The sequence below is a fragment of the Ochotona princeps genome, chromosome 2 (genome assembly GCF_030435755.1).
Source record: "Ochotona princeps isolate mOchPri1 chromosome 2, mOchPri1.hap1, whole genome shotgun sequence".
Taxonomy (NCBI): domain Eukaryota; kingdom Metazoa; phylum Chordata; class Mammalia; order Lagomorpha; family Ochotonidae; genus Ochotona; species Ochotona princeps.
The window spans coordinates 88,811,445-88,883,533 of NC_080833.1; positions in this window are offsets into that span (position 1 = coordinate 88,811,445).

Sequence of the window (72,089 nt, forward strand, 5' to 3'; positions counted from 1 at the left end):
CTTTAACTGTAAACACAGTGCAAGGTGTTTTTACAAATGATTAAAATAATTAGAAGGATATGATACCATAGAATAGGATAGAATAGAATAGAATAGAATAGAGAATACAACATACAATAGGAACCAATATAAACATGCAAGCTAAAAATATATAATTATTTGAAAGTAAAAAGTACAAATTAATATTCTCCTAAGCTAATTTGATAGTTATAAGAAAATGAAAATGAATATAAGCTACTAAGTAGATTCATTGTATTGATGACATAACTAATGGAAATAATATGTGATTTCCTTACAGGGAAATGGTCGTAACAGCAAATGTGTTACTAGTACGCTTAAAATTAAATGTTATTCAGGCAAAACAATAACCTGAAAATTCACTTTGCAATAGTCCAGTTGGAATCAATTTGAAGTTTGCACTTGAAATCTTGGAGTTCATATTTTGCTGGCTTGTTTATAATAATGCTGGCTTGTTTTCTGCTGGACAGTGTAACAATATACACTTTTACATTCCCAGAAAGTATCACATGAATAAGGTATTGTTTCCATATGTAATTTTTACTTAATGAAGAACACACAAATTAGTTCATTTGAAATTTATTACCTTAAAAATTATCAAGAAGGAAGGGTGGAGGGAACACTGATTATTATCTTCTTGGGACTGTACCTGTAGAATGAGTTAAATTTGCTTTATTTGTATAAATAGAAATAATAAAAATCATCGTGCTTTTAATTAAATAATTACAAACTAATTATTAAAGCTCTAATATATAGGGTCAAATATTTGAATACTTGCTTATATTTAATAAGAGACACTAGAAACTGTTCTAATTACCGAGTTTATAGCAGTGGACAATGTTCTTGTAGTTGCTGTCTTCTCAGAATATACTGGTCAACAATGCAGGCAAATGGATAAATGAATTATCGCTGTTGGTATAAGTAAAAGTATATCATCAAATGTAAAACATATTAGAACATGATAAAAGCGCAAAAGGGAAAGATTCACACTGAAGCATGCTGGAGCCTATAAAAAAATCTCAGTTAAAAGCAAGTTTTGATTTACTTATTAGCTTCTAATATTAATGCCTGTAGTGAGTTAGAGTATCGAAGATCATAGCAGTAGCTTTTGGAATTCCTACCTAATAATACCCCAAAGTTATCAAAATAAAAATACATATTTTCTGGGAAATTATTCTGATTGCCAACTTGATTAGCCTTTTAAAAATTCTGGATATGGCTAATAAAGAAGTGGCAATATTCCAGTAGACATAAGCCTTCTACCCATTGAATCAGAAAGAAGCAATATTTATCAGGCTAATTTAAAGTTTTTATGCACATTTTCTTATTCTATTTTCAAAACAATACCATTATTTGAGTAAAAAGAAATGATGAACTGTTTTGCAATTTCTCTGAAGCTACAATTCAAATGGATATTTTTGTACAATTTTTGATACTTATATAGATTTTTATATACAGCATTCAATCAGGGTCTACTTTTTAAAATAATCATAATCTACATACATTTTGTGGTGACATAGACTTGGGACATGTGTTATTCCATTGACTAATGATGTTGAATAGAATATAATAGCTATGTCAATTTTTTGAATGATAGAATATAAGCAGTGATTCAGTCGTGTGTAAGGTGACTAATTAAGTGTTTTATATGTGAACAGTAGATTGAATACAACTTCTGGTAACCTGATTTCAGCAGCACTGAAATTGAAGTCTATTAAAATTTTGGATGCTAATTAACTCTTAAATCATTATACTAAAGCAAAGCTGCAATGCATGAATAGCTATTTTATCGGTGATAGTATAGATAAAATTATGTACATAATGTTCCATCTTTTTGTCTTCTTTTCTTTACTGTGCCAAAATACCCGTGACAGACTACTGTATGAAAAACAGCACTTAATTTTGAATTCCAATCTGGAGGTACAAAACAGAGAGCCCTGAGGCAGCACATGGCAGCATAGGGAGGCGATGTGGAATAACATGTGAATGATCTCTCTACTTTTTATAAAACCAGCAGGATTCAATCACTGAAAAATCAAGTATCACAATCTTGAGGGATATTCAAGTAATATCCAAACTATTACTTATTATCCTAGATTTTCCACTCTTTTCATATCAGAGAGTATTTTATGGAGCTCAGATTAGAAAAAAAGGGATAAGAAACTAAGAGTAAAATAAGTAAGAGGAAGGAACTTAATTCAATTGGGATTTTTCTTTTTTAAAAACTAAATTGTTGGTCAGTGGACTTCATGACATTCAACAGCGACACTGTTTTTGTAGTTTGAAAGTCCCCTACAGTGAACTTTTACAGAAATCATCTTGTATAGTTCCTTGAGTCCTCCAATCCCCATTCCTCCCGATAGTGTTTCCATAGCATCTAATCACTGGATTCCTCTTGGTCTACAAGCCTGCCATGTTGATGCTATCTTGGGCAAGTGCTGGACATTTACATGGGCCAGGAAACAGCATATTCATGCATGATTATCACCTACCTTTCTCAGGGTAGACTTTTCTTATCTGGCCATCCCTCCACAGTACTCTTTTAGCTCGCTAACCAGTTTTAGGCTTTTGCCCATTTGCCCTTACACCAGTGTAGGTGTGACAAAAAAACCAGTAGACACAGAAAACTCTTCTCTTTGATGATAGCTGTATTTGGTTTGAATTTAGTATTCTTTCAGCACTTTCTCATGTTCTGTCAATGCAGAGTACCACTAATCATTGGGATGCAACATTTCTCATTGTTGCTATATACTGAAAAGGTTTTACACTAACAAACACCAACACAAACTAGGCCGGCATGGTGGCCTAGCGCCTAAAGTCCTTACCTTGAATGAACCAAGATCACATGTGGGCACCAGTTCTAGCTTCCCGGCAGTTCCACTTCCCATTCAGCTCCCTGCTTGAGGCCTGGGAAAGCCCAAAGCCTTGGGACCCTACACCCATGTGGGAAACCTGGAGGAAGTTCCTGGCTCCTAGCTTCGGAACGGCCCAAGTGACCCAGTGGTCACTTGGGGAGTGAACCATCGATCTTCTCTGACTCTTCTCCTCTCTGCATATCTGACTTTGCAATAAAAAAAAATACAATCACAAAACTTTCTAAAGTAAATGATTTTGAAAACCCTAATATTCCTGTTGCAATCAGCTGACAGGTTCTATTATTGAAATGCTGAATGGTACTAATTTATAGGATAATAATAAGTCGTATAATAAGAGAGCAGTAGCCTAGCAGTTAAAAGTCCTTGTCTTGCATGCACCAGGATCCCATAGGGGCCATAGTTCAAATCCCAACAGCCACACTTCCCATCCAGCACCTGATTGTGGCCTGGGAAAGCAGTCAAACAAAGTGCAAATCCTTGGGACCCTGAACACACGTGGGAGACCTAGAAGAGGCTCCGAGCTCCTAGTTTCGGATATGGTGTAGCTCTGGCCATTGCAGCATTTGGGGAATAAATCAGTGGATGGAAGATCTTCCTCTCTTTCTCTCCTTCACTCTGTATATTTGAATTTCAATTATAAATAAAATAACTCTTTAAAAAAAACAGTTTGTGCTATATGATATATGTCAGGGTAACAAATTTGCCTATAAAACAATGTGAAGACAAAGGCATTTTGAGTAAGATTAACTTTTTGGTTTTAATTTGAAAATGTTGTCTTTTGTTTACCCTGAAGAGGGAAGCATGTAGGCTTTCTTTGGTTTCCCTAAAATTCAGACAGCTAAACCAGAGAGAAAAAACAGGCTTGAACACCATGAAGAAAGCCAAAGATTATTAAACTCTATTTCCTTTAAGAAGTGTTTCTTCGCTCATTGATCCTAAAAGTGACCTTGCTGCTTAAAGCTAAATAGTTCTTTAATTGCCTGATTTCAGAAAGCAGATGCACTAGCTCAACCATGCCATCGTTGTCATATGTATTCTCTTGTACATCACAGGTCAGTGGAAAGGTTTTGTTTTACATAGAAAGCCTTTTGATGATCTTACAGAAATTCATTGAATATCTGTAATTTTAATGAAATCTTAACTGAAATATTAATGATGTATACACAATTAAAATATGAATATAGAGGTTTTTGTTCAAGTTTTTCAATTATCAGGTTAGTATTTTTTGCTAAAAAGGCTCAGTCTGCATAATATTTCAAAAATTATAGCAACTTAGTTTAAGATCTAATCTTCTTAAAGTTCAAAATTACTCTTTTGATATAGTCTGACAAACACAATACATAGTATGCATTATCAGAATACTTTTATATTTATAAAACATATTATTGGACTGTAATGCAGAGCTTTAAACAATTTGATCTGGACACAAATTACTTTCAACATATGCATGCAAATCATATCCTGAAATATAGAACTACATTTTTAATTTCCACTTACAAATTTTCTTTTCATATAGGAAGTATGTAGAGGTAATTAAGGAGCTTACATAGTATAACAGCTTTAAGTATCAGGATTATTCATTTATAAACATTAAAACTTATTAAACGTTAATTAGATGTTATTCTAATTATTCAGCATGATTTTTTAATTATTGTAACTATTATATATTATATTTGCATATGACAAATATTAATTTTAGCATCAGAAACTAGCTTAGTATTAAAGTAATAAATATAAATATTAACACATAAAAATCAATGTGCAAAATAATGAAATGATAACATTACTAATTTTATAGTTCTATATATACTTAAAGAACAGAAATCTGTAGACATTGATATTATCATCTCTATGCTTTAACATATGGATATATATATGGGTATATTTGAAAGTGAAAGCTACAAGAAAGAGGCAAAGACAACTTTCTTAAGTGGTGGTGTCAATAACCATTACTCCGTCAGGCTGAAGCCAGGAGCCAGGAGCTTCATCCAGGTCTCCAGGTGGAAGGCAGTAGCCCAAACATTTTAGCCCTTCTGTGTTGCTTTACCAAGGATGCTACCAGGGAGCTGGATTGGAGGTGGAGCACTCAGGACATGAACCAGTGCCCATATGGGATGCCGGTGGTGAATGCAGAAAATTGCACAACACAAGAGGACATATTTTTTAAGTGCAGTTGTAAAATAAAATAAATGTAGTCAACCATTTTATTTGTTATCAGATTACTGAATAGATACTGGGAGGCAGAAAAGCAGAAAGAGATCTACTGGAGATATTTCTGGATTAATCAGTCAGCTAGATGTTTTCATGTTCAATATGGATGAAGTCGTAACTTGTGCAGCCACCCCCTATGGAAGAAGTCACAAAAGGTAAGGCTCCAGTGCACATGCACCTCTGAGGGCAGCTCGACAGTCATTCCACCTCCTATTCTGATTCCTCTTAGCTATCTGGATCCTTTGGTTTTATTTCTCCTTGGTTCAACTATCATATTCAGGTTTTCTTGAACTTCTGATTCTGTTCAACTGCTGCATAAATTATTTGCTGTTATTTGAAAACCCTGTACACTATTCTGATGATTTGGGGCAGTGGGAGATGCTATGTCTCAATGTCCCCGAAATTTTTTATATCACAGATATTAAAATATTTTATAAAATGTAAAAATGCACCTTATGCTCCACCATGGTATACTGCTTGCTCTTCCACCACTTCAGCGGCATTCATATGCTGATGGGGATTATTTTCAAGCTGTATTTTTTTGTTCTTAATGCTTTTTTTTAAAGATTTTTTTTTTATTGGAAAGGCAGATATACAGAGAGGAGGTGACACGGAGAGAAAGATCTTCCATCCGATGATTCACTCCCTAAGCAGCCACAAGTGCTGGAGCTGAGCCAATTCATAGCCAGGAGCCTCTTCCAGGTCTCCCATGTGGTGCAGAGTCTCAAGGCTTTGGGCTGTCCTTGACTGCTTTCCCAGGCCACAAGCAGGGAGACGGATGGGAAGTGGGACTGCTGGGATTAGAATAGGCACCTGGAGCATTCAATGCAAGGACTTTAACTGTTAACGCTATCATGCCCCATCATCTTAGTGCTTTTAACAAATTCTTTTCATACACACTAAAATAAGGTATTTGATTTATTTTTAACACAAGCATGTTTATATCAGTGTATATTTTTATAGTATATATTTTCCCTTAGTGATCATTCTTGTGAATACATGACAAAAACTTCTGATAAAATGTTACTTCATATCTTTCTGTTTTTTCAGAGAGATAAAAAGTAAATAAAGAACACAACATCCCAATTTCACACGGGAAAATGAGGCAGAGCATACACTATGCTTGTCATTACATGCTTGCCTTAGAAAAAGATCATGAACAGAACCGATAAAGAAAGTGTTTTTCTAATTATCTCAATCTTGTTTGTGATGAGTTTATTACCGTTTGTTATAAATATTATATGTTTCACATAGAATTATTTTTGTTTCAATGTTATTTGTAGAGGCACATTTCATTTTTCTGTCACATAAAAACCAGGTCTTGGCCAGGTCAAAGCCAGGAGACAGGAAGCTCGCCGCTATTTCCAAATTGGGTGACGGGAACCCAGCACATGAGCAGGAATCTGTACCAGAATTACAGGTGTCAACTCAACAGGGACCTCTGCAATGGGTTTCTGGGACATCTGAGCAGCATCGTAACCCATTGTACCACAATATTAGCCTCCAGAAATGATAATTTTAGATATCTGTTTGAGTCAATATATTTACATATACATAAGCAAATACAAACAACTGGTGTCCGCTATTTTTAATATTTGTGACTTAAAATGATTTTTAAAAGTAAGATTTCTGTCTAATTTACTGAAGAAATGATTAAAATATGCAAAAAAAATGTATGATTACTCCTCATTCCCTGTTCATTTGTCAGTCTGATTAAATCTTTATAACTAACTTACTTTAAAAGGTGTTTAATTGGGTTTGAAATGAAAAAAAAACTCTCTTTTTTTAAAGATGTATTATTTACTCTGATTGGAGAGTGCAATTAGAAAGGAGGAACAGACACTATGTGCTGGTTCACTCCTCAAGTGGCTGGAATTGGTCTGAGCTAAGCCGGAGTCCAGGGACCGCTTCAGGTCTCCCATGTGGGTCCAGGGCCACAAGGGCTTGAGCAAACCTAGGCTGCTTTCCCAGGCCATAAGCAGAAAGCTGGCTGGGAAGTTGAGCATGCCAATATTCCCATATGAAATGCTAGTACATGCTGGTGGAGGATTAGATTGTTGAGCCTCCACGCTGACCCCACAAAATAATACTTTTACCTTTTCTATGAAAAACATTATAATCAGGTCTTGTGAGGTAGCTCAGTGGCGAAAATCCTCCCCTTGTAAGCAAATCCTCCCCTTGTAAGCACCAGGATCCCATTTGAATGCTGGTTTGTTTCACCCCCCACTACTTCCCATCCATCTCCTGGCTTGAGGCCTGGGAAAGCAGTCAACGATGGCCCAAACCTTGCGACCCTGAGCTTACATGGAAAACCCAGAGGAGACCCCAGTCTCCTGGTTTCAGATCAGCTCAGTTCCAGCTGCTGCAGCCACTTGGGGAGTAAACCAGTGTGTGGGAAATCTTTCTTTCTGTATCTCCTTCTCTCTGTAAATCTGCCTTTCCAAAAGTGAAATAAAGTAAAATAAAATCTTAAAAAGCTAAAATCATTAGCATATTTAACAGCTATGTTTAACCTATATAGTAGCCCAATCAATAACACAAACAGCAACAATTTCCCAGACAAGCTAAACACGAGGAAATTTGTTATTTTAAATTACCTTGCAAGAAATGACAATGAAGTCCTACATCAAGAAGTAATCCCGCGGGCCCAGCACAATAGTGTAGTGGTTAAAGTCCTCACCTTGAACACGCCGGGATCACATATGCGCAGCAGTTCTAATCCTGGTGGCCTTGCTCCACTTCCCATTCAGCTCCCTGCCTGTGGCCTGGGAAAGCAGTTGAGGACAGCCCAAAGCCTTGGGATCCTGCACCGGCGTGGGAGACCCGGAGGAGGTTCCTGGATCCTGGCTTCAGATTGGCATAGCTCCAACCATTGCAGTCACTTGGGGAGTGAATCGTTAGAGGGAAGGTTTTTCTGTCTCTCCTCTCTGTATATCTGACTTTACAATTTAAATAAATAAATAAATCTTAAAGAAAAAGAAAAAAACAAAAGTAAACCTGCAGTAGTTACCTTTATGAGAACTTGCTAAACTATAGAACTCTCCAGTGCGGTGGATTCACAAATGAAAAGCTGAAAGGTTTCAAACCATATGACTCCAAAGAAGGACAAACTAAACAACACCAACAAAAACAAACCATATATGTTAACAATAATAGAATAAAAAGAAGGAAAAATAAAAGGATAGGCAATTGCCCTCAAGATTAGCAGCATATCAGGAATAAATTAGTGCATATAAATAATAGCTTTAAAGTATATCATCTTAAATTTTCAGATTAAAAGACAAAGACTGGGTAAATTTATGAAGAATAAGGCACACTGACATATTACAGTCTAACACAGTAAGAGCTGAAAACCCTAGCATCCCACTTTCAACAGTGAATAACTCATTCAGACTATGGATTAATAAAGGGAGAGCTGAAACATAGAGAGCAGGCATGCATATAGAACTGAATTCAATACCTAAGAGGAAAAAAATCATTCTTATATGCTTAGATATTATTCTATGAGAAAGACTATATATACATCGACCAGAAAACTTTATCACAAAAATTTAAAAACTCAAAATCATATCAAATATCTTCTTTGATCAGAATCGAAAAAAGATGCAAAGCAACAATAATTAGAAATGGGTGGATTTTAGAAATTCATCAAATTCAACACAATTTAAAATATAAGAAAAATTTTGAATAGACACACTACAAAATCAAAGTGAATTTTTGAGATGAATCATATACTTGTTTATCTGATTTGATATTCATGCAATATTTTTGAAGGTAATTTTAAAATTTAGCAGAAACTTAAAAAAAATTATAAGTTTAAATGTGAATATTTGTCCTCTCAATTAACAAGTCAGTTAATACGTGAATGTTTCACATTGTAATATCTGAGCGTGCTTCCTGCCTCTGGCTCCAAATTCCAGCTCATGGCTAATGTGAATGTTGGATGTCAATATACATTGCTTCACTGTAATTTCTGGAACAATCCTTTTGGGGGAACATTTAGATAATTATTTGGAGAAAAGAAATATATACAATAAATGGCATGGCATCAAACAAACAACAGCTAAACAAACTTAAAACAGATTCTTTCTGACAAGTAGTTTTTTCCTGACAAGAACTACAAAGGGAAAAGTGAATATTTGAACAAAACTGTCTGTAACTGAAGCTTCTGGAATCCATAGAGACTGCAAATATTAAGTACATCACAATTCATATCAATACTAACATGAACCAAATACATATTCATCTCGGTTCATGTTACCAGATACAACAATGTGTGAATTTCAGCAAGAAAGTTACAAGACTGTCAAAGGTGAAGGTAAAATACAATCTGAAGAGACGGAGCAAACATCAGCCACTTTATAGGTGACAAAGTTGCCAGAGTTGTTTTCAAAGAACTATGATTGACATATTAAAGTCCTTAACTGGAAAAGAAAACATCATAGAGGGATTCATGGGTCATGTTAGAAACTGGAAATCAAGAGTGAAAAATAAAGTGTGAAAACTCCTAAGCACTTTAATAGAAATGAAGGATGACTTTCAAGGACATATGAATAAACTCAACATGAGTAAGGAATGAATCCAGAAGATTGAATATAAATCAGTATTTCCCAAACTGAAATTGAATTAGCAAATAAAGAAAGTAGCAGAGTGGAAGAATAAGCCACCTAAGAATACTGAGATAATCTAAGATACCTTGATATGTGCATAATTAGTGGAAGGAGTTATTCGAATATTCCACCCTGGACCCGGCGCCATTTCCTCTTTCTCACAGCTCAACAAAATTCGGGCCATTCAGCTGTCCACCAGTTAGGCATTTCGCCTGAGAAGCCCACCCTCAATCTCCCAGCCGCTTGCCCAACTCCGCCTGCTTACCAATCATTCTTAGGCAATCAGTGAGAGTCTCAGGCACCAATCCCACTCCCCGCCCCCACACCTTGTGGGCTCACCTGAATGACATAAAGGCCCCCAGGTGCGGCTCTGTCTCTCTCTCTTCTCCTTCCCGCTTCCACCCCCACCTCATCCTCCCCTTTCTCTTTGCCTCCCCACCACCTCCACCCACTGGAATAAACCTCCTGAGAAACCTGGTTGCACCTGGTGTTTTCGGCTCACAGTAAGAACCAGGCTGCGGGAATTAGCTGCCCATAATATTGTAATAACTAGAACTCTAACTATTTTAAATAACTGAAAATTAGAATACCACGAAAAAATAAAAAAGAAAATAGAACTGAAGAAATATCAAATAACAGCTTAGATCTTCTCAAGTTATCAAATGTTAAGAAACCACGAATCTAGGGTACTCAGAAACACTATAACCGATACATGAAGTAGAGTGAAAACTTTAAAATCAAAGAGTAGAGAGAATTATCTATCTATGAAATCACCCTATTTCTCTGAAGTAATAAAATGAAAATGGAACAAAAAGTTTAATTTGTTAAGGAAAAAAAAAACTCATTAGCCTGACATTGTCTATTCAGTGAGACATACATCAATGGTAACATGAAGAATTTCACACATAGAGAAAACTGATGGGAAAAAAAAAGAAATATTTTGTAAGAAATGTTTTTAAATATCTAAAGGGAAATGAGAAGATGAAAAAACAAAGTGTCAAGGAGAAGTCAAGACAGCAGCTGTGTAAACTGCAACTTCCTTCCCCAAAAGGCACCCTTGGGACTAGCAGTATACACAATAAGTCACCTTCACATTAACTTTGAAGCCAAATGACATTCCATAACATCTGATCTCATTGCATCCACATAAAAGTTTACGTAATATCTAATCTCATTACATCCACATAAAAGTTTGCAAACGAGGAAAGAGTTGCCAGTGTGGCCTTTGTCCAGCTAGACAGATGGCAGCATGAAAAGACAACTCCACCTGGGAGAACTATAGCACAGTGAATCCCAGTATCAGCTCCAGCACCAGCAAGCTTCCTCACGCTGAGCCCACCTACCCCTGCCCTCAGGTCCTTAGCAGCGGAGTTTTTGCAACTTCCGCAGGGAGGTAAAATCCACCACTGTTCCCAATATGTCCACAGAAAGCAAATCACTGGTCATGGAAGATCTGGAGATGCAGCATAATTTCATACTTAGGAGCTCAAAGACAGGTCTGTTGAAAGGGAGAAACAACCTAGTATGTTATTCAACTTCATGTTGTTAATTTTCAATTTTTCCTTCTGCTGTTGATTTTACTTTATGGCTTTTCATTTAAGGGAATGTGTAATAACTATGGAATAGAGGTTATCATATCCAGATGTGACGATACAATGCATTATGCACCTCCACTTCCAAATCAAAGATGGATTCCCAATGAAACTGTTAAATACAACTTGACAATAGAATGCTGGACACTCTGTCATTGTCTGTAATTGCAATGTTAGGATACACTTAGATAGAAGAAGGATGGACCTGTAACTGGTTATGAAGGACAATACTATTGTAATTATATAGGGGTAATCAGTGGAGTGAAGGAGGTACTTGGGGAGGGAGGAAGGGAAATCCCAGAGCCTATAGTACTGTATCATAAAATAATAAAATAAATAATTTTTTTAAAAGTTGAGCAGCTGAGGAGATAGGTCTTTCACCTTAGAACGTTGGGCACATAGCTGACAGTTTTAATGCCAGAATGATGAAACACAGCACTGGGCAAGTAGTCCTTGTATCCAGATAAGTTCCTGAGGACAGGGACTTGATATTTTTGAGTGTTCAGCAAGGGGGTGGGTAGGGGAAGAGGACAGGGCCATGGACCTGGTTGCCATGGATCTTCTTCTCTTTTGTTTTTTTAAGATTTATTTATGTATTTATTCATGTTTATTGGAAAGTCAGATTTACAGAGTGAAGGAGAAAGAGAAAGATCTTCTATCTGCTGGTTCACTCCCAAAGTGGTCACAATGGCCTGAGTTGAGCCATTCCGATGCCAAGAGTCATGAGTTTCTTCTGGGTCTCCGACGCAGGTACAGGGTCCCAAGACCTTGGGCCATCCTTGACTGCTTTCCCAGGCCACAGGCCGGGAGATGGATGGGAAGTGGAGCCACTGGGTTATGAACCAGCACACATATAATATCTCAACACATACAAAGTAAGGATTTCAGCCAATATGCCACTGCGCAGGGCCTGCCTTGGATCTTCTTAGCAATAGAATAGACTGCTCAGGATTTCTAGGATAACCACAAATGAAACTACGTTCTAATATCAATCTGACATCATGCTCCAAAAACATCAAGGACTTTAAGGAAACATGGCTTTATATAAAGAGCAAAATATGGTACCAGTAACCACACTGAAATGTCTAATGCTCACATGAATATTGCAAAATAGTTATTAAGCAAGCACAATAAAATTCAAGAGAACACATGAATGACTCAATATTTTAAGAGAGTGATTTGATCCAGAGAAGGGAATAATTAATCAAAATCATACAGAAATCCTTCAACCAAAAAATTCATTAGCTAAAATTAAAAAACAAAAAAAAGGATGGAAAGCATCAGCAGCACTATACATCCAGAGGAAGAATCAGTGAGCTCAGACAGGCTGTTTGAAAACGATCAGTGGTAGGAGAAAAGCACATCAGAAAAGGTGAGGAATGCATGCAGAAAATATAACATAATATGTAATGAAAATATTATTATTGGAATTCCGGAGGGATGAGAGAATGTCAAAGGAACAGAAAGTAGATTCAAAAAGTTAACTGCAAAATTTCAAAGCCTAGAGAAAGAATTAACCAGTTACAGGAAGGCTATATGTCACCATTGAAGTTCAGTGCATTCAAGTCAAGTCAAGTCAGGTTAAAATCAAGTTCTCCAAAGTTAAAGGTAAAACTGATTTCTAAACCTTTAAAACAAAATAAGCAAGTTAACACTTAAATGGCCACATTTTGCTTGATTTCAGGCTTTGAAACTTCACAATTGATGAAGTAGTGGCTAAGACTTGTTTTCTAGCAAGAACAACATATCTAACAAAACAAAAAAATCAAAAATTAAAATCCATAAGATACAGTTTCGCCTCTTCAAAACACTTTTTTTCTCATTAACTTCTTCAGTGACTCATAGATCATATAGTAACATCATTTTCTTCAAGAAGGTTCTTAATTTTTTTTTTCATTTCTTTAGCAACACAGTCATTCAGTAGCATGTTATTTAACTTCATAGTGTTGCTGATGTCTTTTTTTTTCTTCCTGTTGTTGATTTTGTCTTGTGGCTTCTCCTTTAAGGGGATGCATAGTAACTATGTAATGGAAACTATTGTATCCAGATGTGAAGATACAATGCAGTATGCACTATGAACTCCCAATGAAACTGTTAACTCTATCTTGACAATAGGATGCTGGACTCTGCCATTGCACATGCCTGCAATGATGGACATATGACTGTGTATGAAGAAGTATACTATAGTAATAATATAGGGGAACTCAGTGATGGGGGAGGGAAGTGGGGAGAGGATATGGGAAATCCCAGGGCCTATGGAACTGTATCATAAAATGATAATAATAAAAAGTAGTAAAATAAAAAAAAAAATAAAAGATGTTAAAACATTTATTTTGTTAAAACACAGAACAATATATCTCATAAAAATATATTCAGATTCAAGTGAGATAAGATATTTGTAGACCATAGATTTGGGGATTGCAGTGAAGCAGGGACAGCCCTCACCCAAAGCCAACATCTAATAAGGATGACACTTTGAATCTGAAGTGCTAAAATTCTGATCCAGCTCTGTAATAATGTCCCTGGGGAAAACAAACCTGAGGGCGGTCCAACTGCTTGGAGCACCCATGTCGGAGACCTAGAAAAAGCTCCGGCTCCTGGTTTTTGCTTGGTCCATCCCATGCCATTATGTCCATTTGGGGAGGAAAACAGTGAATGAGACAATTCCTTTCTTTTTATGTTTCCAACACTTTTCTGTAGTACTACATTCAAAAACCAATAAATAGATCTTTAAAAAAGTGTTATAATTAAAAAAAAGCAAAACAGAGTTGAGAGAATTTATCACCATAAGGTTGCTGTTTCAGAATCTTTGGAGAAATTTCTTCAAATTAAAAGGACAAGACTTTTAAGTAAGAAGAACATAGCAGAGAATGAAAAAAAAACTCATTAGTAAGAATAACTACCAGCAAAATATGATCTAATAAGGTAAACATGTTTTGTAAACCAATTACAATTTTATGCTGAAAAATAAAATACATAAAATTACCATGCTAGAATATTAAAAGAAGACAATACAGAAAGAGACAAATATAACATTGCATATTTAAAATGTGTGGACGCATGAACTAAAAATGTAGACTGCCTTAATAAAGACTTGTTATATCTTTTGGCTTATGTTTCTCTCTTCATATTTTTATGATTTATTTATTATATTTATTGGAATGGAAGATACAAAGAGAAGAGCAGAGAGAGAGGAAGATCTTCCATCCGATGATTCACTCCCCAGAGCTGAGCTGATCCAAAGCCAGGAGCCAGGAGCCTCCTCCGGGTCTCCCATGCAGGTGCAGGTTCCCAATGCTTTGGGCTGTCCTCAACTGTTTTCCCAGGTTACAAGCAGGGAGCTGGATCAAAATCAGGGCCACCGGGACACAAACCATTGCCCATATGGGTGTGCAAGGCGAGGACCTTAGCTGCTAGGCTACCTTGGCAAGCCCAAGCTCTTCATATTTTCATAACCAACAATATCATTTCAAGAAAAATAGTATAATTTAATCTCCTTTGGGCGAATTGCCAGGAGAGCCATCCTAACTGTGGGAGGTGAAACATCCCTGTGGTTTTTATTAGATTTTCCCAGATGGCCAGTGATCCTGCACCTTCTCCCCCATGTCTGATGGCCTTTTACATGCCAGCCTTTGTAAATTGTCCGTTAATGACCTTTTCTCATTTCATAACTTGGTTGTTCTGTTTTTGTTCAGTCCTTTGAGCTATTTGTAGCTATTTCTGATCCAGTTCCACACTATTGCCCGAGAAAGCAATGGAAGATGGCTCAAGGACTTCAGCCATGTAGGACATTTGGACCTTGCTTTGACAACCTCGGCTCCAGCTGCTGTGGCCTTTTAAGGAGTAATTAGTTGGAAAATCTCAATCATTCTTTGCGTTTTGTTCTATTTATAAAATGTGCCATCCATTCTTTAAAAAAAAAAGGAAAAGAGAGACCCCAACTGAATGTTGCTGGCAAGAAACATGTTTCATTTCTAAAGACACACATAGACTTACGGTGAAAATATGGAACAAAGTATTTCATGCATGTGGAACCCAGAAAATGCTGAAGTTTCCTTACATCCCAGGGGTAAAACATTTTAAATAAAAATCAAAGTGATGAAAGCTGGGAAGACACTATATGATGATGATGTGTTCGATCCAACAAAAGAAACTAATACCTTTAAACATACACGTAGGGTCTGGCACGATAGCTCAGTGGCTAAAGTCTTTGCCTAGACCTGCCAGGATCCCATATGGGCGCCGGTTCATGTCCTGGTGGCGGTGCTTCCCATCCAGTTCCCTGCATGTGGTCTGGGAAAGCAGGGGGAAAGCAGGATGGCCCAAACCTTGGGACGCTGCACCCACATGGGAGACCCAAAAGAATCTTCTGATTCCTGGTGTCAGATCAGCTCTGCTCTGGCCATTGTGGCCTTTTGGGAAGTGAAATAGAAGATCTTCTTCTCTACTTCTCCTTCTCTCTGTATATCTGCATTTTCAATAAAAATAAGCAATAAATCTTAAAAAAATAAACATGTGCACACAATATTAATGACCCCCAAACATAAAACAAATAATAACATACACAACAAGAGCAATCAACTTTAATGAACAGTAGTAGGAGATTTTAATACTTCCTATTAATTAATACTTCCTTTTAATTAACACATCATCCAGGCATAAAACTAATAACATAACAGTAGAGTTAAGTTGTAACCTAGAGAAACTGAATCTAACACTTCTAGAGAACATTGCTTCTATTAGCTGTAGAATGAACATTCTTTTTTTTTTCCAAGCTTTCTTTCTTTTTTTTTTTTATTCATTAATTACATTGTATTATGTGACACAGTTTCATACATACTGGGATTCTCCCCACCCCTCCCCAAACCCTCCCACCATGGTGGATTCCTCCACCTTGTTGCATAACCACAGCTCAAGTTCAGTTGAGATTCCCTCATTGCAAGCATATACCAAACATAGAGTCCAGCATCTTATTGTCCAGTCAAGTTCAGCGGCTTCTTAGGTATACCCTCTCTGGTCTGAAGACTTAAATCATACTCATGCAGGTTTTAGGATGGCCTAGGGTGAGTGGACAGACTAGAAATCCAGGTTTTTTATTTATCTGTTTTGTCACAATCTCAAGTCTGAGGTCAAAAGAACAGCAGAATAAAAACTGATAATTCCCATGCTCCAATCCCGATGTAGAATCTCTCTCTCCTCAAGAAACTTGCTATGTCTGTACTCATCACTGATGGATTGGATGAAACCCAATCACATCCTAAAAGTGTTTTGTTTTGCTTAAAGTTACTTAAACAGTGATCACAACTAAACAATATCTTCACAAATACATTTAAACTAGTATTTTGTCAAATAACAGAACCATGGTCTAGCCAAGGTGATTTTTTGTAGGCCAATAGAAAAATGGCTTCCTGGAAAAATTAGTTGTGAAATTCATGTAACCAAAGTTGCTTCTTGAGGACAAACTTAGATCACAGGGCATGCCCATTTCCTTTGAAAAGTAGTTATGGAAATTATCTAAAATGATTTCAGAGCATGCACTACACCTACTTATTTAGGCAAAATGTATTAGCAACATTAAATGTACAGAAGACAAACCCTCTAATAAATGAAAATATTTGGACACTGATGTAATAACATAAATGAGAGACAGAAATAAACAGGAACTTACTACAGTTGTGCTTAAAAGAATGTCTTTTCAAAGGTTTTAATTTATAAAAACATTATTTGCAAGGACCATTTCAATAGATAACATACATTTTTGTATATGTGTACCAAATATGATATGTGGGGATCCCTAGTATGAACTTAGGAAGTCAAGCTTATATATTAATATATCTTACTTAATGTACACAATTTTATTTTCTTCAGCTATGTTTAGCTAACTATGCTATCCTTTAAAATGACTTCCTTCTATGTTTAATTACATTTCACATTTCAATAATTCTTTTAACATAATGATGACTTTTTCTGCATCTATTTTCTGCAATGCACTAAAATTAGTTTGTGAATTTTCATGAAATACCACCTCCTCATATGAAAATTAATTTTAGTATTGATTAATTTTATTTCATTGATTTAAAGATCCCAAATATTTGGAAGCAGACTGGGCACATGGTAAAAGTGTATGTAATACAAGTACATTTTTTTTAAATAATGAAGGAGTGAGTGATTTTTAACTTAGTATTCTGCTTTGTGAATTTTATTTGAGGAACACACATCACAATAACATTACAATGCAGTTTCATGTGAAGTTTAAAAAACATTTATTCATCATTATCCTTTTATTAACATTGATATATCACTTTAAAATATTTCTACATAAATAATATCACACATTAAAGTCAATACTAAATAATTCAAAATGAGCTAAAACAATAATTTCCCTTAAACTATGTTTGCTCTGATTGATTATCAAACTGATTTTCTACTCATTTGTGACAACACTAATCTGTTAAATTTAACATACCTAATTTTGTTCTGTAGAAATGTTACTTACATAGTAACAGCACATAAATCCTTCTCATTTTGTAATCAGCATAAAATAAGTAATTTTAAACATGAATAATCATAATGACTAACTGAAGAATAAATGTAGCCTTCTCACTTCTTAGGATTTATCAACATTTTATTCATTGATGAAGTCAGCTATTTTACATTTTTTTCCTTCTTTTTTTTATCAAAGTCATGTGTATTTTTGGAAGAGTCCAACCCCTGAATGTGATGGCTATATTTATTTTAATATTCTGGTGGATAAACAATGACCTTTATGACACCAATTTTTAAAATGTAGTTAAAATGACATTTGAAGTATTTCTATGCTTGGTTAAATTGAATTTTCACATATTAAATTATTCTTTAAATGTATCATATTTATTTTCTGAATGAATTATGTTGTCTTTATGTAACAATTGAAAAGACCAAAGCTCTTAGATTAAACTTTAAAAAACAAATACTGATTGTAGTTTAATTGTTCTAGGCAACAAGAAATGATGCCTCAAAGTAGCACAAAACAGACCTTTGAAATGAAGATTAAACACACAATGATGGAAATTATGACAAGGCCGATTACATCTTTTGTTCAAATAGCCCTTGCCCTGATGTGTTAGTATCTAGATGGTCTGAAAATTATTTTAAAGTACATGTGTCATTTATAGGCCAACAAAGGTTACAAATTTAGTTTTATCATAGACTTCTATTTATCACATTGGTCCAAATTAATGAGAAATGCATCTTTCAATCAACCAAATAATGATTGTCAAATTTATCGGAAGAAAAGAAATAATTTAGGAGTGATGCAATAACTTAGTGGATAAAATCCTTGCCTTGCAAGCACCAAGACCAATATGGAAGCTGGTTCATACCCTGGCTGCTCCATTTCCCATACAGCTTCCTGCTTGTAGCCTGAGAAAGCAGTAGAAGATGGCCCAAAACCTTGGATCCCTGCACCCGCATGGGAGACCTGGGATTACTTTCTGTCTCCTGGCTTTGAATTGGCTGAGCTTGTTGTTCCATCTCTCTGTAAATCTGCTTTTTCAATAAAAATAAATCTTAAAAAAAAAAAGAGATAATTTTTTTTAAATGAGACGTCTTTAGCCACCCTACTTGCTTCCAAGTTGTGTTTCAAATATTACATCTTTATATTGTAGTGCCTATTGCAATAACAGTTTAATATCTTGCTGTATATGTGCATTTTATCAGTAGTCCAATTTTCAGAAATTTCCATTTGTTAACCTTGTTTTCTGTAAACTATGGTATTAAATTTTTGACTTTAGAACCAATCAATATTATAACTATCTCCCCCATCAACAAACTTCTTGTCCACTCTATGTTTTAGTGAACAGATAGATCTATATGTAATTGTATTAAATACATTGGCATCTTTATGAATATCTTTTAGTAACACTTTATACTTTTTGTATTAGTAACAGTTTTGTTAATGTACTTGAGCTTAAAAATTATGGCTTGGGCTACTTATAATTAAAAATTAAAGAGACAGTGAAACAGAGAAAAAGAGAGAGGGGATATTCTATTCTGTGCTTTATGGTCTAAATACTGTTACTTCAAAGAGCTTTAAACTCCATTTGGGTCTTTCACGTAGGCAGAAGTGAGTTAAGCATGTGAGGCACTATTAGATTTCTTCCTGGAAACACTAGCAGGAAACTGGATTAGGAAGAGTAGTTGGAACCACAACCGTCAGTCGGCTATGGCACGGAAGCAGTGTAAGCAGCGGCTTACTCCGCCACAGTGCAATGTCCAGCATTAATTTCCTTATTGCTTATTTTAAAATTTATTTTTGTCTACTTTAAAGGAAGAGAGAAAACATATATTCTTGATTAATTTTACAGTAAATTTTGTATGAAGAGTATAAGAAATAAAGATGTGCACATTTTCGTTTTTTTACTTCATGAAAATAATTTAATCTAACTCCACGTTGTATTTATTCATACAAATAAATATAATTACACAAATCAATATATTTATATAAAAACAAAAATACAAACAAATATTTTTATACACAAACTTCTAAAGTGGAATACATCTTAAAACTCATTTAAAATACATAAAAAGCATGGTGTTTTACTTCCTGATTTTTATAAAATTGATTTGATATACATTTTGAAAATAATCACAGGTTTTGTAATACACCATTCATTTCTGCAGAAATAATGTTTATTGCTGCTTTGACTCTTAGTTCTGACTTTTTTGAACATGATTGTTAACTGTAAACTAACATTTTAGAATTTTAAATGATGACTACTTTTGCAGGATGAATGAAATAATTTAGGAAATAACATATGTTTATCAGTAGTGTCCTAACATACTTGTTTTTACCCATCTATTAGGGTTTCAGAAAAACACTATACTTGATCCAAATCTCTAAGACCAACTGTACGATTTAAATATAAATTGTCAGTTTAGTATTTAACATTCTAACTACATGTGTTCCAAAATTCTAGTGATATCCCAATGCCAAGGTTTTTATCAAACCATAACTATCTTATATATGTACTTTTTCTATAACACAAATGGACATATATTTGTATTCATACTTATACACATGAATTTACTTTAAACCATTTGTAAAAAATTGGTATTAAAAGATAGGTTTATTTTGATATAGTTTCAAATATATTCATATAGGAGTGATTTTAAAAGTTCATGAAAAATACATATTGTAAAATAATTGCACCTGATTTCAGAATTTTTTTTAGCCAATGAATGCGATGAATGCTTGGTAATTACTTTGTGTTCTAATTTTCTCATGGCTGTGATAAAAGATGAACAAATGATGGTATTTTTTATTATGTCTTTAAACATGCTTCCTTTATTTTAAAACTGTTTTGGTTCTTTACTTAGATTTATTTATTTCTAATTGCATTGCATTGTCCCTATCAGAGACATTTTCTCCTGTTTTTTTTCTTTTTGTTTTTTCTATTTTGATTACATCAAAGCCATGCTTTCCTTTTTTAAAAGCTGTGAGCTATAATTCTGTAATAAACATTTTATTTATCTTATCCTTCATTTCCTGAGGAAAGTTTGGTAGCTTCTGTATTTCAAAATGGTCCACTTGACTTCCACGTCAAATTTGGGCTTTCAGCTGTTATTATTTTCAACTGTTATTTTTTCAGTATCTGCAGGAATAGTCTACTTGCTTTACAATATTGGTAATTTATGCTACTTTTTAATTTATGGAATTCTTAATAAGCATGTTCCATTGAGCATAATAAAAGAACAACTTTTGGATTCACCGATTTTCTCTAGTTTTGTAAACATTTTACTAATTCTGCTTTTTCATGGTTATTTTGATTTTCTTCTATTTCTAGTTTTTTTAGATAGAAGCTTCGATGATTGATTTGAGATCTTTCCTTTTTCTAATATTTTCCATTTAGAATTGTTCTCTTAACACCGCTTCGTTTGCATCACAGACATGTTAAGACTATACCTTTGGTTTTATCCCATGATAGTATTTAACTTCCTGGAGGCCTCCATTCTAAATCATAAATAATTATTTACTTGCATATTCTGCAATTTTAAACTAATATTGAAATACATTAAGTGCCTTCCAATTGTTACTAGTTTTCTTGTGTCATTTAAGTTTTTGAAATAGGTTGTCATGGAAAAAATCAAGACAAGGACAAGGACAGTTAAGCATGGAGCTAGAAGCTGGGAGGGGGAGGGGGAATTAAGATTGGAATGTTCAACAGTGAAGTTTGGTAAATTTGCCAGTAACTGAGATTAAGGAGGCATCACAACTACTCCAGTGAGCCTGGAGTTCTGAGAGGCAGGTAATTTTAATTATCACAGCACTAAACTCCAGAGAAACATCCACTAGCATAATGTTGCCATGGGAGAAGCCTCTTATAACATGAAAATTGCTTCTTGGCTAGGGGGGTGTATTGATGGTATTTGGACAGAGGTTAATAGTTTGAGATAAGGATTTTTTTTAATTCTTTCATTTTGGTAATCTTTACATAGTTAAAAAGGGTCAAAGGCTACAGGAAAGTGGGTAAGACCATTGTTTCCACATTAACATTATTATTATTATTGTTTGTAATGGATAAGCAAGGAGAATGGGAAAAGACCCATCCAGCCTCCCAGCTATCCCAGGTCCCTGACATGGGGCATGCTCTGAAGGTCCTGCTCAAGAGGGTTTGACAGTTCAGCAGTTCTGAATTGCTGTTCAAGGCGAAGACTTTAGCTGCTAGGCCACACTGCGGGGCCCTAACATACGTGTGTTTTCCGGATGAACTGATCCTTGTGTTTGCGATTTATGTTCTACTTTACCCTGATAATTCTGGTTCTGAAATTTGTGTGCTACTTCAATGTGGGACACCAGTTTTCTGTTGAACAGTACCTGTGTATTGTGTTAATATATGTATGTTTTTATTTTTAGTCTAATTAACTAATTTGAATGTTTTGACCATCTACATTAATATTATTTTTCTCTTTAGCTTGTATTTACTTGGCTGTCTTCTTTTGAATTATTTGAGCACATGTAATATTTCAGTTTCATTTAACTAGTTTTTTTTTTCACTACATTTGCTTTTTTAAGAATCTAGAAATCAGTGCACACACATAACTTCTGGAAGACTTTATATTTTATCATTTCAAAATATGCAGGAAGCTCTCAGATACACAATATTGATTGTAAAGTTATTTTTAATGTATTTGGAAGGCTGAGTTAGAGAGGAAGAAAGACACATAGAGAATCTTCCATCCACGGATTCATTAGCCAAATGGTTGCAACAAAAGCCAGGGCGCTGGAGTTTCTTCTGGCTCTTCACTTGTGTATAGTCCTTTTCACACTGCTTTCCCAGGCACGTTATCAGAGATGTGGCTCTGAAGTGAAGCAGAAAGGGCTCAAAGCATGTCCATATGGGATGCTGGCAACAGAAGCAGAGACTTACACAGCACTGGCTACATACATATTCTTCTTTTATCACTATCAATTTTGTGCTACATTTGTAATATGTATCATGTAACATATATTGAATTCCCAGGCTGTACTGTAATTAATTTTCTTACAGCAGGTATACATATTTTATAGAACTAAAACTATGCATGGCATCTTCTCAATCTTGGAAGCTGCCCTACCAACTGCTACACCTGGAGGTGTCTGACTTTAATAAATTGTGTTTTGCTCACTGTATTTATTGCATGGAAATTCTTCCTTCTTGTGAAATAAGAACTAAGGTATTTTTAACACCTTGGTCTTGCTTTTGTATATAATGTGGTATTCTCATCCTTTCAAATATAGTTTAGACCTTTTATATTCAACACAACTAGTGCATGGCTGTATTTAAATCTGTCCTCTCCCTGATTGTTTTGTTTGTGACTTGTTTTTGTGTTGTTGTTTTTCCTTCTCCCCTGCCTTATTCTTAGAAAAATATAAAAATAAAGAATAACATAAAATTTTGTTCTGTGTTATTTTATTTATCCAGTTATGTGTAATTTCTATTGCTTTGATTTCAATCCTAAAATCTCCAGCTCCTCTTATGTGACTATTATTTTACCCTAAAGAAATTGTTTTGTATTTCTTCATCTGATACCATCATTTCTTTGCTTTTATCTCTGAAATTCATTTATAGTGGTAATGAATTATGGAATGAAAATTATTTTCTCTCAGCATTTTATAGGTGTTCTTCCACTAATTACTAATTCTGATTTAAAAAAATGCAGACTCATTCAGACGCACACAGTGTCTGCCGTTTTGTGAATGCTACTCGGACACTGCTGTGAAGTATGAGCAATGCTATGATTCACTTCTCATTTGGTAGTTCTTTCTCCCTCATGGTTTTCCCTTTCTAAATGGCTCCCAATAGTCTAATTTCACAAACTGCACCTGATTCATTGGATGATTTTAGATATTTCTTTCCTAACACTGTACCCCCAAATCTGCATTAATGGAGCTTCTGCTACAGTAAGGCAGTGAGAATACCAGGGGAAAAGTAGCAGAGCTCTTTTTCCCACACCCTTTGCCTAACAGAGGGCCCTTTCATGGAAAGCACTCCCGTTCCACTCTGTTCTTAGTGCCTGTGCCAACCAATTGGCAGCATCAGTACATTTCAATGACTAAGATTAATATTTGGCAAGGGATTTTGACAGAAAAAAAAAAGAAAATATGAAGGGATTTTTCTCCATGTTCTACTGCTCATGAGGACCTTTTTATATGGCTGAAGGACCCCAAGGATGTGTTGCCATAGGAGATTTTGCTGAATGTGTTTGATATAGTTTTCATTCAGGGTTTTTGGTTACACACTAAGAGATACAGGAGAAAAAGATACTGTAATCGTGGATATTATAGTAATGTGTCTTCAAATCTTGATTACCCTTAAATCAATCTTCAATTATTCACATTTCAGAGTTTCCTAGAGGTGCTTATTTTTGTTTCAGTCAGAGTTACAATTTTAGTTGAAACGAGTCAGCAATATTCCTGGACTTCATCAGTCACGGCCAGACTCGGTACTTCATCGTCATTATCTTTCATTAGCCATTTACTTTTTGATGCGCTGTATTTCATGATTTAGTTAGCTGAGCATTAATTCCAGAATTCTCTAATGCACAAAATACATTTTATGAGGATAAAAATTTTATATATTCATCTCATCTAACAAGTGGCACATATCTTCATATAACTATGAGGTACTTTGAAATTTAGCTATTATAACTGCAGGTCTTGGTTTTTATGTTCATTTTATTTTAATGAATAAGATGCTATGTTTATGTAAGCCCACAGTTAATAGGCTATAGGTTGAACAGCACAGCTGAAGAATTAATGTGAATTATCGTAGCACCTACTAAAAATACAGGTCCTGCCTCTTAAAAGCTATATACAGGATGAGAAAATTTAGTGATATGATTCACATTCTGTGGTTCAGTATCTAGAATTAAAAATAATATATCGGCCCAGCGCCATAGAGTCCATACGGTAGTGGTTAAAGTCTTCGTCTTACATGCCCGGGATCCCATATGGGTGCTGGTTCTAATCCCGGCAGCTCCACTTCCCATCCAGCTCCCTGCTTGTGGCCTGGGAAAGCAGTCGAGGACGGCCCAATGCATTGGGACCCTGCACCCGCGTGGAAGACCGGGAAGAGCTCCTGGCTCCTGGCTTCTGATTGGTTCAGCTCCATCCATTGTGGTCACTAGGGGACTGAATCATCGGATGGAAGATCTTCCTCTTTGTCTCTCCTCCTCCGTATATCTGCCTTTCCAAATAAATAAATCTTTTAAATATATACATATGTTTTAAGCTATGTAATCAATCTGAATCATCTAAGTAATGGTGCTAACTCAATCTGCATAACCACATGCAAATTAATCCTGTTGCTTTCTCTTTAGTAAATGGAATTAATCCAGATACAAAGTGCTAAAACTAAAATTCTTTTGAGGATACTTGCACTTTAATTTATTACAGAATCGTCAGGGGGACAATATGGGAGAAACATGAGTTCAACAGTACAACAGCCTGTAATTTGCTATGCCGGGATTCTATTTGTGTTTCTTGGTCATAACCAAAGCATACTGATTTCTATGGAGTAAAACAGATGCTAACATGAAGAATATGCCCCTTTTCCAGTGTACTTCAGTAATGTTCCAAAAGGCATGGACTGTATCAGGCAGAAACCAAGTATCAGTGATGCATTGTAAATCTTCCACATTGGGGCAGAACAGAGTCTCTGTGGGTATTGGTTGCAGCTTCCCTGAGTGTGTATTCGCAAAACATAAGTTCCAGGATTGGCGCTATGGCTTGAACCCAGGTGATCCCAATTGGAGTACAAGTGAACCAACTATCCTCCTAACTTCCTGAACAAATGTCCCCTGTTGTTACTAGTCTTCTGTTTTTGTACATGCTGCTATTATAAAGAGTTTGAGCAGTCTAGAAATTAACTTTTATGAATTTATTTTTTATTGTGAAAAACATTCATATCCTTTTTAATCTTTAACTTACTAGCTCATTTCTTTCTTTTTTTTTTTTTATTCATTTTATTACAGCCATGTATACACAGAGGAGGAGAGACAGAGAGGAATATCTTCCGTCTGATGATTCACTCCCCAAGTGAGCCGCAACAGGCCGATGCTGCGCCAATCCGATGCCGGGAACCTGGAACCTCTTCCAGGTCTCCCACGCGGGTGCAGGGTCCCAATGCATTGGGCCGTCCTCAACTGCTTTCCCAGGCCACAAGCAGGGAGCTGGATGGGAAGTGGAGCGCCGGGATTAGAACCGGCGCCCATATGGGATCCCGGGGCTTTCAAGGCGAGGACTTTAGCTGCTAGGCCACGCCGCCGGGCCCAGCTCATTTCTTCATATCACACCTCTCCACCGCTAAACTGTTAGCTACAACTATGCTTCATTTTTTTTCGATAACACTATTGTTCACTTTAAGCCTTAATGTTCAAGACCCCCTCATATCCTTGTGAAAGCATCTTCGGGTTTATTTTTAATTCATATTCACTATAATTTTTAAGAACTTGAATAATCAATTGATTCTATCGTGATTATATCAATTTTTGGATATAAATATTATGTTAATTTGTGTATAAAGATGTAAAAATAAAAATCAAAATTGCATTCTAAAACTTGCAATATTATGTGACTGGGGATAACAACTATGTATCAAAACAAAACCTTTAAAGACGGATGTGACTGAGTCTCATAGAGAATTAGGTTCACATCATGATATTCCAAAGGGATTTCTTCTTCTGCCACAATATTTTGTGTGTCCGCTCCCTTCCTCTTTACTGAGGAATATAGTCCATCATGTGTTGTGTTGCAAAATATGAAACAATAAATGTAATTTTAACTTTCTACAATGGAAATGGGTTTTTTTCACAGCATTCCTGGGTGAGTGCTAATGTACTATCCTACATTGGGCATGAATGGGAGTATAATCCTTTAATTTGCCTAAATTGAATCACCTATTTCAGCTAATAACATTACGTCTGAAATGTCAGATCCCTAGATATACATATAGATGATGGTAGCTGTCAGCTCTCAGGAGAACAACTCTATGTTATATCACATATTGCAAAAGTATGATTTCTAGGGCCAGCTTTGCTAGATAATGATTGAACCTGCTACCTCCAATGCTGGTATTTCATACAGACTCCTACTGTGTCCCAAATTTCTGCATCCAATCCAGCTCCTTGCTGGCAGCTGGAGAAAAGTAATGTAAAACTATCCAGGTGGTTGGGCCGCTGCTACCCTTTTCAGAGATCTGTAAGAAGCTCTGGGCTTCTGGCCTCAATCTGGTCCAATTCTGACCATTGCAACCATCTTAAGGGTGAACAAGTGGATGGAAGGTCTCCATTGGACTCTTCCTCTATCTGTGTAACTCTGACTTTAAAAATTTTAAAAAATAATAAAAATATGAAAACCTTAAAAAATGTTACACCATAGGTATTAAGATTATGGTGAAATTTGTCACTTTTACTTCTAAATTCCTAGTATGTTTATTATTTTTTTGTATAGGTCTATTTATTTGTTTAAAAGGAAACATTACACAGAGAGAGAGAGAGAGAGAAAGAGAGAGCCAAAAAATGCTAATTCACTGCAGAAATGGCCACAGCATCCAATCGCTGGGAACAAGAGTTTCTTCCAAGTTTATAATGTGAGTTCAGGGACCCAAGCATTTGGTCCATTTTTTACTGCTTTCTCAGCTAATTATCAGAGAACTGAATCAGAATTGAGTCAACAGGAACTTGAACAGGTGCCCATTTGGGATGCTGGTGCTGCAGGTGGCTTACCCACTGCTTCACAGCCCCTGTGCCCACATTTGTCATCATTATGAATCCACTGTATGCATTGCTGAATATTGAATGGATCCTTGGATACAAAAATGTCTCATCATGAAGCCAGTGTTTGGTTTAGCAATTAAGATGTAAGTTCAGGCTGGCCAGGCTGGGCTAAGTGATGATGTCCACTTGTCCATGTATGAACCAGAGTAGATGCAGGCTGGTGGAGCTTTGCCACAGAATCAGCAGGCAGATGTCAGGCTGGACTTCAGTATCATCTGAGAAGTGCAAGATTCCAGACTGGAAGTGAGTCTAGTTGGAAAAATGTGGGCAACACCATGTTGGGCTACAGCTCCCATTAGTAAGCATGGGAATCTGGGCTAGGAGCAGGCTAACTGGACAGGAGGGAGCTAGACAGTAAGCTGGACAGGTGAAGGCTAGATAGTAGGTTCAGTCAGGCTGAATTAGGCTGTAGCACCCGTTATTGTGTTCAAGAACTGAATGGGATGCAGGCCAGATACGATCAGTCTGCTGCACATGCCAACATGCACATGAACTTGGCTGGGGACAGCCTAGTAGGAATTATTGGAGGTCACTCTGATGGGGCAGCAGTTCCCATTGCTGTGCATGTGGACCAAATGCGTGGTAGGCAGGCTTGTGCTGGGCCACAGCATCCATTCCTTTAGGTATGAAATGGGGCTGGGGCAGAACTGACCAGACAACTGCAAGCACCAATGCATTTATTGGCTGATGTTGGTGAAGAATTGAGCTGGACCCAACACTGACTAGCACACACATGAATCAGGTATCGGGTCACCTTAGGTGAGGTTTCTTTGAGGACCCCACAAACTAGATCACAGGACTCAAAGCTCCAGTCATGGGGATTCGCAGCCTCACCATGAGTTCACATATCAGAACTGAGCCTGCTGAGTTGCTGAAGACTGTACGGTTGCATGTGCACACATAGGACATAATAGATTATTGAGGCCTAGATAAGACACCTAATACTTTGGAGAGCCAAACATAATGGACAACGCTCCCGGCTGAGTGTCAGAAGCAGATGTCTGGCTGAGTCCAGTCCTTAAGGTAGAGAATGTTTACTGATGGATTTTGGAGGGATTTTCTCAATTTTGGAGACAATACATCAGCATAAGTTAGCATCTCAGAACTATCAAAACCACTTAAGCCATACTTTAGAACTTGCTCCACATCGGGGATCTTAGGATAACATGGAGTGGACTTTCCTCGTACTCAGATACTGGTGTGGTTAGGCTGCTGGGAGCAGCACTCTCACTTTCCCGCAGATGGAACAATGGCAGCAATTGCCTCATCTAATTTCCCTCATTTCTTGACCCATCCCATCCATTTCAGTGAAACATGTGGACGTGCATACTTCTCAACTATGTAACCATCATCAAAAAATAAATGAATCTATTACAAAAAAGAAAAAATGTAAGTTCAGATACCTACATCATACACTACATTTGTTGAATTTTGATCCCAGTTATACTTCCTGAGTGTATTTTTCAGTTCAAGTGATTGGGCTGGCGATGCCCTTTTGGGAGACCTGGATTCAGTCCCTAGTTATCAGTTTTCCCCTTGACTTAATCTTTGCCATTTTAAGTATGTGGAATATCTGGGGAACGTACTTGTAGGTTGGAGGTTTCCCTTCTCCTCGAATGATTAGATAATACAGAGAAACAAATAAACATTCTCATTTTAATAAATTAAGAATGATTTTCACTCTGTATTCAATAAGCTACTTACTCTTTTGTTCTTGTTCCCTAATCTATCTAATCCTCACTTATTTTGAAGTTAGACAAGTGGTTCCTTCTGGAAAATTTTCCATAATTCTCTAGTGAGAATTCCATTTTGAACACATTCTATTCCATATCCATGTATTTCCAGTTTATTGTCTTCAATAATTTTGTTTTGTATTGTATCCCCCACAAAACGTATATCCCCTTTTAATGTAACCAATGCAACAGTACTAGATGATATCAAGTAGCTCTTAGGAAAAGATACCAAAATATTTTCATGTGAAACTTGCAAAAGAAATGTAATGTCTTTATGTTGCAATCAGAAATGTGATGAAAGAATGAACAATAAATACTACTTGAAGACATAACCATAAAGAGATTAGAGTGATATTCAAATTGTTACTTATCCGTTACATAAAGATGTAAAATCCAAAATTACTCTCTCTCAATAAGACCCTAGTGAAATATATTTACAGTCTTATGTCAGAAGCAGTTTTGCAGAATTCTGGCCGTTTGACTGCAAAATTATATTAAAATATCTGTAACAATATTCAATAGTTGTATGCCAAATATAATGTATTAAGTAGCCTATAAAAATAGTGATTCTGCATTGCTAATTAGGAGTTTTCAAATAGCATGCCATGGTGCCATTCCTTGCATAAGCATTAAAACTTAAGTTTTCTATTCTTGAAAGCTATTTTGGATTTTGAATTTGCTCTGAAATAACATATTTAACTTTATATTTAGTCTTCTACAGTAGTGATGAATCAAAATAGGAAGAAATGCTCATTTATAAAAGACTTGGCTTCCATCAGCTCAAAATTAAGCTTACATTATAATGTGATTTTTATAGACTATATTTCAGAAATAATTCTGTATATATCTTCTTCTTTAAGATTTTAATAAAACATTCTATCCAAACTGATTCAAGTGGTAAACTTGACTAATTTAAAAGTTGTTCCAAAGAAAAATACAATTAGAGTTCTAGACACTTTTTAAATAGGTCTGAGTTTCCTCCCACACAATGGTAAGCAAACCAGAAAAAATAATTTTGACTTTGATATATAGTCTAATCTTTCACCTAAGAGCATGAAGATTTCATTTTTTTCTAAAAATACAAATGTGGAAAGCCACCAAATTTGATTAAACATAATATGGCTAGAATCAACTTACATCAATTTGCTCTTATTGCACTAAGCAAATCATATGTTTATTATAAAATTTCATCACATAAATCAACCAGAACAAATATTTTTTTGTTCCCTAGTAAGGCTTCTCTCAGATTCCTCTGTTCTTTAAGTATTTTATTAATTATAGCACAGTTTGAATGAAAAATGTAAGATTGGGGTAAATGAAAAGTGTAATGTAGAGTTCACTGGAAACAATGTAAGACAATTAGTAAGTACTTTGAATGAATCAGAAGACCCCATTGATCATAAAGGACTTTTACATTTTGTTTTTGAGTTTCAGCACAGAAGCTTCTGATAACATTCTTTGTAATTAATAATAATATAATATAGTATATATTATATTATATTATATTATATTATATTATATTATATTATATTATATTATATTATAGTGTATAATGCATTATATAATATCATGTGATGATGATGATTATTCCTGGGACCAGCGTGAGAGTCTAGTGGCTAAAATTCTCATTTTGCATGCACAGTAATCCCATATGGGTGCAGGTTCTAATCCTGTCTGCTTCATTTCCTATCCAGTTCCATATATATGGTCTCAGAAAGTAGTGGAGGATGGACCAAAGTCTTGGGATGCTCACCCATGTGGGAGACCCAGAAGAAGTTCTTGGTTCCTGGGTTTGGTTCCTGGCTTTGGATCGGCTCAGCTCTAGCCATTGTAGTCACCTGGGGAGTGAGTGAACCAATGTTTGGAAAATATTTCTCTGTTCTTCTCCCCTCTATAAATCTGGCTTTCCAATAAAAGTAAATTAAAAAATCTTAAAAAAAAAACTCCCATCCTACTCTATATATTTAAATATACAATATTCATTTTATTAAATCATCACATATATCAGTTCAAATGATTTGCTTTATTCTTTGTCACTAGCTGCAATTTCCAAAAGTGAGGGCTCCAAAAATTACATGAAATTATTAATAATTTCACAAATACTTGCTGAATGTATAAACACATGAGTGCATGTACAAATTTACTTTGTATTGTTCTTGAAGGTATTTTTAAAGGTATATATATATATATATATATATATATATAAAGGCATATATATATATATATATATATATATATAGCCTGATTTTTTTCATTAATAAAGTATGAGGAATCTTCAATAAAACATATGGGAAATAAATAATGTTAACTGGAAATCATCAGCTAGCTTCAGCTTTCTCAGTGAGGGTGTCCACGGGACCAGGGAAGCCGGGAGGCAATCAAAGTACCCCGTCCACTTTCTGTTGCAAAGCCTCTGCTTCCTCAGGCAGCAGCATCTTTGCAGAGGATAAGATTTGCTTGGCCTGGTGGCTTGATAAGTGGCCAACTGTTCTGATTAGTACTTCCAGATCTTTATTGGCTAAGTGTATCAGGCTTTTGTAGCCCTTATTGTATAATACATGATATAGTTATTTATTACTCTATTATGGGGACAAATGTAATATTCCCAGAATACAAAATGTGTGGATGTACAAGGATACTTCTGAAAGTTTGTGGCAAATATAAATAAACAATCACTATCAAAATATCTTGAAAATAGGATGCTGGATTTTCTTCCACTATAAGCAACTACATTGTGATGATACATGCAAGTAGAATTCAAAAATTTGGAAACTTGGAAGTCCAAGATCAGATCACCAGTGTCTTTTGAATGCCTGAGAGCTCATTCCTCATAGAAGATTTCTTTTGCCTGTGTTCTAACAAGGAAGAAAGGGCTTGCTAACTGCTGAAGTCTCTTATGTGAGTGATAAACAACATTAGTCACCTTCCAAAAGCTGTACCACTTAACGTAATTTTGTTGAGGTTTAGGATGCTGGCATGAGTTTGGAAGAACACAGGCATTCAGAGCATAGCCTGCATGCATTTTCTCTGAGTCAGGGGAAAGTAAAAACGGATGGATGGAAGAAAGATTGAGATAAATGGAGGGATGAAAAATAATTTAAATGTTACATTGCAGAATATATTTAACAGGACTTTACAATTTTATGGAAGGTAAAGATTTTTAGTTTACAGGAAAAAATTTGGAGATGCATTTACACAATGATATTGGCAAAGTTCATAGAAAATATGTATCAGAACAAAAAACTATGTAAGAAATTCAAAACTGTTTTTGCAACAAATGAGGCTTAGCTCCATATTCTGCTTTTCACAAAATGATTAAAATATTCTTACAGGGAAAATGATGTTCATAGTTATGTGTGTATGTACTATGCACACCCACACATATGTGTGTAAAGATATATAGCACCAATTTCATGTAATAGTCATGTGTGTGGAACATCAGACACATAAACATGTCAACCTATATGATGTACATGCTTTATTTATTCTTTTTTTAAATTGCAAATGCAGATACAGTGAGAAGGACACACAGAAAGATACTCCAGCCGTTGATGCACTGCCCAAGTGGCCGTATCAGCTGGAACTGGGCTGAATTGAAGACAGGAGCCAGGAGCCTCTTCCAGGTCTCCCACTTGAGTGCAGGGTCCCAAGGCTTTGGGCCGTCCTCAACTGCTTTCCCAGGCCACAAGCAGGGAGCTGGAGGGAAAGTGAAAGCTCCTGGTTTCATAATGGCCCAGAGGTGGTCACTGCTGTCATTTTGGTGAGTGAATTAGATTAAAAAGCCTTTTTCCCCTATCTGTAATTCTGCCTTTCAAATAGATCAATCAGTAAGTAATCATTAAAACCAATAAGAGTACACTGTGGAATTTATAACATACATATGTGGAATCTGAGTAAGAAAAAACAGCATAAAGTGGTAAGAAATGGAATCATAAGTTTGCAATACTTTTATACGGAACTTGAAATTGTGTCATATCACTTAGACATATACTGTAAGTTTAGTATGCACATTATAATTCCTAAAGCTGTAACTAAGTTGTAAATCAAAACATTATAAATAACAAATATTATGCCTTAAAACAAAACAGAGTCGTAAGATGTCTTATCAATAATTATACCAGGTGTAAAATCTCTAAATACACTTATTAAACTTGAAATAAAGGAAAGAGCAAAGTTTAAGTATAAGGACACATATATGTCTATGGCAGAGTTGGAGTGGGGGTATATTAATATTAGAGTAGAAGTTAAAGACCAGACATTTACCAGATAGATTCATTTTCTAATGTTAAAAAGTATTGATACATCCAAAGTGTGTAACATTTCTAAGTATCAACATACATGACCATCCCACTTTCAATATATGAAACAGAACTAACTATAACTGGAGGAGAAATACACAGCTCTAAAACTGTAATTAGGTACTTCTTTTTTGTCAACTTATTCTGCATGCAATAGAGGGTTTTTTTTTTTTTGCTACATTCTTCCAAAATTCCATATTTCTCTGAAAAATATTTTTTCTGTAAGGATCTATTGTGGTATAATTTAATAGTACTTGGAAGTGTGTCCTATTTTAGCAAAAAAATAAAATTTAGTATATGCAGGTGTCTAAAGGACCAAATGAGGGAGTGAAGCTTGAAAGATATTTGAAAAATGTTGATTAAAATCTGCTTGGCATTGAGAAATTAATTTGTATTTACCTGTTGCACTTGAATATGTTAACCAAAGCTTAAGGGAAAAGGAGAAATATTAGGAATTGGAATGAATGTTTTCTTCTTGATGTGGTGATAATGGCAATGAAACTAAGTCATGGTAACTGGAGAAATGCGAGGTCTAAGAAAAAACTGAATAATCTAGCTAATAATATTTCCAGGCAAAATGATTAGAGCATTACCTGTATTATATTTACTGTCTTTTATAAGTGACAGAAAAATATTGAGAACACTTGTTTTCCCATTTTAAAGAAACACAGAAAATGAAAAGGAAATGACACCAAGTAGTGAGACAATGCTATTCTACTTCTCACTCTGTCTCTCCTGTGCTTTTATGTTAACAAGGGACTGTGATGAAGGTGAAATACAGGATGGGAATACAGAACCCTTGACAAAACGTCAGAAATGTCCAACATGGTACTTCAGATAAAAACTGTCGAAATATGCTGCTCCATGGAGCTCTGCTAACATGCCTCACAGATCCCCTGTCCTAGGCAATAAGGCTTCCAGAAATGTAAAGTGTGGTAGATGAGGAAGCCTTTCAAAACTGTGAGGGAAATTGTAGGTTATTTTAATGGATTTGTTAGTATTGGGGAGAAGAAGCAAACTAAAATCAACGTCAGCTGAATAAAATCAAGACAATGACTTATATAGGAATCCTAGAATGGTAACATGCACTCAAGTTGATAGCTGATTTCAATATCCACAAAATTACTTAGCAGATCTGTTTTTTATTCCTGAATGACAGCTATGGAGGAGACACTACTTACATTGCAAGTTGTAAAACTTCGAGGGTTTTGAAGACAAAAGCTAACTCAGTACTCTAACCCATTTGGTCTTATGGAGTCGAGATTTTCACTTTCCTGAGATTCTCTCACAACCTTGATTTTATGCTGAAGTACAACAGCCTACAGCGGTGATAGTGGGGGTAACTCTTTGCTCCAGGTAGTGGTTAAGGAGAAGCAATATAGAATCCCAACAACTCCTTTCCTCTCATGTTTCACAGCTTGCTTTCTGCCCCAGCAAAAAAGGCTTACTATATTCCCACAATGCGGAATTGTCATAATTTTTTTAGTTTCTCCATGTTTGTAATTGAGAAGATCGCCCATTGCCTTGCTAGAATTCAAGTACTTCATTGACTTCTCATCACACCAGTGGTAAGCAATAATTTTTCAAGTGTTTTCCATAGTGCTAAAGAAGCAAAGCAAACTTCATTTCATGTCAAATTCTAGAAACACAACCTGGTCAGTTTTTTCATGGATTAGAATTTAGAAAGAATTAGAATTTAGAATTAGAATTTAGGAAGTAGATAATTCCTCTTTTTAAATTGAGATGACTGAGGCTAACAATATTTAAAAAATGGTATCTAATTGCAATTTTTAAACAATTGGATCACTGAATAAACTTGTTCTAATAATTAGAAATATAAAACAAGAATTCATTTTTCCACATAAATATAATACAAATGCCCTCTATAACATTTTTCTTTTATTACTTTGCCCTCTGTGTTAAGTGAGTTAATACTTGACAGGAAAATATTTTTTGAACTTGTTTCACTAACAGATTAAAGAAAAGGAAAACAAAAATAGAAACAAAAAACCAAAAACACCTCTCTCAACTGTGCTCTTTGTTGCAATCTACCAAGTTATCCCTGAGAATTGTGAAAACTAGAGAGTAGCAGGAATATTTGCAACTAAAATTTATTAAAATTTGATATAATTCTCAAATATAGGAAAAAGAAGTTGTTTTTTATTTATTCAGCAACATAGAAGTGTTAAAATATCTATCTACCAACTTTTAATGCACTCTGTATGATCTTCCAATTTCATCCCATTTTATTATGATTCAGACTTAAAAACACACCACAAAGAAGCCCTCATTAATCTTACCAATAAAATAATTATATTTCTGTTCTGTGTAATTTAAAGCTGATGAGCCATTTTCCTTTTCAGTTAAAAGAATGTTGTTAAACTTGTTATGTGGTTGTATTAATTAATGTAACCGAGGTTGGTCGACTCTAGTCTTCTTACGTGGTTTTTAAAGAATTTTTTTCTGTGAATGTCTGCTTAAAGCTTTCTATGCTTATTTAATTTAACTTTAAGTGACACACAATTTGTCAGCCTGCTGTTAGGATTGTTCAGTCTTTTTTACTTTTCAGATACATGGTCAAATGTGACTGCCATTATCAGGAAGAAATAATGAACCCTTTCAATGTAAAGACTCTAAATTTCACAAATTGATCAGTAAAATGAGCCTTCTGGGAGCTACTATTGTGCAAACAGGTGGTGCTGACAAGTAGGGCAGTTAAAAATTTAAGACAGTTACTCAGAAGAATGAAAGAAATTAAATTTGTGAAGGTCACATCTGGACATTTTAACTTTGGAGCAGGTTTCACTTTTTGACATACCTATGGGACTAACAAGTACCATAACATAGAACTGAATAAGTCATTTTCATCTAAGTAAATCTTATTACCTCTCCACATATTAATGTTTTCCCTTTATAAAATCATGGATATTATAGCAGGATATTTCAGTTTGAAGCATTGCTTTTCACTATTTTACGAAACCGCAAGAGCAAGCAATATTATTCACCTGGGTTTTCCAAAAAAGCTACAACTTCAGCTTTTTTTACACAGCTGGATTCTTGTTTAGGTTCAGCAAGGCAGGTATTAAAAACAAACTGTTCAAGAATGTACTTACATACAGAATGTTGCAGTGTGAAAAGGCATACAGACATCACCAGTAGAAAATAGCTCTATTTACAGGGATAGCAACTGTGGGAAATATTGGCAACGTCGGAGACACACACCATTCTTGAACAGTTTATTTTTAACACCTGTGTTGATGAAGCCAGCTCCCAGCAGGTTCATCTTACTGGTTAATTTGGGAAATGTAGAGTCTTAACATTGTAGATTGTTCTGTGCTTTGAGTAATAACATTCTAAGATAATTTTTAGTCTAAAGTTGTAAAACTGCTAAATATAACTAGAATGCAATACAAGTTTGGAGTACTTTTGTTGCTTTAGCTAAATATCTTGAGAGGTATGAAGTATAGTCAATGTTGTGATGTCCATAAAACATTTGACCACAGAAGTCATTCAGCTGCAACAAAAAAAAAGTACTCAATATTATAATATATTCATGGAAACAATTACTTGTGTTTTTGTGGGGTTTTGTTATTGTTTATTTTGTTTTGTCTTTCTTTTTTGTTTTGCTAGAGGAGCTCTAATTATAAATACCACTTGCTTTGATCAGTTGGTTATCGTGAATAGCTTCCACAATTTTTAATTTTTTTTCACAATAGGATTCTTCTCATAAAGAAGATTTAGTCCAACACCATCAGTGAATATTAGGAGCAATGGAATGTCTTCTTTGAGAGGTTGCTTTGGATCAAAATAAATCTAGCTGTTCATATTATAGATATACTTATTCTATATTATACATATCATAAATATAGATACATTTTAGATATAGATAAAGGCTTACAAAAACAGTATGCAATCTGATTTTTTTTTCTTTATCAGAAACTGCCTTCTATAAAACAGGCAAATGTGAGTTATGTAGGTAACAAGTAATATAAAGCTTCAGCTTATATAATTGTTCAGCTTAAGAATTTAAAAATGCAGGAATTTCAATACTATGTAGAACAAAAGTGAAAACAACAGTCCCTTAGATACTCGGACAAAACTCTTCTATTATTATTATTATTATTATTATTATTATTATTATTATTATTATATGATACAATTCTGTAGGCCCTGGGATCTCCGCTACTCCCTTCCCAAGTCCTACCCCCAAACACTGATTTCTCTCATATCATTACAACAGCACAGTTCCTCATAAACAGTCATAAGTCCATCATTGCTGGCAGGGACAATGGCAGAGAGTCCAGTCTCCCATCGTTAAGACACATCCGGAAGTTTAACTGGCAGTCCATCCTCGATCTGGAAGTAAAGATGCACACTGCACCACATTCTCATATCTGGATACGGCAGTCTCCACTACACTGTCAGTAAAACTCTTTTAACTTTTCCTCCGAATTAGATTTTAGCCATGGACTATTTGTATAGCCTTTGCTGGGCTGGGGAAAAGTTCTCCATCTAACCTAATGTGAGTTGAAAAGGTATCTAACTTTGCCAAGTGATTTTTCAGCATCTATTGAGCTAATCACATATTTTTAGCCCTTCATAGTGATTAGGTGGTAAATCACATTTATCAGTTTGTGTTTGTTGAACTCTGTTGTCTCCTAAGGCTATATATTCTCTTTGTTCATTTCGGCTGATCCTTTTAATATGCTATTGACATTGGTTAGCTAACAGTATGTAAAAGATTTTTGCTTTTGGTTTCACAAAGCATATTGCTGCAAGGGCCCGGCGGCGTGGCCTAGCGGCTTAAGTACTCGCCTCTAACGCCCCGGGATCTCATATGCGCGCCGGTTCTAATCCTGGCAGCTCCACTTCCCATCCAGCTCCCTGCTTGTGGCCTGGGAAAGCAGTGGAGGACGGCCCAATGCCTTGGGACCCTGCACCCGCGTGGGAGACCCGGAAGAGGTTCCAGGTTCCTGGCTTCGGATGGGCGCAGAACCGGCCATTGCGCTCACTTGGGGAGTGAATCATCGGACGGAAGATCTTCCTCTGTCTCTCATCCTCTGTGTATATCTGGCTGTAATAAAACGAATAAATCTTTAAAAAAAAAAGAATATTGCTGCATGGTCTTATTTTCTTATATCTTTTGCTTCAGTTTCAGGATAATGTTGGACTTGGAAAATAGAAGTGAACATACTCCTTTCTGTTAATTTTTTTAAAGATAATGAAAATAAATTACACTAGTTATTCTTTAAAATTTTAATAGTATTCAGGTTTAAAGACATGAAGTCTTGAGCTTTATTCTCATGGGAGTATTTTTGTTACTTTTTCAAGTTCTTTAATTATTATTGATCTGCTCATATTTTCTTTCTTTCCAATTGTGTCTTAGTAAGTAGGTATATATATATATATATATATATATATATATATATATATACCTATATATATACACCTGTATACCTATATACCTATATACCTATATATATACCTATATATATATATATTTTGTTGTTGTTGTTGTTGTTGCTATCCCTTGCATTACAGATTATATTTGATTATATTTTCTTTCCTCTTTTCTAAGTCTAGCTGAGGTTTGCTTATTCGATATTCTTCATAAAGATCAACTCAGTTCATTCATTTAAAAATTTTTCATGTGTTTTTGAATTTGATTTTTAAGAAATAAAATCCTAAATGCTGTTTTGCTGCTTTTCCTAGCATCCAGGGCCCAGGCATAGCAGAGAAATGGATTAGAAATCGAGCAGCCAGTTGTTGAATCGGAACCTTTATATGACACCAAAGTCGCAGATGATGGATTCCAAATGAATTTTTGAATTATGGGATAAAATATTAATCTCAAAACTCTTTTATCAATATAAATTCATATTTTAATCATATTTTCATGAACTTTTAAAGTGTTCTCATATGTCTTATACATTTAATTGTTCTAACATGTAGTTCAAATTGTGTATGTCCATAGTGATTTCCTGTTCCAGATTGATTGTCCATTGTAAAATGTTGGATATGACACCTTTCACTTTAATGAATTGTAGTCTTTTTTAATTCAGATGTTTGCTTTATTTATTAATATTAATATTAGGTAGAAATAAATTTTTTGCAATTGATATACACTATTGACTAAATGAAAACTGTATATAATGGCCTTTCTAACATTGTATACATCCCTATTTGCAATGTGTGAGATAAAGTCTATTTTGTCTACCATAATTATGGTTATCTTTATTTTGTTTTGGGCTCAATTTGCAGGGGCCATTTTCACTCTGACTTTCATGTATGTATGTGCTTGATGTAAAGCACCTTACAGGCAGTGGGTGGATAGGTGCTGCTGTTGCTGCTGTTGTTTCTCTCCTATCCATTCAGTAGGGCTGTGTCTTTTGGCTGGAGAATTTAGAGAGTTTACCTTCAACATAAACATTTGTAAAGACCTACCTATGCGATCCTAAAAACTGTTTTCTACATGCCTTTATTGATCTGCTTCTTTCTTATTATTTTTTGATTGGATGATGTGCTTCATGTTTTATCCTTTGCTTTGTATATTTTTATATGTTCATGATGAAGCCATCAAATGTTACCATGATGATGCCATAAAATGTAACATTGCAACAGACTATTTTGAGCAACTTTATTTTTACTCTAAAAATCACTTAATGTTTACCTCCTACTTGCATTATTTTTGTGATGTCGCAATTTGTCTTCCTTATTATTATTGATAATTTCTGTCTTATAATATTTATACTAAAATGCAGGTGATTCAAACAGCATCATTGCAATATTGAAATATTATGTATTTAATGTATATCTTTTTTTTCCAGACAGTTTTAGACTTCAATACTTTTTGAGCTACTAATTAGTGTCTTCTTTTTCCATCTTGAATAATTTGCTATAGCACTACATGTAAGGCAGGTCTCTAGCTAACAAAGTTTGGCTTTGGCTTTATATAAATGCCTTTATCTCTTTTATTTCTGTAAGATATTCTTCCTGGATAGTTATTTTTAGTTAACAGGTTTCATTCCTTCTGTATTATCACACCCTTTCTTGGCTTGTAAATTTTCTGTTATTGATAACCTCATTGAACTTCCAGGGCCCTCTCTTTGTTTTCTGCTAAATTGATTAAAATATAAATCTTTGGCATACTTTTTGTTTGGATTGAAACTGAGACCTTTGCACATCTCATATCTTAATATCTTTGCCAAATTTTGGAAGCTTTCTGCTATCATTTCTTTTCAAACAATCTCAATCTCTTTGTTTGTTCTTTATCTTTTCAACTTCCTACACAGCGTACAAACATAATTGTCTTGAGGGTCTATACAATTAAAGTTTTTCTTTCCTCATGTTCAGCAACTGGTTGTGTGCCAAGTATATCAGTGAAAAGAACAAAAATATCAACCACACAGAGATAACAATAGATGCAAGATAGACATTTAAGGTAGTACTGTGCTAGGGCTAAATTATATCTGCTAAAAAATATTATTTTATGACAACTAAGATTAAGAACTAAAGCTGAAAAGAGGGCTATGAATCATTTTGAAGAAAGTTGATGGTTGAATTTTTCAAGAGTGGCCCAAAAAACCATCACTAAATGAAAGACTTGAATGAGAATATTAAGAGCATTGTCAGGAATTGTCTGCATGTGTATCTGCTTTCTCTTCTTATATTTCAAATAGTACCGATTAAATTTTGATTTTTCAAATTTGTTCTTCAAGTTTTTTAATGTCCTTTGGAAGGAGAAAAAGAGAGAAAGGGGGGGGGGGTCTCAGGGGAGAGAAAGGAGAAGCAGCTGCCATGCAATATTTTACTCTAGAAATGCTTGTAACAGCTGGTCCTGGGAAGGACTGAATCCGGAAGCTGGGAACTCTGTTAAGGTCTCCCACATGGATGGCAGGAGTTCAAACAATTGAAGCATTACTGTGGCCCACCAATGCCAACAATGTAAGAAAGGACATTCTTAACCAGCAGACCAAGCAATCCCCACAAGTTAATTATACAAGATTAAATTTGATGAACAAATACAGAATGTGTTTTCTATGATTGTGTCTGGTACACATATGTTGGCAACATTGTTGAGTCTTGGCCCAGTAATACAGCTACTGAATAAATTGAAGTATGAAAGCCTTTTAAATAATTCCTATGCAAAGACATCATCTGTTTTATCTTCAGTTTCACTTGATTGATAGTTACATTCAAGTATTGTTTTTAATCTTAAAATTTAATACTGCAGTTTAGTCTGTCTAATATGCAAATCTATGTTCATCGTTAAATGCCTCTTTATCAGGTTTTTTTTTCCTAATTGAACCTGTTTAATATCCAACTGGAAACCTCAGTTTTATACAATTGAAGACAACTCACAATCTCAGAGAAATATATGAGGAGGTGAGAGTTATCTTGATCTGTGAAAAATAAATTGATTTAGGACTGGCTCAGTTATGCTTCTGAGCTTAGATAATAGATCAGGTTTGTTATTTGCTCTAACATATCCTAATCTGAGATGTTTCTTTTTGTTTCATGTAGAAGCTTTCAGAAAGGTGAAATTTAGATGATATAACTTGATGCTTGTTTGAACGTCTAGAAAGGCAAAACTAATAAATACTTCAGAAAATATTCTACAGCCATGTGGAAATTGAACAAAAGCGTAGTATAAAGCTTCAGTTTAGGTTAAAATATTAATTACTTTGGTTTTAAAGAAAATGTTCACACCACACAACTACTTTAATTGAAATAAGCTGGTTTATAACAACTATAAAAACAATCAAGAAGAAAATGCTGTATTTTGGATATCATCTCATTAAAAGGGAGATGTTTCATAATGACTAAAAAGTAAGTGACCTTATGAGGTAGAATTTTTTTTTAAATCATTAGAAATAGTGCATGATTATGAGTGTTATGCTGTTTATTTGGAATGCTATGGAATATATTTAATCCTTGTAATAACTTTGTTTAGATCTCTGATTCCCTCATATCACAAGCATTATTTATTACCATATATTATAAGTACTATTCTTATCACAAGTGTAAGAATCAAAATTAAGCTGACATGCAGTAATTATAATAAGGAGACTATTTACAAATGTAGATACATTTTAGTGTAAATTTAGATTTAAAATAACCTCATGATGAATATTATATCATATATCATGATGTAATTTATTATGGAATTTTGCTTCTCTGAAAAAGTTGAAAAAATTAAATATTTATGTATTTATTTTGAAAGACTTGCAGAAAAAAGGGGGAAAATAGAAAGATTTTCCATCTACTTGTTGATTCCACCAGCTGGCAGCTACAGCCAGTACCGGGCTAGCAGGAGACAGGAGCATCATTTGTTTCAAAAATCGGTAGCAGGTGTTCAAACATTTGGACAATCTTTTGCTGGTTTTCCCAGGCCTAATATTAACAGGGAGCTCTATCAAAAGTGGAGCAGCCAACACTAAAATTGGGATGCCGACATCTCAGTGGCTTTTACCAGTGTCTTATTGGACCTGCAAATTTACTGTTAATAAAACTGCACCATACATTTCCATATGTATTTTTTTAAAGATTTATTTATTTTTATTACAAAGTCAGATATACAGAGAGGAGGAGAGACAGAGAGGAAGATCTTCCATCCAATGAATCACTCCCCAAGTGACTGCAATAGCTGGTGCTGTACCAGTCCGAAACCGGGAACCAGGAACTTCCTCCATGTCTCCCACATGGGTGCAGGGTCCCAAAGCCGTGGGCTGGCCATCCTCAACTGCTTTTCCCAAGCCGCAAGCAGGGAGCTGGATGGGAAGTGGAGCTGCAGGGATTAGAACTGGTGCCCATATGGGATCCTGGCGCGTTCAAGGAGAGGACTTTAGCTGCTAGGCCACGCCGCTGGCCCTCCATATGTATTGTTAAAATACTTGTTATTTTTATTTACTTGAGGGAGAGAGAGAGAAAGAAAGAAGAGAAGGTCTAAGTGCCCGTTCAACTCGCTAAATGTAAAACAGTCTCAACAGCTGGGAGTATGCCAAATTGAAGCCAATCCTGGAGCTTCATCCAAGTCTTGCATGTTGGTGCTGGAGTTTGATTACTTTGTCCATCTTCTGCTACTTTTAAAGTCACATTATCAGGGAGCGGGATCAGAGGTGGAAGACACATGTCTCTAAACGACAACCATATAAGATGCCAAGTCTGTCGAAGTTGTAGTTTTTGCTCTTATTAAGTTATTTGATCTATTCTCTCAAGTGAAATTGATTGGGTCAGTGATCTAACTTATATAAAGCAGCAAGTCTTATTGAAAATTGTATGATAAAAATTTTAGGCAAAGCAGAAAAACTAACATATATCAATACAATGAGGTAAAAATATGCCTGACTTGCTAAGAGCATACAGGCTTGTGGACTGTATCAACATGACAGTAGAACACTATAAAACTGAGAGGATCAGAGCAATACGATGGAATGTTGACATAAGAGTTCCTTATAGTACAGAGATGACAGACAAATATGAAGACAGGTAGGTAAATCAATTTCAAATTGTTAAGCAAGAATAAATGAGGCTTTACGTAGGGTGCTGTAATAAAATGGAAAACTAGAGTAACAAAAGGAATACATTTTGCTGGCTGTTGTTGCTGTATCATATGATAGTGAGAAGTTAATGATGCACTATGTTCTTTATATGCGTCTGTCTTCCTTCTTTAGCTATGTCATGCATTACAGGATCATCTAGTCCCAATTATATAAGATATTAGACATGTATGTATAAAATATGTACATAAAATATTCTTACAAAATGGTTAAAATTTCTTTTTCTTACAAGTAAAAATCAGTATTTGGATTTTTCTTTGGACTGGGGAATAACCATTTATCTGTATTTTGGAAATACATTATCCAGTTATTTTGGTACTTCATCTTAGTCACTTTGCTAACATATAAAGATCTTACAATAGTGTGCCACTTCTATTTCTATTTTCTTCCCCTTTTCTGGTTTTCTTCCTCCATTAGCTAGGTCATCCTCCTTGCTCCTCTCTTTATACTTTACCCCTTTTTTCTTCACTTTATTCTTATTCTTAAAAAGACAAAATGTTTTGCCATCTACAGTTAGCTAACACTGATTTTATTAAACACATTAATCATCAGTATCAGAAAAAGCTGCCACTAAGTATGCCAGTTTCAGCAATGTGTAGAGAACAATGCTGTATTTATCTTATTTTGAAAAGCTTATAAATGACTTAATAGAGCTGCCTTCTGTAGCATCATCATAGGCCTCTAGAACTTGTCATTTGGGGGAAAAAGTGAAACAACCTTTTTCTAATTGTGTTTCTGATTAAAATATAGCTAGTTAAAACCACTGAGGAATAAGTATTAAAAACAATTTGTCAATAATGAAAGTTCCTATTTGCCACATTGTTAACAAATATGATTTAAAAATACAAAAACAACCTCCAACAACTTGCCATTTAATTGCAGCCCATTAGCATTTAATCCTGAGTTTTTAAGCTTTTAGAATATCATTGGTTAGTTATTTTAACAAAACCTAAAAACTTTTCATTACATTAAAATTTACTTGAAGGGCCTGGTGCCGTGGCCTAATGGCTAAAGTCCTTGCCATGAGCACGCTGCCAGGATCCCATATGGTCGCCAGTTCTAATCCCAGCAGCTCCACTTCCCAACCAGCTTCCTGCTTGTGGCCTGGGAAAGCAGTTGAGCACAGCCCAAAGCCTTGGGACTCTGCACCCGCACGTGAGACCTGGAGGAGGATCCTGCCTCCTGGCTTCGCATTGGTGCAGCCTCGGCCATTGTGGTCACTTGGGGAGTGAATCATCGGGCAGAACATCTTCCTCTCTGTCTCTCTTCCTTTCTGTATAACTTGTAATAAAAATAAATAAATCTTCAAAAAATGTGCTTGAAATCTACGGATTCTCAATTTATATTTAATACTGTTGCAGGGAATTCAACGCAAAACAAAGCAGAAACTTCATTTCTTGTCTCACATGAAAGGATGTTCATGCAATCAGCCTTTGTTTGGAAAGCTAGATTTATTTAAGAGAAAAAGAGAGAGAGGTCTTCTACCATAGTGACAGGAGGGAACTCCAAGAGAGAAAAGACCCAAAGAAATGTAAGCGAGAAAGATCTCTTGCCATAGTGACAGGAGGGGTATCCAAGGAAGGAAAAACCTGAGGAAGTGGTGGACATCCTGTCTTTTATGCACCATCTCAGGGAGGGGGTTCACCTGAATCCCTCAAAGGGCAGAGAAAAAAAAAAAGCTTACCCACAGTTGTAGGAATATCTACCACCACATCACAAACAAAAGGGTAAGTCTGGTGGCTTCCTCCTCCCATTCTGATGATAAGCTGAAATCTAAGGCACCATCCCTTTGACAATGACCAAAAAATGAAATTAGTGCATGCCATGTCTGATTACTTTTGTTATGGCAAGAACTCTAAGGGATGGGGACTGATATTTTGATTCTGTCCCTTTATTCTCCCCCAAGGGGGAAAAAAATACTTCTGGAAGTGTAAGAAATTAGGAGAAGCATAATTTCATATTTTAAAGGGTAATGTTACCTGGAACTAGAGAACCTAACTGTCTGTTAACACATTTGACTCCTCACAAGACCAAACACTTTGGATCTCAGCTCTGGTTTTCATGTTCTTGCTCTGAGATATTGGGAAACATGAGTATTTTTGGGCTGTTTGCTATCTAGAAATGATGGACTTAGTCCACGGATCCACAGAGCTGATAATCATACATGTGAACTACTGACTGATGGTAAACAGCCAAAGTTTATTAACAGCATAAGATTTGTAAAGTCTGAGAGTCACATAGCAAGGCAGAGAGCGCTGAAGCAAGATTCAGTTTAGGTATAGGCATGAGAAATGTGAATCAATCAGCAAAGAGCATGGTATTTTATCAGAGTGCTAAGGATTAACAACATAGGGAGAATAAGCACCTATCTTTCCTGGAAGTCCTGGAGCTTGCTCAACAGGGTCACAGCTGATTATGGCTTTGCAATAGGAAGGAGTTCTGTCCTCAAGTTTCTGCCTCTCCACATTGGAGAATTAACTTTTCTTGCCTGCTAAATGGGGCTAATCAAAGCAACTATTTCTTTTGATTCCTGTGGAGATTAAGCATGATCGTTTATGTTAAAAAGGATACTTAGAATTATATACTTTTATCACATTAAAATTCGCTTATCATCAGAACTTCTATTAACTAAAGAATGAAGGGCAGGAGATTTTGCTAACAGAATCAACAGGCCCATTCAGAGTACCCTGTGATATCAATCTGGTGAAACAGTAAAAAGCGGGATAGCCTTGAAGTTGGTAAAAAATAAAAAAAAAATCTTCCTGGTTATGACGGCAAATTTTATCTCAAGTTACAACTTGCCTTGGGTAAGTATTTCTTGTACCTTTGTTTTCCAGCTTCTACAATATAAACATCAATATTGAAGGGAAAGCATCAACCACAAGGGGCCTTGAAAGTGTTCAGATTAATACTATAAATAAATATTTCAATTCCTGTTCATAGAGAAACCAGAACATGCATAAATTAGATCTGATCTTCAAGTTAAAGAAAATGCCCTGGGACAATAATCATGCTTGAAGAGTGTGCAGCAAATGTAAAATGAAAAGACAGTAAAGAACATACCATTTATTAATAACTACTGGCAGTTGGAGAATATCTTGGATTGCCATATCAGATCTATCAGTTAAACACAGTACCTGAGGCTAATAAAGAGGCTATTTTTCAATTGAAAAAGCAATTTTTTCTTCTTTTTACCTTTACCTTTTGACAAATTCTGAAGTGCACCAAAATAAGCTCATGTCACATTGTAGCTAACATGTAGATGTGTCTTACACAATTAATCAAGTTAGTATTTTACAAATTAAGCAATATAAAGGTTCTCTATCCAGTCCAACATCAGTTGGGAAATATGTTTTATTCTTGAGAAAGAATAGAAATATTACCATTAGTGAATAATAATACTTCTTGCTGACACTGTCAGGAAATGAATTTTTCTAATTTCATTAATTCCTAACAGAGAATCATTCCGTGATGCTTGTAATAATACTTTGCCAGAGTCCAGTTCCAGCTGAGCTCGGAGCTCCAGAAGGGTGTGTGAAATAGGCGTAGAGAGAAGAAACCGACCACTACAATTCCAGGATCATCATGGACAATGCGAGAAAGCTGTCCACTTTATTTATACAGAAGCAGTACAAGGTTTTCTTTAGGGGCAGTTTGACATAGCCTCGGGGGGAGGGCACAACTTATAACAGCTTGAGAGATGAATGAGGGAGAATTACACATTCCTTGCTTATTTTGTCTTGCCAGCCCCCACCCCCACAGATCACCTCAAGTCTGGGCTCTATCCTTGGCGCCACCTGTGACAACCAGGCCCCTATCTTGAATTATATATGGGTTAATAAGTCTGGGGCCTTGGTTTATAGGGATTGGGGTCATTAACATTAGTTGACCATTAGACCTGCAAGCTCAGCCTTTAGGGTCATGGTAACAGGATAACCTTTAGGGTCACAGCAGCTATAGTTTTTGTCATAGCAGTTTTAGCCTGTATCACTTCCATTACTTTGTAAAATTCTTACCAATTCATTTCCCAGAAGGCAAGTTATATGTCTGGGCCAGATTTCAGGGCAATGGGTAGGCACACAATAAGGTGTCCAGAAACGGCGTGGGTTTAATTGTACTCCTGTGTGCAATCATAGGCCCACTCACCAAGACATTATCAGTATCATTAACTCTCAAGCTCATGTTGGTTGCAAAAGCCATCTCACAGGGGCAAACAATGCCTCAATAGATTACAGAATTCTTAGTGGAGTGGTTGAGCGTCCATGCAAAAAGGGGGTGAAACTGTGTCAGGGTGGTCAGACAGAAATCCACGGGGCCTTGCCAAACAGCTGGAAGCTCCCCCTGAGCCCTGCCAAGCAGGGGAGCTGTCCTCTTCACACCTTCATGTTCTTCACACCTACTGCACCAACCCCAGCAATACTTCACGGGGAAAGTTTCATGCAAACATCTTCCATTGAATTTAAAATCTAAAACTTTTCAACTCTTATCCTGTTATGCATACTTTTCTAGATGATCATATGTTAATACTTTATATACATTTGCTTAATTATGCCCATTGTATGCATGTTCTCCCTATGGGGTGGAGGCTCATACTGAAATACTGAAACGTTGTTAACAGCTTTGAACTTTGACATGCTATAAAATATGTTACATTCTCATTCAACCCCATGTGTATTACACAGGTTTACCTTCATTTGTTTCTTTCATTTTTAGAGATTTATTTTAATTGGAAAGGCTGATTTGCAGAGAAAAGGAGAGATGAGGGAAAGGTCTTCAGTAGCCTGGTTAACATCCCAAAAGGCAGCAACAGCCAGAGCTGAGCTGATGCTGAAGCCAGCTCTGAAGCCACAACCCCAGAGCCATGAGTTGCTTTTGGGTCTCACGTGGACGAAGACTCCCAAGGCCTTGGGTCATCCTCTACTGTTTTACCAGGTCACAAGCAGGGAGCTGGATTGGAAGTGAAGCAGCCTGGACATGAACTGAGGCCCATATGGCACACCACCACTTGCAAGGTGAGGATTTAGTCTTTGAGCCATTACTAATTTTACCTTAATTTCTATTGTTTAGATAGAAAGTCATTGCATGACTTTAAAAGACACCTCTACAGAGATTTATTGCCATAAAATCAACAAATATTTAAAGTTAAAATCTGGCAAATTAAACCTAGGAAATTTAATATTAAAAAATCCTTATGAAATCATAAATTTCAAGTTTTATAAACATGGTAATTTCTGCTTTCAAAAAAGTATTTTGTAGTAAAGGAAGGAAGGAAGGAAAGAAGGAAAGAAACAAAGAAGCAAGATTATGTTCTATGCACACTGAAGCATATGTTCTATAAGGGGAGTAACATGCTTAGATAATTCACACAGATATGATTTACAGTGTAATGTAATGAGCAAGTATGCACTTACATTTTATATTAGGCTCTATTTTACTGACATCATTTCAGTTTTAATTTCTGTTTTTTAAAAGATGTATTTATTTACTTGAAAGAGTTAGAAAGAGAGATAGGGAGAGACAGTTATCTTCCATTTTCTGATTTATTCCCAACATGGCTGCAATGAATGAGCTGGGCAGGTTCTGAGTAGGGATAGTCTTTCACTTCTGCTACATGGGTTAAGGACCAGCATTGTGCATCATTTCCTCAGGCACATTAGCAGAGATGTAGATGGAAAGCAAAGTATTCTGGACTTGAATTGGTGTCCATATAGGTCAGCATTGTTGGTAGAAACCTTACCAGCTGTGCCACAGTGCCAGTCCTGTAATCTGTTTTTCATTACTTTATGGCAAAATCCATAATGAATTTGGCTGATATAAATAAAGACAATAGAATCTTGATTTAAGAAGTGAAATACGTCAAGGAGTGAAGTTAGGGAGCAGAAATATATAAATAATATACATATATTTAAAATAAAAATTATATTTCATATATGAAAATTTGGGGTTACATCATAGAAGGGAAAAGAAAGAACAATCAATGGAATTAATATTGGATAACAATGTAAGATTATTTAGAGCTATCCAATCATCTTTATTTTTAATTGCAAATTTCAGAAAATTCATTTTATATGTCCATCTTTGAGGCACACAATAAGCATTAAAATAACAAAAACAAAGCCAAACTTAAGCAGTCCTGAAAACTCTGAGTCCTGCAGTAAGCTGTGACAAATAAATAATGCTTTTGTTTAGAACACCTCACTAAATCAAAACAATGGGGTGGAGGGTGCCAGATAATTGTCTCTGATACACTGCTCCAAGTGAGATTTATGGCTATCTAAACCATGCTGTCACAGTGGTAGGCTGCCTAGTACCTCAGTAATATTTATGGAATAGCCTATCTTCAGGTTTACAAAATTTCTAAGAAGAAAAATGAAAAATGCTTTGCGCTGTCTTGGAAAATCTCCTCTTACCTTTTCACAGTGACATAATTAATGCAGAAACTAAACAGGACAGAAGTAAGCATGGCAAAACTTATAATCAAACATAAACTCTAATGAGTTTAAACATAAGTCTGTTCAACTTCTATTCACTATCATTTAAAAATGAATAATAATTGTGTTAATAGAAACAATAGCTCCATCTTTCTTAAAGCAAATATGTCTGAGTATCTATAAAAAGATTTTTATCACTAAAAGTATATGAAACTCCATGATCATTAAGCCAATCTTTTTTTTTTTTTTAAAGATTTTATTATTACTGAAAAGCCGGATATACACAGAGGAGGAGAGACAGAGAGGAAGATCTTCCATCCGATGTTTCACTCCCCAAGTGAGCCGCAACGGGCCGGTACGCGCCAAACCGATGCCGGGACCAGGAACCTCTTCTGGGTCTCCCACGCGGGTGCAGGGTCCCAAAGCTTTGGGCCGTCCTCTCCTGCTTTCCCAGGCCACAAGCAGGGAGCTGGATGGGAAGTGGAGCTGCCGGGATTAGAACCGGCGCCCATATGGGATCCTGGGGCTTTCAAGGTGAGGACTTTAGCCGCTAGGCCACGCCGCAGGGCCCGCCAATCTTAATATTATTAATCTGTTTAGAGAATTTCCAAGCAGATATACAGAGAGGAGGAGAGTCAGAGAGGAAGATCTTCCAACCGATGATTCACTGCCCAAGTGGCCGCAACGGCTGGAGCTGAGGTAATCCGAAGCCAGGAGCTAGGAGCTTCTGAGTGTCCCACTTGGGTGCAGGGTCCCAAGGCTTTGGGCCATCCTCAACTGCTTTCTCAGGCCACAAGCAGGGAGCTAGATGAGAAGCAGGGACTCTGGGATTAGAACCGGCACTCTTAGGGGATCCCGGTGCATGCAAGACCAGGACTTTAACCACTACACTGTCACGCCGGGCCCTCTATTTCTTTTTATTATGAGATTTGATTTATAAAACATCGCTGCATTTTAAGAACAGTAAGTTTAAGAAAAAATGACATGTAATTCCTTTCCTGTGTTATCCTTGTGAAATTGTGCTGACATTGTTATAATAAAGAACATTGAATGAGTTAAAAGCTTATCACATTTTCTATTTCTTCATAGAATTCCTTATCATTAATTTTCTGTTTTCCTCTAGAGTATGGGAGATGTTATGAATGAAATCCAATGAGCCTGGACATTAGTTAGACAATTTCTTTAACATGCAGATTTAAATTCTTGATAAAAACAGGATTATTTGCATTTTCTACATGTTTATTTTCCTAAAAAAAGTATGTTTAATTTATCATAATTAATCGACATGAAGATTTTTGAAACATTAATATATTTCAATAGGAAGTTTTCAGTGATTTAGAAGATAGATATTTATAGCAAATTCTACATTTAGAGAAAGTGTATGTCAGTTTGACTTTTCTTGTTCTATTTAATGCATAGATACAAATTTATTTGTATTCTTTCCTTAATTGCTGTGTATATCTATGTGAAAAATCATTCTATGCATCTTGCAGCGTTTCTTCCTTTGAAATTATAGTTGGTGTATTTTTAAATATTAATCTAGTTATTGATTGATTAATTTAATTAAATGATGTAATACATAAACATTTCATATTAAATATTTTAAATAACTTCTATGCTGTTTTCAAGTAGTGTTATACCAATTTATCCACAGGTACAGGAATCTTTTCTGTCAGACTCACCCATAGTTCTCTCTTGTATTTTGGGTAATAGCTAACTTATAGATGTGAGATTATATCATACTGTGGCTTTGATTTGTATTTTCCTCATGATAATTATGTTAAACATAGTATCATATATATGTGGCTATTTGCACACGTTCTTTACAGAAACTTCATCTCAGAGTTTTATTTTTTTATCTTTAAGGAAATTATTGTACTACTGCTGAGTTTGTGAGTTCTTAGTATAATTTGCCTATTATTTCCACAAACACAAAACGGGACTGATAAATAAAGTCAGTAAAATTGCAGGCTACAAAATCAACATACAAGATTAGTAGCATTTTTATACACTAGCATCAAGCTATCCAAAAAAGAAATCAATAGTGTAATTCCATTTAAGCTACTTACAAAAACTAAGAGTAAATATAATAAAAAAAGGTAAAATATGTAAGCCATGAAAATACAAGTATTGATTAAGGAAACTGAAGAAAGCATAAATAGACAGATATTCCATATTTAAGAGTTATTCAGGTAATTAATATCATTAAAATATCTACACTAATAAAAATAAAACAGATTCAATACATTTCCTACTGAAATTTTAATAACATTTCTCAAAAATGTAGAATAGACACACACAACCAATAGATTGCTGAGAACTGATTAGATAGCCAAGAAATGTACTCCACTAATTTTTGGCAAGGTCACATAGATGATAAAATCACAAAGACTGTTCATTAAGTGAAGTACTTGTTAAAAATATGATGCCCACATGTAGAGATTGAATCTTACCTAAAATAACACACACACATACACACACACACACACACACATCTCGAAATGATTGGCAGACCTACACGCAAGACCTGAAACTCTACAAATCTTAGACAAAAAGATGCGGAAGGAAGGCTTCTATTGTCCTTGACAATGATTGCTTCGGTAGCACAAGAAAACACATGGTCACAAAGCAAAATTAATACAGATCTCTATTTTAACTTGATATTTTTTGTATAATAAGGAAGAAATCACCAAATGTAAGTGTATGCAATGAAGAAGTGGAATAAACTTTTAAATTAGGCAAGAATTTAATATCCTTTAATGCCATTTTATGTCATCCCTGTGGTGGAGTTAATTTTCAGTGTGAACTGGCAGATGAAAGACAATGCCTCTCACTGTATCTATTTAAACTTTTCCCTTCCTCTTTCTCCATTGGTTTCTCTACATGACTCTTATTATGCTAACTGCTTTTCAAATTTCAATAAAAATAAAATCATTTTAAAGAGATGATGTAATGATAGCAAGAATAGGCACCATGAGGCAAATAGCACCTCGGGACAAAAACTGGAATATTTTGCGAAGACACAATCATAAACCAATGCACTAGATAGACTGTGAATTGAAATCAACATATACACATCAAAAAGTTTTAATATATGTGAAAGAAAAATCATGTAAACCTAAAGTTCCATAAAGCAACAATCATAAACCTCAAACATTGAAATATGTTTCAATAGTTTTTCAAGAGAGAAAAACTCAGAATGCTCATAAATGTGTGAATACAATTAAAATACTTCATATGATTGAGATGTATGAACAGAACAAGCACTTACCAGAGCACAAAACAATTATGTACTTGTATAATTTTATTCCTCATAAACAAATCTCAGCCATTGTGACATGATTGATAAAGTGTATATTTTCTCTCCCTAATGAAAAAATCAACAGCATAAAAGTAACTTGGAAATCTAAAAGTATTTTTAAATGAACCCCAATACTTCTCCCTTTCCTAGTGGTGTTGCCTTAAATCACTAGTTATATTGGTTTCAGTTTGAAATTCATGATTCACACATTCAATTTGCCAGTATCTCAGGAATAAAGCTACTTCTAATATCATCCCTTCTCTCTGAGTTTTCACATCCTAAGTACTCCATAAGGGGAAGACATGGCGTGGGAGCTAAGATACTGCTTGGGATACTCCATTGTATACCATATAGTCAATTTTCCTGTCCTGGATTTGCTCTCAATTCTTTTCATGCAGATGCAAATCCTTGGGAAACAGCGAATTATGACTCAAATGGTTGATTGCCTGTCTTGTATGGGAAAACTTGACTGAATTTTGGACTTCAGATTAGTGCGGCTTTAACGATTGTAGGCATCAGAAGACTTGAATATTAGATAGGATATATATATATATCTTTTTCTCCATCTCTCAGCCAGCTACAGGATACTACATCCTGGATAGCTGCAATATTAATCATTCAAATGCATGTTTGTTTTATTTTAATCAGCTTGCTCATCCTGTATCTAAGTTGATGTTAAAGTTGTTCAGCACAAGATAAATATAATATCATATTTATCACAAAGACAATGACACCTTTTATTATTCTTATTTCTTGGTGTATATGAAAGTCATTCACAGGGTCTAACAAGGTAGCCTAGTGGATAAGTCCTCACCGTGCATGCTCTGGGGATCCCATATGGGCACTGGTTTGTATCCTAACTGCTCCACTTCCCTCCCAGCTCTCTGAGGTTTGGGAAAGCAGTGAAGGACGGCTCAAAGCACTGAGACCCTGCACCTGCATGAGAGACCAAGATGAAGCACCAAGTTCCTGAATATGGATTGGCTCATCTCTGGCCATTGCAGCCACTTGCGGAGTAAACCAGCTAACAAAAGATCTTTCTCTCTGCCTGTCCTTCTCTTGGTAAATCTGACTGTCCAATAAAAAATAAGTAAATCTTAAAAAAAAATTTAGTAATGATATAGAATAGTCTATTAATTGTGTGATAGTTTTGTGTCCAAAACATATTTTTTCTATCTTAATCTTACATGTGTACGGTAAAATTATTAGCTGCATCTGTATCAAGCCACAGGCTTTCTCTTGGAGTTCCTGGCTTCCGTATCAGGGTTGCTGATTGACCAGGGTGGCAGTTTCTGAAGGTGACAATGACTGCAGCAATTCTCAAAAAAAAAAAAAAAAAAAAAAAGATGACAATGGAACTTGTCACATCACCTGATTCATTCTTTAAGGAAAACATTTTCTCTAATGCTTGATATTGAAAATATTTTACTCACAGTAGTACTTCTTCCATACGCTGTTTTTTTAGCAAGGGACTAAATGCAAATTTTGGCTCAGTTGGGTCATTGTCATAAGCTTTACCAGGGGTAAATTCTAGCTCATGAAACTTTTTTTATTTATATGTAAAAATAACAACTCACCCACTGAAGCTTTATCATGAGATTAAAACATTTTGATCACATCACCAGGTGCTGCTTCTGATTCTACTTTCCTTTCTGCTTCTACCCAAGTGATATTTTCTTCATTGAAATATTGACCTCTTCAATGTTATCCATGATACTTGAATTTAACTTCTCCCACACTCGTATTGTTGTTGATATTTTGACCCTGTTTGCAGACTCATAAAAATAGAAAGCTAAGTAAGGCTTGACAAGGGAGTGGTCATGTCCTTTAAAGCTTTGAAGCTGAATGCTGACTTCTAGATATTCAGCTCCAGGATGGAGACTCATTTGCATCGAATATCTGTTTAGTGTAGCAATATTCCATTGTCTTTGCTATCGGCTTCTGGATAAGTTACTGTAGCTTTTATGCTAACGCTCACTGCAGTGTCGTGCTTTTTTGTTGTGAGAGGGCTTTGTCCACAAATTTTAAAAACTTACCATTGCTCATTTCAAAATTTTATTTTGCAACTTTTTCAGCTCTCTGTGTCCTCATAGAAAAAAACAGGATTAAGTTTATATTTACATATTATATTATATTAGTTATATATATATATATATATATATTTGGCTTTTTCTTAATAGAATGTTGTGGTTGCTTTGATATATTCAGATTACTAAAGCTTTTCCCATTGCAACTGCTTTCTTAAAAAACTGAGTATCTGACAAAGCATCACTGTTAGTTTTCCTAAAAATGGTTTCTTTCAAAATCAGAATTTGACTGATTATTCAGCCTTTGTTTTTCACTTATTCCATCATCTGATAAGCAATACTTCTAACTTATGCACTACCGACTTCTAGATTAAAAGTGAGAGAAGTATTACTCTTTGTTTTGCACAATAAGAAGCCATATGTTTATTGCTTGGGCTAATATCAGTACTGCCTTGGCAGAGAGGAGAGGAAGGCCTGGGACAGAGAGAAAGATAGGGGTAGCATTGGCACACATAGCATACATTAATTTTGCTTCTTATATGGGCATGCTGCTTGTAGCACCCTCAAATCATTGAAATAATATCAAACAGCACTGATCACAGATAATTATAAAAGATATAATACTGTGAAAGTTTGAAATACTGTTAAAATTATCAAAATTCTGCACAGAGATACAAAGTGTAAGCCTGCTGTTGGGAAAATGTTGCTGTTAGTCTGGCTTGGTACAGCTTTACCAAAGAGCCTCAATTAGCAACCAACACAGTTTCCAAAAAGCAGAATAATATAAAGTTCCACAAAACAAACTGTACCTGCATTTAAGATTAGTGAAAGCATCAAATTTTATATCATAGAGATATTTTCATCCATATTTAAGTGATATTATTTTATTATTTGTGTATATAGTTGATTCTAATTCTGTTGAAACATACTACAACATTTGGAAGATTTCAAGAATCTTACAATTATATGGCATTGTTTTCATGCAAAGGGCACTGTATACAAACTACACATATCCCAGAAATTTAAGATAATCCTGGAAAGCTTCTTCAGTAAGTAAATATTTAAACATAGATATTATATAATTTTTCAAATATGTATAAATGATGAGCTTTAATCAAAACTATGCAGCATTATCAGACATAAATTCCTACCTATAAGATTAAAAGAGTAGATTTGACTTTAGAACCCAACTATTCATCACATCAACACCATCACCACAAAGGACAAATGCCTTAGTCTGTGTACCTTTGAAACAAGGATCAGTCCAGATTAGCATTTTAATTGTTTTCTTAGATATAATCATTCATTGAGGATTATGGAGAATCTCAAAATATGAGAGCCAACGGGAAATGCAAATTAAGTATTTTTAAGTAAACTTCTTTAAAAAGAGAGATTTATTTATTTATTTGAAAGACTTAAAGACAAAAAGGAATAAACAGAGAAAGAGAAATCGAGAATGTTCTACCCACTGATTCACTCCTCAGATGGTTGCAATGCTCTGGGCCAGACCAGATTAAGCCAAAGGCAGAAACAGGAACTTTATCCAGGACTGTGGTGTGGTTATAGGAATGCAAATACTAGGGCCCTCTTTTCGCTCCATAAGAGTTGAATGGTAAGTCAGCACTAGGAATTGAATGGTGCTCTTGTGAGATGCCGACATCAAAGATGGTGACTTCAATTTGTATCCCACAACACCAGTCTGAGTGAATTGTATTATTGTATGCCATTTTTTCCCCAATATTTATTTGTTTTTATTGGAAAGACAGATAAACAGAAAGAAGCACAGATCTTCCTTCTGTTGGCTCATTACCCAGGTGGCATCAAGGGCTGGATATAAACTAATCTGAGTCCAGGATCCAGGAGCTTCCTCTGGGTCTCTTAAGCAGGTGCAGGGTCCCAAGGTTTTGGGCTGTCCTCAGCTGATTTACCAGGCCACAGGCGGGGAGCCGGATGGGAACTGTAGCATCCAGGACATGACCCAACTCCCATATGGGATACCAGGCATGCAAGGCAAAGACTTCAGCCACCGTGCCAGGCCATTATACCACATTCTTAACATAATCTTATTATCTGTAAACTTTTAATTAGGGAATCTCAACGGAACTTGAGCTGTGGTTATGCATCAAGGTGAAGGAATTCATGATGGGGGAAGGGTTTGGGGTGAAGGGGGGGGAATCCCAGTACCTATGAAATTGTGTCATGTAATGCAATGTAATTAATGAATAAATGAATATTAAAAAAAAAAAAAGTTAACATTTACACTCTATAGTTGAATCTAAAATTTCTTGTTAAATAAATGGTCTTCAGGAACAAGTTGTAAGTTATGCTTTTTATAATTTTATTTATTTTGTCCATAATGTTATGCTAGCAGAATGTTTCATTTAAAAATTAATGTGCATCTACACATACAGTCATTTGCCAAATTCTCTTTGGTTAAAGATTTTAGTCTAGAACAATTGTACTTGCATTTCACACAAAAAAATCTCTTGGATTATGTTACTTCTATCTATTCTTTTACATTTTAACCATTTTTCCATCATTTCCATGAATATAATTAGTAGCACATTTCATTTATTATTGGTTAATTTTGTGTCGTTGGATCAGAAATTTAATCATATTGTTTTGTTTTATCAAATTACCTGCTTTTTATTGTAAGAAGCATTCATTAACATCTACTGTGTTTCTTTTCTAAATTTTCCTTTTATGCATTATAATCTGAATATGTAACTTTTATTACACTTCAAACTTTTTACCTGGGGACAATATAAATTATAAAGAAAAGAAATTAATGTTTTACAGATTTGGAACCTGGGAAATCCAGGGCTAAGGAGCTATGTCTTATTGCTTGTAAGGTCTCCTGCTTAAATGTCATCAGAGAGCCCTTATCAACTCAGGATATTATGTTTTAAGAATGAGCAAGAAGGCAGGTGTGCTGGTTCATTTGGCTAATCCTCCATCCACAAGCACTAGCATTCCATATGGGCTGTCATTCATATCCCAGTTCCCTGCTTATGGCATGGAAAAAAGGCAGAGGGTGATCCTGATAGGTTATACTTCACGTCTTCCTCACGCATTCTAAGGAGATGGAAGATTTCTCTGCTCTCCCGCTCCATTTCCGAGCAGTATGGGGTCTTAAAAGTATATTAGATTTTACAATTCTTTGATGTAGATCATAAGCAGTCTGACTCATATTGATTATTGTGCATTTTATTTCCACCAGTCTCTGTCATTTGTATTTAATATGCAGTAACTTAATATAATTCTCAGAATAACTCAGTGAGGTAGACAGTAATGTTTTCATCTTACAAACAAGTAAACGAGTGCCTAGAATAACTTGCCTAAGGTTAACCACACTTAGTAAGAAGCTAGCAATGAATAAGGCAGCCTCCTTAAAGAATTCACATTTCAAATATTGTACCATTATATTACATAATGAATATATGTATAGTATTGTAGCAACTAATACTCAGGATACAATTAAAACTAAAAAACAGCTAATCAAAAATGTCTGTAAACAAAACAAAAGTAAAACGGGCTTCAGTGTAAAAAAAAAAAAAAAAAAAAAAAAAAGAAGCAGAGGATGGCCCAAAGCCTTGGGAATCCACACCCATCTGGGAGATCCAGAAAAAGCTTTTGGCTCCTGGCTTTGGTGCTTCTAATTCTGCTTTGTGGCCATTTGTGGAGTGAACCAACAGGTAGAAGATCTTTCTGTCTTTACTTCTGTGTGTAAATCGGCCATCCCATTATAAATACATAAGCAAATCTTTAAAAAATAGCATGCAGGTCAAAGAGAGATTGTTTGTATGGCAGAGCCACTTCTGTAATAACATTGAATAATTAATTCATGAAGATCCATTCTTGAGAACTCTGTCCATCATTTCTCACAGGTCCATCTCTAACAACATTAAAACAAAAAACTTGTTCAGAATTTTTAAATCAAATGCAAATAAAATGAAATTGATTCTTCTATATAAAAAATAATTATATATAATTTATAGTTGTTCTTCATGAATTTTTAAAATGACTAGCAAAAAATACATTAATCATTTACGTGCTGTAACATAGTGTCTCCACTAGCTTGAGCATAAAGACTTTTCTGGATTTACAATCATTCAGCTTTTCAATTTTCAACTGTGTGAGATGGGGAAACATTATAATTTCAATAAAAATGATACATTAGATTGTGTATTTTAAATATAGACTAATGGCATATGGTAGGTTGCTTTCTTGTTACTCCCAATCAGCCAGTTTTAAGTCTAAAAAACCTGTACACAGCATGGTATGTGTTTCTGAACTACCATTTTTGATTGGATAGGTGTATTAAATCCATCTTTAGGGCCTGGCTCAGTGGCGTAATGGCTAAAGTCCTTTCCTTGAACGCACCAGGATCACATATGGACACCGGCTCTAATCCCGGCGGCTCCACTTCCCATCCAGCTCCCTGCTTGTGGCCTGGGAAAGCAGTCGAGGACGGCCCAAAGCTTTGGGACCCTGCACCTGTATGGAAGACCCAGAAGAGGTTCCTGGTTCCCGGATTTGGATTGGCACAGAACCGGCCGTTGCGGCTCACTTGGGGAATGAATCATTGGATGGAAGATCTTCCTCTCTGTATATCTGACTTTGTAATAAAAATTTTAATAAATCTTTCTAAAAAATCCATGTTTAATTTTGCATGTTTCCTTCCTTCCTTCCTTCCTTCCTTCCTTCCTTCCTTCCTTTCTTCCTTCCTTCCCTCCTTCTTTCTTCCAAATCCCTATGATACATAATCAATAATTTCTAAATGTATTCAATGCAAAATTCTTTTACATGTAATTTGAATAGTGTTTAAACTGAAGCTCTCTGTAATGTGTATATTTTAACATCAGAGTGATAGAGACAGAGATGTTTCATCTCATGGTTCATTCCCCAAACACCCTCAACAGCCACGGTTTGTGCAGATGAAAACCAATACTCAGAACCTTCGTCTTGACCTGCCACATGGGTGGCAAAGACCTAAGCTCTTCCGCTGCACTAGAGGTGGTTTGCGGGGAGCTAGGCAGGGAGAGGTGCATTGAGGTCCCAAATCATCACTCTCACATGGGATTTGGTTGTTTCAAGCAGTGGTTTTACCTGCTCAGCCACAATATATGCTCTGCTTTTTTTTTTTTTTTTTTTTTTTTTTTTTTACTTTTTAAAAGTATTTGTTTATTGGAAAGGCAGATTTTTCAGAGAAGGAAAGACAGTGACACAGGTTTTCATACACTGGTTAACTCGCCAAGTGGCTGCAGCAGCTGGAGCTGAGCTGTTCTGAAGCCAGGAGCCTGGAACTTCTCTCTCTTTTTTTTTTATCTATTTTATTGTATTGTTGTTGACAATCTTTACATAGTTAATTACAGTTAAAGGAAAAAGAAGAAAAAAAAAGAAAAAAAAAGGTTCAGGGGGATAGGGAAGTAGGTAATGCTATTATGTAAAGGGGGATATTGAGGGAGAAGACCCACCCGGTTTCCCGCCCACCCCAAGTACCGGATGTGGGGCATGCTATGAGATATGTGCTCAAGTGGTTTTAATAGTTCTCCAGTTATGAATCGCTGCCAGTTTCGCTCGATGAGGTCGTCCACTGATTGATATGGTCCATCATAAAGTCTCCGTTTGCCCCATATTTTGCTGCCAACATATAGCTGAGATGAATGATTGTCCTGTTCTGTCTTCTGTCTTTTCTTGGTTAGAGTTCTGAGTTCAGCAGTTCGATTGGGGAGATCTCCAAAGATACTTTGAGGTATTCCCAGACTAGTTTCTTGTATGTTCTAGCAAGCACAGGGCCTGGCACAGTCCATCACCCCGATCAGCTGGTGGTTGCTATTGCTGTGTTGGTTCTGTTTTCAGTCCCGAGTTGCACTGGAACCAATGGGTGTTGTAGTCCAGTCTGGTTTGGCCCTTACATCAACCAGTGGGAGCTGCAGCCTAGTTGGGGCGACCCACAATAACCCCCAACAGGCCCGCCCCTTACCCTGGTTTGCCAGTATGTATAGCAGAAGACCAGTCTGTCCCCCATCCCATTTGGCTCTGGTACTTGTCAATGGGTATTAAAGCTTGGTTCTATCTAACCAACTCAACCATTCAGCCCTCACAGATGTTGTTGAGTGCCTCTCTATCTAGCCATCCCAGCCCCCGTCCTAGTTTTCATGCCCTCCCACGGGAATAGTGACCCAAGAAGGGGGAACCCACTTTTTCCCTCCCAGGTCTCTCTGTCCCGGTTTATGCACTCTTTAGGTGGTCCTGTGATTTGACTTGACAGAATTAGTCCCCAGTGCCAGCTTCTGCCAGCTGATGCTGTGGCCCTGATCTAGTCCACATGTGGTGCACAGGTGTTATAGCCTTGCTTAGTCGGGTCTGTCTCTATCCCAGCCAACGCTCTCCAGTGGGAGTAGCTGACCAGCGAGGGGACCAGCCCCTTAATCCCCCCGCCAGCTCTGCCCCTTCCTTCCTGGATCTCACGTGTGCTGGATGGGTGCTGTATTTATATCCAGTACAGGCAACCACGTCCTGGCATTCCATAATGTGTACTGGTTTTGTCGCAACCAAACCCGGCCCATCCCACACTCTGTTCTGGTGATTGGATTTGCCAGTGGATGACATGAACTGATTCAGCCTGGTCTGCTCCTGACCCATGCCGAATGTATGCCAGTGGGAAACTTTCCATGGCCTATTCTGGGCTGTTTCCTATCATGCTTTGCTTTTTAAAAAAAAAAAAATTGGCTTTATTGTTTGTGTAAACTAATAGTACATCCATTTTTTAAGGTAAATTAGGTACCAAATTTAAGTAGGTTAAGAAGAAACCCTCAGGCAAAAAAAAAATCTTTATTAAGGTAAAATTAGCACCCTGACTTACAGAAAGAAGAGTAGTGCAAAATAAAGAAGACAAAATTGAAAATTTAACTACAGAAAGTGACAAAGGTGATGGAAGAGTGCTCCCAGATTATAGATATTGAATTTTTCTCTGAAGAATGTTGTTTAAGCTAACAGTTTCTTTTCAATCTCAGTCAATTCAGCTCCATCTATCTCAGGAGGACTTCATAGCTGTTAATTGATCTTCACAGAGCCTCTTAATGCACTGAAAGCATCGTGCAATAGATTGGTGGTTGCACACTGACTTTTCCTTTAGCTTTTTTTCCAGGCAGGTAGCATAACCATCTTTGTCTTTGAAAAAACAACTTGTGAAAATAGAATTAGGATCTGGACATTGGAGAATATCACTGACTGATCTAATTTAGAAATAAAATTGAGATTCAAGTGTTTTAACCAGGGTTTCTCTTTTTAGAAATTTACTTAAGCATTTATAGCAGTTGCTTCTATATTCAACACAAAATGACCTTTAGAAGAAAGTGTTCAACATGCTGGGCAAGTGTCCCTCTTTTTAATGGAAATCAAGCTGCTACATAACACAATTGACCTGAAAAAATGGCTTTGAGATGTCTGGAAATAGACTTCATATTTGTTTCTCAAAGTAGACATTTAACAATCTGTATTTAACTCTTTTCTAGGCATGAAATATCATATTTAAGAACAACCACTTTACTCTTTTAAAATACAATAAAGTCTGTGGCAACAACAGAAATACTTGACAATGTATGTTTTCACTAAATTATATACCTAAATTTGATTATTACACCCAGACAGAAAATGTTTGTTAAAATCAGCCATTAAAATTTCTGTGCAGTTTATGTATAGGCCATACAATAGATAAGTACCTTATTATGTTGCGTTAGCCTGAGATTATTCTAATTATATCCATTAGTTTTTCACTGTAGACTTATAGTCAATAAGACAAGAAAACTAAACTGATTGTTTGAAAAACAAATGTAGAATTATCACTCAGACAAATCAAATCAGAAGACTCATCAAATCAATCTAATGTCAATTTAGATTGATAAGAAATCTTTGACCATCACCAGTCTGATCACTTTTTTTTTTAAACATTACTAGAGGAGTGGATATTTAATCTCATGGTAAAGAATTCTTTCTCCCTCAACCCCCATCAACCTACATCAGTTTGGTTCTTACTTTCAGATCTTTACTCCATTTTCCTGCTTGTGCAGGCTCCTAGCAGACAGGTGAGGGTTCCAGTGAGTTCCTTGCAATCACCTTGGCAATCCTAATGGACTCAGCACAGTCCCAGTATTGTACTGTTGTGAGGAGGGAAGTAGCAAATGGACACTTTCTTTCTGTGTCTGTTTGCCAATGCCTCTCAAATGAATACATTTTTAAATTATACATAAAAAATACATTTTCTCTAAGTGGGATCCGTATCGCCTTATGACACAGTTAATGTCATGCCTCACCTTTCTTATATCAGTTTTTTTTTTTAATTTTATTTTAAATTCATTAATTACATTGTATTATGTGACACAGTTTCATAGGTACTGGGATTCTCCCCACCCCTCCCCAAACCCTCCCACCATGGTGGATTCCTCCACCTTGTTGCATAACCACAGTTCAAGTTCAGTTGAGATTCCCCCATTGCAAGCATATACCAAACATAGAGTCCAGCATCTTATCAGTTTTTTTTTTTTATCAGAGCTCTTTTGCTTATATCAATGTTTATTCCATGTAATTGTTGAAGGGTATGTTGAAGTTCAAAAGTATGAGAGAATCCAGCACACATTTTGAAATATTTTCTGCAGTGAAGTTATTCAGTTGAGATGTTTTTAACATGGATGGTTTGCTTATCATTCCTGTATAAAGCAGAATTTCATAAATAGTTGTTGATATCAAACATATACAAGATAGGAACACCACATTTGGGAGAATGAGAAAGAAGTCCATTTTTCTCATTTTTCTTCCATTTCTTCATGATTCTTCAATTTCTTATGTTTCCTCTATTTTATTTAATGGAAGAAAATTTTGGTATTACTTTATATCTCAAGATATGATTCAAAACAATTAAGCAAAATTTATGAAATAGTAATGAAGAGAATCCGTGGGCCAAACAAAAACATGTCATTAAGAGATCTTGGAACCCAAAATCCCAAATGAGCATGCTAGACATGTGTAGGTTAGCATTTAACTTTGTTGTTGGTGGTGGTGGTTGAGAAATGGGGAATATAATAAATATTTCAACTGAGAGCAGATAAATGGTTTGAGAGTAGCTAAAACAATCTCCCTTGCTTCATCTGTGTGCCTTTGTACTGTCTTTCCAATCATGCTGATTATCATATTCCAGTCACAGATTTCTTTGATTCTATGTCCTTGTGTTTACAAAAAAACAAAACAAAACAAAAAAAAACCTCACCAAGTGTGAGGTATTCAAAATTACCAATGAGCAAATGCATGATAAAGCATGAAATGTTAAATGTTTTACCTGTCTTTAGGTAAGCGTATTGATTCAGAATCATATGCTAGAAAGCTGTTCTAGTTAAGGGATCTCAGTGTGTTTGTATTTATCTCTATGCAATACAATTGTCAATATGCAAAATATATACTCTTTTTGGAAAATGAACTAAATTAGTAGACTTCTAGTTTCCTTTTCATGAAGATACTTAAATAATTCCAAATTTTCAAATTTAACTGGACCTTTTATTTGCTTTAGAAATATTTAATCCTACTTGTTATGTAAGTGCAATTGCTTTCATATTGCACACCATCCTATCATTACTGAATGCCTTTGTGCACTGCAAATCAGTCGCAAGCTCTGCACAGTTAATGCACATAAATGTTTAGGTATTATGGTTTGTTACTAGGAAGCTGTGAAAAGATGACTGTGAATTACCATCTTATAGTGAAAGAAACATCTACTTTGTCCTTACATGCACATTGGTAGTGCTAAAGTACTGATCATTTTTACATGTTTTTTTTTTTTTAACCAACTGTCACATAGTCTCATCTTCTGTTACCTGCAATTGGTCAAGAATCTATTCCCGAAATGCATATGACTTGGCTTTCTCTCCATTTTAGTAGCACACAAATACCAAGAAACCAAATCACTATTGATTTACAACACAGATAATTATAGATGAATGTGTGCAAAGGCTTTCTAATAGTATTCTGTCAATCAACTCCAGGCCCAACTTTCTCATTATGTGTTTGCTGAAACTATATGATGGAATTTGTCTGGTGACATTTCAGGGATAGTGACTTTGATTTCAAAGGAAATGTTTCAGGTTCATTTCATTACCTTAGAAAAGTAAAAGCAAATTTGCCTTATAAAAAGCAATTACTTCTTAGCTGACCAGTGCACAATATAATATAAGAGAGATTTCTCATTCCACTATTCAAATCCTGAACCAGCAAACTAGTGTTTGATTTTGCTTTAAGCCAATTTTATCATGTTTGAATTGCAAAAGCATTTAATCTTCATAAAGTAGGTTATTATAATGGAGCTCTTATTGTATTGGTACGAAATATCACTAAGAGACAACAGAATATTGTTGGGGTTTTCTCTTATTTTTCCTTGTGTTTACAGCATTTGAAAACTGATATTTGATAGAGAACATTAATAATTATTTTAAGAAACACAGAGAATCTACTTTAAACAGATAATTTTACTATTACTTGCTTCTGTGTTTATATTTATTTCAAATGATAGGCTTGTGAGTTTATAAGTGATTGAACAGAAGAATCTATCAGTCTAATAATGCAGTGAACATTAACTAAATATTGGAAAAATTTCACAGAATTATTCTGCTGCTGTTTTCATTCATTATATTCTAGTTGCATATTAACACTCCAGGATATAAGCTTTTATATACTTCATTTAAAAATATTTTATATTTAAAGTTTTGTGTTTTCACAATTTATGTGAAATGAGATGAGAAGCTTTATACTTCATTACCCAGTCTAACACATTATTAGATAATACTAATAATCATAAGCATTATTCTGTGTTGAGTGCACAGTGGGAAAATTGACAATTTGCTTGCACTGATTGTTCATTTATTTAAAAAATTATATTATACACGATTTTATCATCCCTTTGCTGTTGAGAAAACTAAGTCAAATTCAGAGCAACTCATGTACAAATATTTGGCATTTATGCAACCAATGTAGTCAGACGGGATTTCTTTTCCTTTTTATGATGTGGTGTCACTGAAGATACCTGTGCCTTCCGAGTTCTGAAGGCTTACTGCAATGGAGGCTACTCAAGATTTTTGTAAACTCATTTGAAATAATAATATTTAGGGAAAAATTCTAAAAGTTACTACCATGAGATAAAATTTATCAGTTACATAAGTGTTTCATCAACTGTTGTAGCTGCCCTGTTTCTACTACATGTAACAACAAATCATGAATAAAAAAGTAAGCAAGAAACAGATAGTGTACTTTTTTCCTGAGTACGTACATCAACAATGAAGACTAATTCAAGTTTCCTGCCTCAAACTAAAATTTAAACTTTAGACCCTGAGTTCAAATGACTGTGAATGTGCCAACTACATAACAGAAAAATATCCCTGATTTCTCTCACAAGGTTACCAAGATTAACTGCTCAACTTCCATTTCCTTGATATTACGATTTCTAAATCTTTAAAATGTTTTTTTTTCAGATAGCTTGATATTTGAGTGATTTTTTATTCTATTTTTTTTTTACTGAGTTGAATACTTGCAGAAATAATTAAGGTTGATATTGTTTCAGTGGAATTTTTTTCTAAGTACTCTGAGATTCTCAATATGCCTGCACCCTGAGTGTTTCTCTGAACCTCATTTTTTTTTTAAATAGATAAAAGAAAATTTCATGGAAAAGGGAATACCAACACGACATTTAGAGTTACCATGAGATCATCAAAATAATATTTGTATGATGTTTTGAAGAATATACTTTTGAAAGAAGTAAATTAACCTTAAAGAAATTTTGTTCTTTCAAAATATATTTATTTTTGTTTAAAATGCAGTGTCAGCGAGATAGAAGGAGAGACGGACAAAGACATATTCCATCTACTGGTTCACTCCCTGAATTGTCACAATGGCCAGAGCTAGAGTGTTCCAAGCCATGAGCCAGGAAATTTTGGTTCTCCCATGTGGGTGCAGAGACTCAAGGGCTTGGGTTCCCTTCTGCTGCCTTCCCATATCCTTAGCAGCGAGCTGGGCTTGTCTTCTTATGTGTGAACATTCCATTCATGTTGCCACAGTCAGGAGAAAGTGAAGTTGGTGAATGAGAAAATGACATTCTAGGTTTTACTACTTTTTGACAATTTCTTTGCTCTTTTTTCAGATGTCATATAAACTTAGGCTCTAATTGCTCTTTTGCGTTAGTAATACTTTCCATTCCTCCTGAACAATTATGACTCCCCATGCAAAGAAATTGTTCTTTTTCTTGTTAATCTGACTTTTGCTAGCCTGATTTTTAGGGTCCGAAATAATGAACCTAAGGCAGGTTACAGAAAAAGTTTGTTTTCCTTTTTTACATCACAGACATTTCCTTGTAAATGTAATAAATTTGTGTAAACATCACCAAGAAAGATATAATGAATAACCCCTTGTGGCAGTCTTATTGATCATGAAAGCTAAAAAGGGTTAAGGAAATCATAGAGTAAAATGTTCTGTTTGTGTTGCTGTCAATGAGCTAGTTGAAGATAATTTAAATCAATTAACAAGGCTGAAAGTTTAGTGGACTAAAATCAAATTTTCTTGATTTATTTTTTCTAAAATGCCATGTCATTTATTGATCATATTGACAACCATTATGAGTTTCAAGTGACACTGTACTTCAATGCTGTAGTGAACAGGCATTTAATAAGGCTAGATTGGATGAAAATTAGTATTTTAGACATTTTTTCCAATTTCATAATGGATACATGTAGACATCTTTTTTTTATAACTTAAACACTAACTGTATCCTGCTGATGCTGTAATAGATTTTTTCTAAAAATTTTTTGAAGTCCTTGTACAGTTTCACAATAATGCCATCTCCTCTGATAACCTTTTTTAAAATTTAAATTCTTTTATTTTGATAATATTTACATAACTGATTAGGGCACCAAAGAGTCAAGGGCTACAGGAAAGTGGGTAAGACCATTATTTCCACATTAATATTATTATTATTTTCTTCTATATCTGGGATAAGGGGAGATATAAAGGGAGAAGCCACACCCGGCCTCCCATCCATCCCAGGTCCCTGAGATGGGACATCTTCAAGGGTCCTGCTCAAGTGGTTTTGATAGTTCAACAATTCTGAATTGCTGCCAATCTCCCCATTCCAAGCTAGATAAAATTTCTTCAGAATCCACTGGCTGACATAGTCTGTTCATGGCTTGGGTTTTGAGATCAGATGTTCAGTTGGAGGGACCCCCAAAGAAAATTTGTCTGGGGTGGTCGTCAGCCTTGATTCTTGTGCTTGCCAGTACAGGGTACAACAGAGTCTATCGCCCCAATCAGCTTATGCCATATGCCGGTGGTTGCAATTGCTGGGTGAGTTCTGTTTCCAGCCCTGTCTTCCACTTGAACCAATGGGTGTTGCAGTCCAGCCTGATTCTATCCACTTCACACTCGGTCCTCATGTAAACCAGTGGGAACTGCAGCCTAGTCAGGGTGACTCCCAGTAACCCCACCAGGCCTGCCCCCTACCCTGGTTCCCATGCTTGCCACTATGTATCGCAGACTTGTTCAATCTGTCCCACTTCCCATTTAGCTCTGGTACTTGCCATTGGGCATTGAAGCCTACCTAGTTCAACCTAACAAGCCCTACTATCCAGCCCACACACATGCTGGCAGGTGACTTTCTATCTATCCACTCCTGCCACAGGCCTGGTTTTCATGCTCTCCAGTACGAGTTGTAACCCAAGAAGAATGTGCCCAATATTTCCCTACAGGGCCACTCACCCCCAGATCATGCACTCTCCAGGTGGTTCTGCAACTTAACTTGATAAAATTAGCCCCCAGTGCCAGCCTCTGCAGCTGATGCTGCATCAAAACCCAACCAACCCTCACTCTCTCTGATTTATGCTTCAATCAGTAGGAACAATCAGACCAGCATGGCTTTTCCCTGGTCTAGCTCACATGAGGCCCACAGGTGTTGTAGCCCTGCTTGGTCTGGTCTGCCTCCATCTCAACTCATGCTCTCCAGTGGGAGTGGCTGTCCAGCAGGAGGGCCCTGCACATTCCCTCTACCAGCTTTGGCCCCTTTCCCCTAGTTCTAAAATGTGCTGGTTGGGTGTTGAGGCCCAGTCTAGCATGGCCTGCCTCACCTCAACTTTTGCCAGTGGGTGCTGTAGCCTGGCCTGGCTTGGCCTGGCCCACTCCCAATTCTAGTTGACATTGGTAGGGATTACAGCTTAGCCCACACATCCCCCACAGAATCTACCACTGGACCTGGTTGTCTCGTGTGCTGGTTAGTGTCTTGACTCTGCAAGTGTGATCCATCCCCTGCTCCACCACTCAGTCAGGTACTAGTACCTAGCCCTGCCAGACAGGCCGCCAGCCATAGCTTTCATTTAGACTGTTGTGTGATAGTCAGTGATGCCCTATGCTAACAGCCCATCTCAGGATCCCCATGTGGGCTGCTAAATCAGTGTGGCCTAAATAGATCTTATGGACTCTCCCCTCCAAACTATCAGGTTTCAGTATCCACTCTTGTCAGCAAGTTCCGTGACCCAGTCACTGGAAGTCACACAGGATTTATCCTTTCCCTACACTCACATTGTCCTTATCCATGGATGTCCCTAAGCAGCAATTACATACCCTAAAAACCCTAGAGCTCACTGCGGGGTGGTCAGCAGGTAGAGCCTGGCTCACAGTGAGCACATTGGCTGCCCAACACCCTAGGATTTGCTTATCGCATGGCAGCAGTGACCATGGCCTGAGTCCCAAACATTGGGTTTTGGCCTGGCTTGGGTACTCCCCAGAGCCGCCACCTGCAAAGGGCTCCTTTTGCCTTAGCCCCCCTGCCAAACACTTCTGATACACTTTGAAATAAAAATAAAAGTTTTGTTTAGTTCCACTTTTTTTCCCCCTTTTAAGGTACTGAATTTAAAAACATAGTAACATGTTTCTGCTTTTAGTAGATATGTTTTGCTTCTTTTGGAAGAGAGAATAATGGAGATGCACTGGGGCACTGAGGGATCTGTAGTTATAAAACTACAACACAAAAAGGTAATAATGAGTGAAACTCCATTTGGCACTCTCTCACTCAATCTTTCCTTGAAACTATGCAAAGAAAATCAGTTAGGATATAACTAAATTATTGTTGGAGGCAATTCTGTTACCCCCCCCCAAAAAAGGTGAAAAACTACATTTGACCCTTAAAAATTAAAACAACAACTTTCAAGGTTCTACTTAATATCGTTTCAAAAAGGCTCATAAGTAAATTTATGTAGGAAGGAGGAATGGGTGACTGCAAATTGCCTGAATATTTTGTGCTTTAGTTTATAATTTCATTCCTTGAAGTTGCTCCTTGTGTATATTCTTTTGTTGTCTTCATGTAGTGTTCTGTAAGTGTTCTGTAAGTGGCCTGACAAAGCAGTCAAGGATGGCCCAAAGCTTTGGGACCCTGCACCCATGTGGGAGACCCGGAACAGGCTCTGGACTCCTGGCTTCAGATTGGTTCAGCTCCAGTGGTTGCACCACTTGAGGAATGAATCATTGGACAGATTTTCCTCTTCATCTCTCTTCCTCTCTGTATATCTACTTTTCCAATAAAAATAAATAAATCTTTTTTAAAAATCAATATAATATCATTCCCTGAGTGAATTTATTCCATTTAAGTTGTCATGTCATATATGTATATATATTTAATTTCTATTTTACTGTAGTATTTAGGATATTTTCCTTAACTTTATATCTTTATGTTGACAATAATATACATCCAGAAGACTAGAGATACATATATAATATTTGAAAATGACTGAACTACATCCAACATTAAAAGTCAAACACAAGGCACTTGAAAGAGGCCCCTGATATATAAGCAATGGGTTTTTTCCATTAAATTTAGAACCATTTATCACACACACACATACTTTTAATGATATATTGATTCAAAATGCAAGATATGCACAAATTAATTTGTGAATTAACATCTTTAGAATATTGACCCAGTGTACTTAAAACATATATCTATTTCTGTAAGTTTTCTTCAATTTTCTCACTAATATTCTAGGGTTTTATTTCTTTAAAAAGTATTTATTTATTTTTATTGGAAAGACAGATACACAGAGAGGAGGAGAGACAGAG